The sequence below is a fragment of the Lepus europaeus genome, chromosome 10 (genome assembly GCF_033115175.1).
Source record: "Lepus europaeus isolate LE1 chromosome 10, mLepTim1.pri, whole genome shotgun sequence".
Classification (NCBI taxonomy): domain Eukaryota; kingdom Metazoa; phylum Chordata; class Mammalia; order Lagomorpha; family Leporidae; genus Lepus; species Lepus europaeus.
In genome coordinates this window covers 45785496-45857584 of record NC_084836.1, presented here as the reverse complement: position 1 = coordinate 45857584, position 72089 = coordinate 45785496, and the positions used below count along the sequence as shown (strand labels likewise).

The 72089-nt window shown below is 38.9% G+C and overlaps 1 protein-coding gene across 7 annotated transcripts; it reads right to left on the bottom strand.

The window, feature by feature from the left end:
* Positions 1–15325: 15325 nt before the first annotated feature.
* CAPS2 (calcyphosine 2) lies at positions 15326–70971 on the bottom strand. 7 transcript variants are annotated; one of them, XM_062203207.1, is made up of 20 exons: positions 70823–70971; positions 67887–68001; positions 64097–64146; positions 62269–62314; positions 62055–62180; positions 60295–60471; positions 49814–49936; positions 45516–45578; positions 44900–44967; positions 42351–42470; positions 38910–38984; positions 36462–36557; positions 36275–36368; positions 28310–28428; positions 27523–27599; positions 25637–25791; positions 20914–21033; positions 18903–18999; positions 16839–16946; positions 15326–16386 (listed from the first exon to the last, which is right to left on the bottom strand). In XM_062203207.1, the coding sequence occupies exons 2-20, from the start codon at positions 67965–67967 to the stop codon at positions 16319–16321; spliced, it is 1863 nt and encodes a 620-aa protein (XP_062059191.1). In that variant the 5' UTR covers positions 67968–68001; positions 70823–70971; the 3' UTR covers positions 15326–16318. The 7 variants fall into 7 exon arrangements, with proteins under 7 accessions (XP_062059191.1, XP_062059189.1, XP_062059192.1 ...); XM_062203205.1 differs by having other exon boundaries at positions 15326–16946; XM_062203208.1 differs by having other exon boundaries at positions 15326–16946; positions 64097–64143.
* Positions 70972–72089: the final 1118 nt, after the last annotated feature.

Below are 72089 nucleotides of genomic sequence, written 5' to 3'. Positions count from 1 at the left end.
ATAGATAGATAGATAGATAGATAGAGGGGTCTTCCTTCCGTTGGTTCACCCCCCAATTGGCCGCAATGGCCGGAGCTGTGCCAATCCGAAGCCAGGAGCCACGTGCTTCCTCCGGGACTCCCACGTGGGTTCAGGGGCCCAAGGACTTGGGCCATCTTCTACTGCTTTCCCAGGCCCTAGCAGAAAACTAGCTGGATGGGAAGTGGAGTAGCCAGGTCTCAAACCAGTGCCCATATGGGATGCTGGCATTGCAGGTAGTGGCTTTACCCACTATGTCACAGCACCGACCCTCTGCTCTACTTTCAATCCAGCTCTTTGCCGGTGGCCTGGGAAAGCAGCTGAAGATGGTCCAAGTGCTTGGGCCCTTGCACCCACATGGGAGACCTGGAAGAAGATACTGACTCCTGGCTTTGGATCAGCCTAGCTTCGGCTGTTGCAGCCATTTGGGGAGTGAACCAATGGATGGTAGACCTCTCTGTCCCTCCCTCTCTCTGTAACTTTGTCTCTCAAATAAACAAATCCTTTAAAAAAATCTGAAAAGAATACCTAAATTATGGGACAAAGCTAGTAGTAAATTAACAATAAATACAAGAAGCTGAAAAATCCACCTATGATTACAAATGAACAAGCAGAAGTTAGTGCTATGACACATGCTAGCAAAAGTTTTAAACTTCAAGAAAAAGAAATTCAAACTTCAAAAGTGGGGAGAAAGTAAACATATAATTATCATCAAAACCAATTTCAGGGACTTTTAGATTACCAAATATAGTGGAGTGATATTTTCAAACCTCTGAGTAAGAAAGCATGTGATTCCAGACTGCTTGAACACACTCTCAAGTTGTCCCCAGTGCACACTGTTGTCGGCATCTCTATCCTAAGATCCTAAGACACACCAATTTCCAACACCTTTTCTGTTCATGTAACTTTCTTCAGAGAACTGTAGGGTTGGTACCTAGAGCACTACTGAATGAAGGGTGTAGGAGGCCTCATAATAAAACACTTGGATATTCTGTAAGCTATTTAATTTAGTGGTGCATAAATAATATGAGAGAAGATACAGTCATTGTTGAAAGAGTAAACCAGCTGCACTGAGAAAAAAAAAGTTTTGAGGATTTTTAAATAACTGTCATAGTTTTTGGATAGACAAAATGTCTTAAAATTTTCAGTTTATCATATAGAAATAATAAAGATTGAGACGGGATGAGACAGAAAAGATAAAATGCATAAAACATCTGATAAAAATGATGCAAAAGTATCTGGCTGTTCAGGTGGATACAATCTTTTGTGTCACCCAATGCACATTTGTTGCATATTTATGCACCAGACACGCAGCCAGGAGCTGCACTTAGAGAATGGGAATTTTGTGGAGACCAAGGAAAAAAATGCCAACTGCCCTCTCAAGGAAGATAATAACTGATACAGACAAACACAAGCAGCAAAGAGATGCAAAGGACTCACAGAATGCAGGGGGAGTTAAGAAAGAAAGCTAATATATCTGGCATTACATCAAGACCTGAAAGCATGTTTTAAATTATTTATAGGAAATTGGGGAAATAAAATAAAATAAAATAGCTACCTTCTGAGTGATACTGAAATATGAAAAAAAAAAAGATAAACAGGAAATGCATCAAAAGCATTGCATAGGGAACTCCTTGAAAGCTTACCTCAAACGTCATCTGTACATCTCTTCCCTCATTTCACAACATTTGCCCATGTGTACACATACACAGACTATCTAGATTAATATATCTATTTCCAGGCTGTCAATTACTTATCACACTTATTGTAGTCTTTAGCTTGTTTGTTTGACAGATAGAGTTACAGATGGTAAGAGAGAAAAGTCTTCCTTCTGTTGGTTCACTCCCCAAATGGCTGCTACAGCCAGCGTGCTGCGCCAGGCGCTTCTCCTGGTCTTCCATGCGGGTGCAGGGCCCAAGCACTTGGGCCATCCTCCACTGCCTTCCCAGGCCACAGCGGAGAGCTGGACTGGAAGAGCAGCAACCGGGACTAGAACCTGGCATCCATATGGGATGCCTTAGCCGCAGGCAGAGGATTAACCAAGTGAGCCACGGTGTAGTCTTTATCGCAGGCTCCAGGACACACAAGGCTTTCTGAGGACAGAAAAAGTCATTTTACTGTATGCCATCTAACACATTCTCTAGTATATTGCAGGCATTCATACGTGCTTAAGTGAACGGATGTTTGCATGAATGAGTAGCTTTTGATGAGAATCAGAGTAACAGCCCACAAGAGTGACCCTGATCTGCCTCCCTCTAACCCTTCGACCACCTTTTCTTTCTCTGCCATCTCACTTAGCTCTTGCCACACACACCTACCATTTTACTCTTCCTCCAACCTGCCGGCTCTCTGTTTTCTTCCAGGTATCTATAGAGCTCCTTTCGTCTATCTTTCTAATCACCATGTCAGTAATATCCACTTGAACATTCTGTTTAATATCTTCATCTTCACGTCAAATTCCTCTTATCCTATTCTATTGTTTTTGGTTTACATTCAATCCCCTTTTAACAGACTATGTTATTTATTGATGTATTTTTCATACCTATCTTCACACTCACCCTGCTAGAATGCAAGCTCCAAAAGGCTCACATTTTACTCATGGATGTGCTTCTAACAATGACTCACACAACAGGAGATCCTAATAAGGGTTGCTGTGGCTTAGGGGGTTGAGCCGCCATCTGCAGTGCTAGAAAATTGTATGGGTACCAGTTCACGTCCAGCTCCTTGATAATGTTCCTGGGAAAGCACTGGATGATGGCCCAAGTGCCTAGGCCCCTAAACCCATGTGAGAGACCTGGATGAATCTCCTGACTCCTGGCTCCTGGCTTCTGTCTGGCCCAGCCCCAGCCATTGCAGCCATTTGCAGAGTGAACCAACGGGCAGGAGACTTTTCTTTCTTTGCCTCTGCCTCTCTTTCTCCGTACTCTGCCTTTCAAATCAAGCAATCTTTTTTTTTTTTTTAAAGAAAATCCAATAAGTATTTGTTCAATGAATGGCTCCAATAAGAAATGCATGACAAATTTAAAACAAAGTATTTTTTCAAGACACATCTATAGCATTCAAATTATAACACTGATTGCAAATGGTTCAGTCCTACTCACAGAAAAATTCCATAAAGAATTAACAGCTTAAAATATTAACAGTACAAATTTATCATAAGAATTTAAGCCTGGATTTCAAATTATCCCAAGACTTTTCAAGTATAAATTTCCCTCCCCACCAACATCAATTTTATAATGCCCTGGGCACCCTAATTCTTCTCATCTTAAAATAAATAGTACAAGGTGGAAAAATATACAATAGTATACTCTGCTAAAATTTCTCAAGGAAATAGCTGCAAAGGAAGTCATATTTATGAACAAATTATAGCCCGTTAACTTTATGATATGAATTTATCCTGTGTCAGCCAAGTCTTACGCAGAAGGGGAATGACAAGGAGTCACAAATAATTTAGGAACTGTGTGTGCATAAGCAGGCTTGGGGACAGAGATTCTGCAACTTTGAATGGTCATGTTTACACTGAAAACAAAAAGACTAATTTTCTCTGGTGATGATTGCTAATAAAAAAAAATTTCCCGTGTCAGTAATCAGTGCTAGTGTAAAATCTGTGGTGAGGGGCAGGGCAGAATCAGCAGAAAGTAAGTGGTGACTATATGCATTAGCTAGGGCTGTTTTAACAAAGCACCACAAACTGAGTGCTTTAAATGACCAGTATCAACTTCCCAGTTCTGGAGGACTGTGAAGGTCAAACAAAGATGACGGCGGTGTCAGTTCCTTCTGAGAACTGTGAGGGAGGGATCGGTTCTAAGCTTATAGCTGACTGTTGTCATGTTCATATAGGGATTTTCTTTGTAGCTTCACAAGGTCTTCCTCCTGCCTTTACCTGTGCCCAAAGTTCAGCTTTTATAAGGATCCTATCACATTGAATTAGGGTCCACCCTGGTGACTTCATTCAAACTTGATTAGCTCTACAGATGCCCTGTCTCAAAAGTCACATTCTGAGGTATTGGACCTTAGGATGTCAATACAGCAACGTGGGGAGGAAGAGAATCATATTTCAATCAATAAGAGTATTTAACATCTTTTTGAACACCTTCCATGAACTTTATACTTTGTCTCATTTTATCCCTTTAACTTCTAAGGAGAAGCACTTCTTGATCAAAGGCCTAGAGCTCTAAGCCTTCTTAGAAATCTAAGGCTTGGGGCTGGCGCCGTGGCTCACTTGGTTAATCCTCCGCCTGTGGCGCCAGCATCCCATATGGGCGCCGGGCTCTAGTCCTGGTTACTCCTCTTCCAGTCCAGCTCTCTGCGGTGGCCCGAGAAGGCAGTGGAGGATGGCCCAAGTGCTTGGGTCCCTGTACCCACATGGGAGACCAGGAGGAAGCACCTGGCTCCTGGCTTCAGATTGGCGCAGCGCTAGCCATGGTGGCCATTTGGGGAGTGAACCAACGGAAGGAAGACCTCTCTCTCTGTCTCTCTCTCTCTCACTGTCTATAACTCTACCTGTCAAATAAAAAAAAAGAAAGAAAGAAATCTAAGACTTATTATTATTACCGGCCAAGTGTTCTATACTGCACACTAATACACTTGACCCCACCTTGGGCTTCTGAGGTAGACAAGTCACTGAAGTAGAGATAAAACTCCCCAAACACAAAACCTTCTATGTAGACTCAAAACTTGGCACCGTGGTTTGAGTCACTAAATTCAATAATTAAAAAAAACACACAAATCCTGAAGTGTATGGTATAGTCTTCTTATATTTGTGAAATGATCATGTTCCATTATTTCACTGGATCCAGAGCAATCTGTTTTGAGCCTCTGTGCACTAAGCTGGCAGACAGGGCTGGCAGCAGAATGAGGTGAGTACCCTCCATGGATAAAAAATTTAAAAGAAACACAACAAAAAAATTCAGGAGTCAACATAAATGTTATTTTAATGTAATGTTTTTAAAAATACAAATTAGTACACAGAGATCCATGGCAAACAAAATATAAAAAATGTAAATATAAAAAAGACCAGTCTACTGATTTTGCTTTTACCTCAGTCTCCAATATGTCTCATCTCAGCATTCTTGCTGACTCTTATCTTTATTTGGAGTTTTTCTATTAACTCAATTTTTTATGTTTGAATTTGTAAAAAAAAAATTAATTAATTATTTGAAAGGCAGAATAAAGGGGGTGGGGAGGAGAGAGAGACAGAGAGACAGAGACAGAGACAGAGACAGAGAGAGAGAGAAAGACAGAATTTCCATCCACTGGTTACTCCCCAAATGCCCATAAGAGCCTAGGCTGGGTCAAGCAGAAGCCAGAATCCAGGAACTCCATGCAAGTCTCCCACATGGATGATGGGGGCCCAAGTACAAAGACCATCTTCTACTGCAGGGAGCTGGATCAGAAACAGAGCAGCTTGCACTTGAACTAGCACTCCAATATGGGGTGTTGGCATCAAAAGCAGCAACTTCACTTGTGCAAGAAAACAGGCCCCAATTATTCATCTTTTTATGAAATTGAACTTTTAAATTGTTATATTAAAATATTTTTGATTAGTACATACTTTGATACTGCTCTGTTTTGGGGGGTCTCCTCTGCCTTACTTCAGTCCCCACCCTGCTTCCAGGACATTCCACCTTAGCTCTTTGAAGACTGAGTTTTCTTTGCAGATGGTCCACAGAGGTCTGGGGATCTCAGATAGGTCAGAACATTTTTTTGTTTAAAGATTTATTTATTTATTTGAAAGTCAGAATTCCACAGAGATAAAAGGAGAGACAGAGAGAAAGAGAGAGAGGTCTTCCATTTTCTGGCTCACTCCCCCAAATGGCCGCAATGGCCAGAGCTGGGCCAATCTGAAGCCAGGAGCCAGGAGCTAACTCCGGGTTGCCCTCGTGGGTGCAGGGGCCCAAGGACTTGGGCCACTTTCTACTGCTTTCCCAGGCCATAGCAGAGAGCTGGATGGGAAGAGGAGCAGCTGGGACTTGAACCAGTGCCCATATGGGATGCTGGCACTGCAGGCGGCAGCTTTACCCGCTCCACTCAGCGCCGGCCCCAGGTCTGAACATTAGGGGAAGGGCCTCTTGTCTTCAAACTAGTTACAATGATGGATTAAGGTCATCAATATGCAAACATTCTAAACTATTTTCTATGATATAAAAAGAGAAAAGTAAACAAGGCTTTCTCAATAATTCTGCTTCCCTTTGAAGAGAATTCCTCAAAAGAGCCATCTAATCTCTGGTTACGTATTGATTCGGCTTGCATGGCGCTACACTCCTGTGACTTCCCTCCCTCTCTGACCAACACATTTCAGTCTCTTTGGCTGACCATTCCACTCCTGTTATACCTCTAAGTATATCCCAGGGTTCAGTCCCCAATATTCTTTTCTTTTCTACGTACAACATGTTCCTTGTTGCTTCTCAAAGTGCCAAGACTTGAAATGCCACCTAAATACTGGTCATTTTATATCACAAAGCTCTCACCTCTTCTCCGAGTTCTTACTTATAAATCCATTTACCTATTTGACAGTTCCATTTAGATGTTTAATAAGGATCATAAATTATGGCCAAAACAAGCATTCTTTTTTTCTCTCAAATCTATTTCCCTCCTAGTCTCCCGCATTTTTAGGAAATGCAGCCACCACCACCCATCCTGATGCTTAGTCCAGCACATCATGCTTGCTTTCTTTTTCTCACACACAATCCAACCATATGTATTATTGGAACTACCTCCAAAATACACTATAAATCTAACCATTTGTTACTGCCTTGAAAACTACATCCCTCGCTAGTCCTAGTGACCATAATCAGAGCCCTGAACTAGGAAAGTTGCCTCTTAATAGCTCCCCTTGCCTCTCATCCCAATCCACACGCCTGCTGGCTTTCAGAGTCATTTTTCTAAACCATAAGCCAAATCACAGCACTCATCTGCTTTTCCTTGAACTCTTATACACACCAAGCTCATTTGTACTTCAGGGTCCTGTTTACTGTTTCTCCTGGAATGTTCTTTCTGTTCTACTTTGTCTCATGTAGCTCTCAAAATGAATGTCACCTTCTCAGAGAAGGCTTTCTTAGTCGTTTTCTGCCAATATGCTTTGTTTTTTCTTTTCAAATGACTTTTCTAAAATTGGTGTTTGTTTGTTTGTTTACTGTCTCCTGCCACCATAAATTAAATCATATGGTGGCAAGAAATTTAAGCATAATATTCATGGAAATTTCTCTTGAACTCAAAATAGTACCTGTCCCTTAATGCTCAATAGGTATTTGTTCAAGTAACAAATGAGTGAATACATAACTGTATGAACTAGTAAACTGATTGATCAAGCCCTCATGGCATCAGGAAGAGGGACATTTTACAACACTGAGTCATCTCTGGGGTCAACATCTGGATGCATGGTGTTGACCACATGACCGTTCCCTGAGTGCCCATCATCTCCCCACAAAGTTGTACCTAGTGAACAAGGACAAAAGTACTTTTCTCAGCATCAGAAATTCTTTATCCTTCTCCGAGTCAGAAGAAACTCAAAAGTTCCCTCTTCCCCTTTATGTAGGACTATATTCATTAGATCCTACTCAAGCTCTGTCTATCACACATGTGCTTAAAGATGGGTGAATTTCATATGCTGAGCTGAGTTCTTAGCATTTTCTGCTTCTGGTCCTGAGACAACAGAAACCACAAGTTTTACTGACTTCTTGGAGTTGGGCTGTGGGGTTCTCTATTACTCTTTCTTGTATTTTATTGCAATAAGAACCAAATATAAACTGGGATTTTAAAAAATTACCTTGAGACTCTTACAAAATAATTGTAATCTTTAGAGGAAATTGATAATCTAAAATAAAAATATATAAACTCACTTGTAAGAACTAGCAAGGGGCTGGTGCTGTGGCACAGCAGGTTAACGCCCTGACCTGAAGCGCTTCCATCCCATGTGGGTGCAGGTTCTAGTCCCAGCTGCTCCGCTTCCAATCCACCTCTCTGCTATGGCCTGGGATAGCAATAGAAGATAGCCCAAGTTCTTGGACCCTGCACCCGCATGGGAGACCCAGAAGAAGCTCTGGCTCCTGGCTTTGGATTGGTGCAGCTCCGGCTGTTGCGGCCAATTTGGGAGTGAACCAGCAGATGGAAGACTCTCTCTCTCTCTCTCTCTCTCTCTCTCTCTTTCTCTCTATACCTCTCTCTACCTCTCTTCTCTCTGTGTAACTCTGACTCTCAAGTTAAAAAAAAAAAAAGAACTAGCACAGTGTAATGAGTAAGTCTTGCATGTGTTCATCAAGGATTTGACTTTATATTGTAGTTCAACATCTTTAAGAAATTACTATCAGGAGGACACAGACCACACCTCTCTATGTGACATCAAATTTACTGTGTAAGAAGAGTACAGGTGGTGAGAGATACTGTTACATCCATTTTTGGAAAACACAGTTTCTTATAGGATTCACAGTCATCAAAGTCCTTGTGTACACATGAAAATATTAGAAATGTTTTTTAAAGTTTCTATAAATATAAAATTAATTTTACATACATATCATCTCCCAATTACTTCGAATAAAGAAAGTGTATTACTAATCCCCCCCCCCCTTTTTTTTTTTGACAGGCAGAGTGGATAGTGAGAGAGAGAGAGAGACAGAGAGAAAGGTTTTCCTTTTTGCCGTTGGTTCACCCTCCAATGGCTGCTGCGGCCGGCGCACCGTGCTGATCCAAAGCCAAGGAGCCAGGTGCTTCTCTTGGTCTCCCATGCGGGTGCAGGGCCCAAGGACTTGGGCCATCCTCCACTGCCTTCCCGGGCCACAGCAGAGAGCTGGCCTGGAAGAGGGGCAACCGGGATAGAATCCGGCGCTCCAACCGGGACTAGAACCCGGTGTGCCGGCGCCGCTAGGCGGAGGATACTAATCCCTTTTCTAACCTGTCACTTCGAAGGAAAAGAGTTGACGGTCTTAACACAAGATTTTGATGTTCCTTCATGAGTTCTGATGAGGGACGAGAACTGAGAGGTTTATTAGATGCTGGAGGAATGGAACACACAAACTATTTCTCTCCATTTAAGAACGTTTCTTTAAGAGAATAGCTCTTGGGGCCATTGTTGTGGCGCACAGGGTAAAGCTGCCGCTTGCAGTGCTGGCATCTCATGTGGGTGCCAGCTCGAGTCCCAGCTGCCCCACTTCTGATTCAGCTCTCTGCTATGGCCTGGGAAATCAGTAGAAGATGGCCCAAGTTATTGGGCCCCTGCACCTGAATGGGAGACCTGGAGGAAGCTCCTGGTTCCTGGCTTTGGACTGGTTCAGCTCCAGCCGTTGCAGCCAACTGGGGAGTGAACCATCGGATGGAAGACCGACCTCTCTCTCTCTGCCTCTGCCTCTCTGTAACTCTTTCAAATAAAGAAATATATATATATATATATATATATATATATATATAGACAGGCAGAGTGGACAGAGAGAAAGGTCTTCCTTTTTGCCGTTGGTTCACCCTCCAATGGCCGCCGCGGTAGGCGCGCTGCGGCCGGCGCACCGTGCTGTTCCGATGGCAGGAGCCAGGTGCTTATCCTGGTCTTCCATGGGGTGCAGGGCCCAAGAACTTGGGCCATCCTCCACTGCACTCCCTGGCCACAGCAGAGAGCTGGCCTGGAAGAGGGGCAACCGGGGAAATATATATATTTTTAAAGAATCACTTCCTTTGAGAGAGAGAGAAAGAGAGAAAGAGAGAGGGAGAATAGCTACTATGATTTCCAATTGGGCTAATCAGGAAAAAATAAAGAAGCTTTAACTAATTTCTTTATTTCAAGCAAGGAAGCAACAAACATACACCAAGTAAAATTTGCATGCTTCACCGTGGTAAGTACTATACCTATAACCACGGCTACATCTACATGTCTCTCTGTATCCATTCACTCCACCTCAGCCTTCAGTTAGAGACTGGAGAGAATAAATCACGCTAAGTATCTTCCCAAAGACATATAACGAGCTTGCAAGACAGCTTGAGTTTGAAATCAATAGTGTTTTTGAAGCCTGTTACCTTTTCTCAACATCAATTATATTGTTACTAATATTTTCTTGATGGAGCAGTCACCTGAATGCTTTCTCACAATTACTTTTCCTCAACAATATTTATTTTCTAAAAGGCTCTTCTATAAGAAGACTTTGCAATTACTGGATAGGGGGTAGGCATTTAGCTGAATAGTTAAGAAGCCAGTTAGTACTTGCACATCCCATATAGGACTGTCTGGATTTGATTCCCAGCTCTAACTCATAGTTGCAGCTTCCTGCTAATGCAGTTCCTGAGAAGCTGTGATAAAGACTCAAGTAATTGAGTCCCTGCCACTCACATGGGAGATCTGGATTGAGTTCCTGGCTCTGTCTTCAGTTTGGTCCAGCCCTAGCCATTGCAGGCATTTGAGGAGTGAAGCAGTGGATGAGGGCCTTCTTTGATCTATTTTTCTATATCTACTTATCATCTCTCCGTATGTATGTCTCTTTTCTTCCCTTCTCTGCCTCTCAAATTAAAACTGCTGGCTAAGTGTGTAGCTTCTGTAATTGGCACAGAAATGCAGTCATTTGTTTAATATTAGCTTTCTCCTCATTTAAAACTCCCAGGGAACTCAACACACAGTTGCAAAGGTGAGAATCTTTTCATTTTATATCTAAACACATTTAGCTGTATCTCAGAAGTCCAACTAACTTGACAAAAAGAAAAGTTAAACGCAACAGGGATCTTGATTGTTTTCTCCTTGCATAAAATCTGTCACTTAATAGGTAATTTTAAAATTCAAATCCTTTCAAATAACTTTATCTTGCTTGGATATGCAAATACTGTATAATCAACTGATACAGCATTAAAAACAGAAATTGGAAAGTGTATATCCATTAATACATTTTCACAATTTATACAAGCAAATGTCCAAACTCCTTTCCTGTTTTAGTTTTATATAGAATGCTTTGGTTTCCATGTCAATAATACCTTAATAAAGCATGTTTACAGAGTAGTGAATTACTCTTACTCCCTGGGATGACACAGGCAGATCTTTCATGATGTGCTCTGCCTCATTTATGTCTCTGTTACATGAGTTGTAGCTTAACAATGTTTGAATCTCTAACGCTACTGTTTTGGACAGTGTGCCATGACATTTGGGGGTCTCCAGAGCCTATGGAAGGTCTGGCAGGGAACTGCAGCTGTGAACTGACTGAAACCAATTTAGTCAGCTCAAGTAAAAGGTTCCTTTTGATAATCATGGGTCTACCCAAAAAAATCTTTGATAGGGCAGAATTAGCACCCTTACCCCAAGTTATACTGTCATAATTTCAGGCCAAATTCTTCCACACATACATTTATTAAACAAACATTTCTTGACAAAGAGGCACAAAATGATTACATAAATTGTTCTGTAAGCCTACTGAAACCTCAGCAGTTTGGCTTCTGTGTATGCATAAAAGACTCACCAGAGGACACAGGGGCAGGAATTGCAAGCTTATTGTCAGAACCAGGCAACCAGAAGTCTTCTGAATCCATAGGTGGACCCAGGCTCATTGAGGGCTCTAACAAGACACTTTGCATAGATAAACTTATTATACCTAGAAGTCTAGTTAGCCGGACATCAGATGTTGCCTGAGCTACATAACTGATGTGAGTATAGTCCCTAAGCAGTGAGACCTTGTTGCTAAAATGACAGCTAAATTCCTCAGCTGATGTATTCCTTCTTAAATTTTATTTCTGACAAATAATAATTGTTTATATTTATGGGGAATAATGCAATGTTTGATATGTGTTTACAATGTGAAATGAGTAAATCAGGCTAATGAGCAAATTCATCACTTCACAGCCATTCCTTTTGTGGGGAAAACATTTAAAATCTACTCTTCTAGGAATTTTGAAATATACTGTGCATTTATCATTTATTAGTCACATTTGTGAAATAGATCACTAAAGTTTATTATTCCTCCTGAGAATCGTATTAGGCTAATTTACTGCCCCTTTAGCTGAGGCTTATACTAAATAATACATTCATACTATTGACATGGTTTATACTATATGCTAAAGTGTTTTAATGCAAAACTGTTCAAATGCAAGAACCATAACAATTGCTGCTCTGTAAATGACATTCACTCAGCCTACAAGTACTGATTTGATACCTACCTCATGTCAGACACTAAACTAGACATTAGTTTGACAAAATTAAATTAGACATAGCTCCTACCCTCAAAGAGTTTGCAATCTACTGGGAGAAACACCAGCAAAGTGGTGATTGTAGGAATAAATGCAAATTCAATGTGCCAGTGGAAACTCAAGGGAGGACAACTTTTCAGATTTAAGAGATTGCATGATTTAACATTTCAGAAGAAATTATTTTTGAAGTAGTATTAGAAGAGCTATATGAATTGATTTAGATGTATTAAGTGGAGAAAATAATTTAACAGTAGCAGTGCAGGTATGAAAGCTCTAAACTTTGAAATTTCACAATCCAGTTTTTAAAAACTGCAAGTTGTTCAGAATGGTGGGAACAATGTGGAAAATAAGTTAATTATAGAGAGATGAGCTTAGGGAGACCAAATCATTTAGGTTTTATTTTTAAAATCAGGAGTTTTAACTTTTCTGCAAAATACAGGAAACCAGAAAATTTTATTCAAGAAGCAATGTACATTTTTAAAAGATTTATTTATTTATTTGACACAGAGTTACAGAGAGAGGGAGAGACAGAGGAGAGGTCTTCCATCTGCTGGTTCACTCCCCTAAATGGCCAAAATAGTGGAAGCTGAGTCCATCCGAAGCCAAGAGCCAGGAGCTTCTTCCAGGTCCAACACGTGGGTGCGGGGGCCTAAGCATTTGGGCCATCTTCCATTGCTTTCCCAAGCCAGAAGATGAATAGCCAGGAAACGAACTGGCAGCCATATGGAATGCCAGCACTACAGGAGGAGGCTTAACCTAGTATGCCATGGCATCGACTCCAGCAATGTACATTTTAAGAAAGTCACTCCAACAGTAATGTAAAAGATGGATTGAAAAGGAATTGTGGAAAAGAGAGATTATGAAAGGGAATACACTTGAGCAGTAAGGCATAGCATTGAAAGTAGTAAGAGATAAATTCAAAAGTAAAAGTTAGGACTTGAGACTGAGTGGATATAAAGAGTGTGAGCAAAGGCTAGACTATCTCAGAGATTCAAACAATTGCATGGATAGTGCTACTCACCAAGTACAAATGATTGACTGAATAAATAATGATCAAATGTATAATAGCCCAGTATGGAATGTTTATTCTTTATTATAACAAACATACACAATAAATAAGTTTTCCTAGAACACTATATAACATTAAAATAAAAATGGAAGGAGCTTCTTTTCACGGTCAGAGACTAATACAGCCCAGGCATTCCTCTTGGTTCTCTTTGCTCTCCTCTTGCCTGGCATGGATTATATAGGACTGGTCCCTTTCACTTCTTTTTTTTTTTTTTTTAAGATTTATTTACTTGAAAGTCAGAGTTACAGAGAGGCAGAGAGAGAGAGAAGGCTTCCATCTGCTGATTCACTCCCCAATTGGCTGCATTCTGAAGCCAGGAGCCTCTTCTGGGTCTCCCACTCCAGTGCAGGGGCCCAAGGACTTGGACCATCTTCTACTGCTTTCTCAGGCCATAGCAGAGAGCTGGATTGGAAGTGGAACAGCCGGGACTTGAACTGGCACCCATATGGGATTCTGGCACTGCAGGCGGCAGCTTTAGCTGCTACGCCACAGCACCAGCCCCCCTTTCATTTCTTTAAGCACCTTCACCATGGGTACTTTTCTTTTCTGATCAACCTAGTAAAGACAGTTTATCACAGTGTATATTCTATTTCTGCAAACACTACAAATTGTAATCCCAAAAAGTGTTAAGTAATCTGCAATAAGCATAGTCAACTGTACACAATTCTCTACAAAAGCAATTTACAATAACTTAGGCTGCCTGAAAATCAAAAGTAATGAGTAAAATATGTTTTGTACCTGTATCAAGATTATGAATTATTCTATGTAACTCTAGAGAGTCACTTTTTCATTTAGTTCATATATCATATACTATAAAATTTAAAACAGGAATATATGTTTTTACTATGCTGTAATTGCTCTATCATGCAATGTATATCCTTTTCAATAAAATGCTGAATTGCTGAACATTTGTATATGATATACTTTGCTTTCTAATAAAATGTGAGTACTTTCTGAAAATTCTGTAACATTTTATTTATAAGAATAAAAACAGTGAAATCAGCATTCAATAATTCAATAAACAGTATGGAATGCCAGGAAAGCAATTCTATGACACAATGAACAACTAACTTTCAAAGATGTAGAGATTTATAAAATTCATCTAACTATAAAATTCAGGTGGCAACAATATAGCACATTATTTTATATATTTTAAGCTATCCAAAAACTCTTTCTAAACCTGGAAGACTATAAGGATAGAGTTTCAAAAGTCAATTATTATATTGGGAGTGTATGAAAATGCCACTTCTACCAAATGTCCTTCTTTTGGTTTGAGTACAAATAACAGACTTCACTATACCTAAGTCAAAGAAGGATGCGGGCACTGACACAAATTCAAAAGCAAAGACTTATTTTACCACCAATTCTAATTGAACAAAATATAACAGAAACATATATTGCTGATGTATTTCCTAACTCTACATGGAAAAAAGTATATAAAATAATGTAAAATATTATTATATAAAATAATGAGTGCAGGTCCTTAGGGCTGGTGCTGTGGCATAGTGGGAGTGCTGTGCTGGCATCCCATGTGGGTGTCAGTTCGAGTCCCGGCTGTCCCACTTTCAATCCAGCTCTCTGCTATGGCCTGGGAAAGCAGTAGAAGATGGCCCAAGTCCTTGGGCCCCTGGATCCACATGGGAGACCTGGAAGAAGCTCCTGGCTTCCGATTGGTGCAGCTCCAGCCATTGCGGCCAGTTGGGGGAGTGAACCAGTAGATGGAAGACCTCTTTCTCTCTGCCTCTCCTTTCTCTGTGTAACTCTGACTTTCAAATAAATAAATAAATCTTTTTAAAAAAAGTACAGGTCCTATAAATAACCCCATGTATCTATTTATAATAAGACCATGAAGATTTATTGAGTATTTTGTCATATTAATGTGCTAATATCTAGATGTACCTTCCCTTTCTTATATTATGAAAGCATATTTTATAATCATATTCACAGGAAAACATGGCATACCAATTTTAAGAATATGTTTATTACAAAGAATGAAATAAAAATTTATTATATGAAAAATACTACATGCATGCTGAGCATTCTTGGTGTTAGTTATTTTAACACAAAAACAATTTACGGATTTATGATGTCTACAGCTGGATGAATTTTTCTATAAAATATCGCTTAGAAATAATATTATAAACTTATTTCTGCTCAACTTCTTTTAGCATCTTGTTTCAATTGTAATAATATTGCTGGGAAAAGTCAAAAGCAGCAAAAAATGTAGATGGTAAGAACAGCACTAAAAGGTTTACACATATTTTCTTTCTGATATTTCAGTAGTAAGTTTCAGTACTTCCTCAAATATCAAAAAGTACAACTTTGAATTTATTGAGTTCACACGTATCACATTTCTGATAATGTTGCCAGGTATAGATGGATGAACTGATATACCTAAAGTCAAATTCTACCAAGTACATGTTTTCATTTTTGAACCACTTATGTTGTTCATATTTTTTTTCCAATTTATTTTATCTTAACATATAAGTTAAGATTATGAATTTGGAAACAACTACATAATGTTCTCTCTTCTATCTGTTGTGAACATGAAGTGAGAAACAAGGAATTTAGGGAGAATGATTATACTACTACTAAAAAATACATATTTAGAAAAAATGTTTTGGTTGTTTAGTACACCAAAAATAGATGTTTAAAATAACATTTTATCACACAAAATATGATTTCACATTTTGAGTAAGAATTACTCATTATCTCTTGGGTCCATATATGCAATAATGCACCTTTTGAGGTCTTTATTTAATAAGAGAAACGTCTTCTCTCACGCCAGTTTTTTCCAGCTAAATAACAATTCTATGCAGGTAATAGGATTTCAACTAAAATAAAATAAAATAACGAATACATGGTCACTAGAATAAATACATTGTGCTTGGCTGAACAAATAATGGTACATATTTTAGAAGACAAAAGTTTACAAGACAGGTCAATGTAATGAGCACTGTAGGAGTAAATCTCCATCATTCTAAATATTAATGGTATAGAAAACAGCTATAATCACTCTACTTGGAAAACTTATCTCACATATCCTTTAATTCCTTTAACATTTCCATATGTTTAAAACAAGTTGAACTATTTCAGTCTTGTAAGCTTTGGGCTCAATTCAAATTCATCAAATTTAGAAGGGTAGCAATTATGTTCTGTGGAAGCAAAAAAAAAAAAAAGTGAAATGATGGGAAACTTGGTTGCTGTATAGATGCTCTTACATACTTTGATGCAGATGTCAGTTTCTGTTGAGGCTAGTAAAAAACAGTGACCTCTAAGATATAATCAAAATGAGTAGTAAATCAAAAAGGCACACCTTTATAAACTTACAGATAGACAAGTATGCACATTTGTATATGAGCACATATCCCTATAATTCTGAATATTTCTCCTTACAGACTGAAGTTTTTTGGAAAAAAAAATAAGATCAAGAGAATAAGAGGATAAGGAAGACATACTCCAGTGTTTGATCATACTTTGCATTCAATTCATCCTTCCTGCAAAATGTTTAGTGCCGATGGCATATGAATTATTAAAAACTAAATTCCCCATGGAGTACGTAAGATGTTAACAAAGTCTTCATCATTTTCCATTCCTATACTTAGACCTTCATAGTAATCTTCAAATTCTCCATATGACACTTCATCAGACTTGCCGCAGGACTCTCTTAATGTTTCTAGAAAAGATGATTTGATGTCTTCCTCTGTGGAATGGCCTATGAAATAGAATGGCTTCCTTAAAATCTCAGTGAAATGACTGATGATGATAAAGGAACACTTAATCATCTTATGACACCTTTGTAACAATTTGAACTCATGTCAGACTACCCTCCAATTTGTTTAAATATCCACTAGAATTAATTCATTTCCTTAATGTGCTAATCCTACCCCTCTTGCAGTGACCTACACACTAATCCTAGTAGAGAAGATGAATATTTTAAATTAAAGGAGAACCCTGAAAGATGAAAGCTGTAAAAAGTGGCCAGAAAAATATTCAAAAGAGAATAAACAGAGGCCCATATACAAAACCAGAAAAAGGGGGTGGGAAATCTATGTCACCTTCCAAAATATTGTAAAGTCAGGTTACTTTTAAATAACAGACTTAAATGTGAATGCCACCCTAATTGTTTGTCTAACAGAGCAAAAAACAAAAAACAAAACAAAAAAAACAAAAAACAACAAAAAAAAAAAAACAAAAAAAACACGGGATAAGAGTTGGATCTTTTTCACAAAGCCACACGCAGGATGTTCTCTAAGGAACTTAGAACGCATTGTGAACTACCATTCACAGTAACAAAACAAAAAGTTGCTTTGAAAATCAAGAACTTCGTATCTATTAAAACCATACATGAGAAATAGAAAACAAAGTGATTGTAAAGAGACAAAATAAAGTAGGTTTGGTGTGGGCATTTGGCACAGAGCTGAGACTGCTTGGGATGCCCACATTCCATAAGGGAGTACCTGGGTTAAGTCTAGCTCTGCTTCTAAGTCCAGCTCCTGCTAATACACACCCTGGGGGACAGCAGTAATGGTTTAAGTACTAGGGTCCTGCCTCCAATGTGAGAGACCTAGATAGAGTTCCAGGCTCCCAGCTTCAGCTGGGTCCAGCCCTAGCTATTGTAGGCACTGGGATGTAAACCAGCAGGTGGAAGATTCTCTCTCCTCTCTCTCTCTCTCTCTCTCTCTCTCTGTCACTCTTTCAAATTAAAAAAAAATTCATAAATTTATTCAAATTTAGTTTGAATGGAGTATGAGTCTTTGGCACAGGGGTTGAGCTGCTGCTTACGATACTGGCATCCAATATCAGAGCACTGGTTCAAGTCCTGGATGCTCTCTTTTTCCAATCCAGTTCCCTGCTAATGCTCCTGGAAAAACTACAGAAGATGGCCCAAGTCCTGGGGCACCTGCACCCATGTGGGAGACCCAAATGGAGTATCAGGCTCCTGGCTTTGGCCTAGCCCAGTCCCAGTCCTTGTGGCCATTTGGGGAGTGAACCAGCAGATGGAAGATAACTCTCTGTAATTATGACTTTAAGGTTGAATGACAAAGGACTAAGTAATTATATTATGGAAGGATCGTAGTATATATTAAACAATAAAGTGAATTTGTGATTAGTGAAAGTCATTAGTGATTAGTCAAAGCTAAAAATTAATTAAGACTTAATCTTCACAGAAGCGTAAGTTTTGGCAGCAGATAGTTCCCTGCTATTTTCCCTCCATTCCTCTGAAAAAGTAAGCTTTAACACAATTTTTTTCTAAGAAAAACATTTCTTACTAAAATGTATATTTCAAATAGTTGGTAATTTCATACCTCCTCAAAATCTTTCACTCAGGAAATGCCTACTTTCTATCATTTGTAACTATATTTTCTTTTGCTCCCCTTTGACACCAGAAAAATATTTACAACAAATTTTATATTTCTAATACCATTTCATAGAAATATATTTGGGGTATCTTATTTACATTAAATCTGAAAATATTCTTTTTCTAATAAATTACATAAGTAGAATGAATCAAAGAATTTTTAAATGAATGTGAGAAAACAATTCTTGTTTTAGGCTCAGAAAATTATTTATTTCTTCCTTTAATGGCCTCAGTAAATTAATATAATTTATATTATTTTTATTAACTAACATTTTAGAAATCAAATACATTTTGACTTGTAATAATTACCTGAAGCTACTTGGGGATGCTTTTTTGCACAATAACATTTGCTTATGTCTATGACACTCACAAAGCCAGTTTTGTTGAAATCCAGTTTCATAAAGGCCTACATAAAGAGAGAAACATTATTCTTTCTATGAAATCATTAGACATGAAAACTGTATTTTCTATTTTGCAGTAAGTTAGTTCTGAGCAATAAACAGGATTGTTTAAAAGTATTAAACTGAAATATAAAGTCACATAGAAACAGAATATTAATATTGTTTGACACAAAAAATTTGAAATCCATGCCTACTTTTTTCATAACAAGCATTTCTCATGAACTTTTTGAAAATTTCATGTAAAAGCAGCATCATCAATATAAAGAAAAAGATACGGAAGCAATATATTAAGAATCCTGAACACTTTTATTTAATTTTATCATCCTCTAGCATCCTGATGATGAGAAAGTAATTTAACCTTTCCCTGATTTTCTCTTCTCCAAACTAAAGTGTTGGGTAAAAGACCTCAAATAACTTCCAGTTCCAGGATTCACTTAAAAAAAAGAAACCCTGATAAATGGCCACAACAAATCGCTAGGAGAGCTATTTGAATTTTAAAAGGAAGACCTGCAAATATTCCATCACTAGAATCAATGAAAGAGTAAAATGCTCTTTAAATGAATTCTATTCCTTTGCTCATATGAAATTTAATACTGCCCTTTGAAATGCTTGTTGTTTTATTGTTCCTCCAATTCAATGCAACTCTGAGTATCATAAAATAGCACAAAACATTTCACTGGGGAATAGATTTAAATACATAGAAACACAAAAGCTGCCCAAAGCAGCAGCCCATATTTGCAAAAGAATCACAATTACAATTGATTGTTTAATTGTAACATTGAGTTCATATAAACCTCCCCTCATCCCCAGTACCTCAGAATATGACTACATTGTGAGACAGGGCCTTTAAAGAAGTAATTTAAAATGGTATCATTAGGGTGGCCCTACACCAATTTGACTGATGTATTTCTGAGAATAGAATGCAAGCATGTCAATGGGACAACTCTGTGAGGACACATAGCTACCGCAGCCCTAGTAAGTCCATACACTACTATTCTTTCGACCTCTATTCTTACTATCAAGATTTATGAAAAAGACAATCCTCCAATTTCTACCTCTGATACTCAGCTCTATCACAAGGACATGTAAAGTACAAAGGAAAATGTGTAAATATTAGGTGGTCAATTTGTTTTAGGTTTTCACTATGTCTCTTGGCCAGAAAAGAGATTTTGAATTTTCCATTGGGAATTTGTATCTAAATGTTTATGTTTTAATGCTATCATTTTAATATTTGTTATGTATATTATAAACATCAGAGAAACATTTTTAGTTGTCATCCTAAAATAATATACATTAAGCATTGGCAATGGGACAGCCATAGAAAATTTTATATGTGTTATCTCATTAAATCATTCTAACAACTCTATATAAGATGGGGAACTGAAGCTTGGGTATTTCATGAAACATCTAGTCATACAACTAATAATTTACAGAGACAGCAATTTACGAAGCTAGTAATTTGTGAACTAAAATTTTATATTTTAGTTTTCCAAAACATATGCTCTATTCTAGGCAGATTTGTATGCACAAGAGCTTACTAAACACAACACACAGTGCAGGTAAAAAATATCTAAAATATTTTAAATAGTGATTCATTAAAGTTTCCAATAATAAAGTCAACAATCTATTTTAAAAGTAAAAACTTTGAGACAGGTGTTTGGTGGTGGTTAAGATGGCGCTTGAGGTGCCTGTATTCCTTACTGGAGTGCCAGTGCCTAGATTTGAGTCCTAGCTCCAACCCCAATGCCAGCAGGGACGGCTCAAGTACTTAGGACCCTGCAACCTATATGGGAGACTCTGATTGGGTTTGGTCCAACCCCAGCTGTTACAGGCATTTGAGGAGTGATATCTCCTTTTCTCTCTCTAATAAATAAAAATAAACTTTAAAAAAAGTAACAAAGATTAATTAGCAAAATTACCTTTCGAACAAATGATTTCCTGTATTCATTCATTTCACCAATAATTGCACGTTTAAATTCTCCATAATCAACTTTGTCATTGTCATTGCCATTCAGAATGTACCACAGAGATTCAAAATCCTAGAAATAATCACACAGAGATCACCGCCAGAGCTTTCAGTTATACAGGGTCACAGCAGCAATCACACAAAGATCATTATTACACCCGTAACTTATACCCGGTCACAAAGTCATCACAGTCATGTTTTATTACATCTTTCGTAACCCAGACAAAGGAGGTCACTTAACAAATAAATTCAAAGTTACATATAAAGCTGACCAAAACCACAAAGAAAGCAATTTAAAGAACTGACAAGAACAGAACTGTAAACTGAAGAACCATTTAGGAGTGGCACTAACTCACAAACATATCCTTTTTAGAGTTTTATTTTGTTTTTAATTGATAAATAATAACTAAATATATTTATTGAATACAATATGATGTTTCAGTGCATGTTTACATAATGGAATAATCAAATCAGGCTAATTGATGTATCTATCCCATCAAATATTTATCATTTCTTTGTGGTGAAAACGCTTAAAACCTCTTTCAGCTATTCTGAAATATATAATACATCATTATTAACTGTACCCTACTCTGATCACTGGAACTTATTCTTAATGTCTAATTGAAGCTTTGTGCCCTCTGAGGAACCTTTGTCCATTCCTTTCTACTCCTCCCCATCCCATTCTCTGATAACAAATTTATCATTAAAAATTAAGCTCCTCTCTATACATAAAGAGTGTGGTTAGCATATACTCAATTCAAACATTTTTTTTTTTTTGCCTATTATATGTGTAACAATTCAAAATTCACTTCAGGTTCTGGAATGTCTACAGTGGCATGACCACTGATAGTATTCCTACTGGTCTCAATACTTGGAAAACAAGATTTGAATGACTCTAAAATTATTTCATAATTTAAACTGAAAGGTATAATTTTGAGTAAATCTTTTATGTCAGTTGGTTCACCATACCATTACCATTTGCTTCTTTAACAAATACACTTTTTAATAGAATATTCTATTTACAGTGTTCATGACAAGAAAGAAATTACATCATGCATTTCCTTAAACTCAGGAAAATATATTTTTAATGTCGTCAATCAAGTTGTTACCTACCATGATGCCATGTACACGATAGAGATTTTAAGTGTCAGTGCAGTATAACTGAAAATGAGTTTGACCTTTAAAATCATGAGTAATATGGACAAGAGAAGACAGATGTGCTCACTAACTCAAGAAATACTAAAATGAATACCTTAAAATTTAAAAGAAGTCACATTTAAGAGGTATGTAATTCAGCACAGTGGCAACAAATTTAAATCTAAAATCTTTTTAGACATGTTACAGGATGGAAAACAATTCAGTTGATAGTAACAAAAATAATTCATTGATAGTATCTCCATATAAACTAGGATCTTTAGAGTATGTTTATAATTTTTTATTTCAAATTAGGGAAAACAACTATGCTTTCCGGTAAACATCCTCTAGTTCCACAACTGGACCCAGGTTAGTAGTTCTTATTCTTATTCCCAAGCCCCTTGCCTATACTCAGCACTGCATGAGCAATTTCTAGTGATATTACAGGAAAAAAATATACAAAGAATATTACTTAAAATATACAAGAAAAATCTCCTATTTGTTCTCTCCTATTTATTTTGTTTTATTTTATTTATTTGAAAGAGAGTTTCAGAGAGAGGTAGAGACAGAGAGAGAGATCTTCCATCTGCTGGTTCTCTCCCCGGATGGCAGCAACGGCCGGAGCTGCACTGACTGGAAGCCAGGAGCCAGGAGCTTCCTCTGGGTCTCCATGTGGATGCCGGGGCCCAACGATTTGGGCCATCTTCTACTGCTTTCCCAGACCATAGCAGAGAGCTGGATCTTTGGGCCATCTTCTATTGCTTTCCCAGACCATAGCAGAGAGCTGGATCAGAAGAGGAGCAGCCAGGACTAGAACCAGTGCCCATATGGGTTGCTGGCACTTCAGGCAAGGGCTTTAACCTGCTGCACCACAGCACTGGCTCCAGCTCCCTCCTATTTTTATAATAGATGTTCTTCCCATGTTAAAAGTTATATATAATTTTATAGTGTTTCAATTTTTATTGATTTATTTCTATTTAATTGAAAGAAATGGAGACAGAGATAAAGCAGGCAAATTGAGAGACAGAGATCTTCCCTCTACTGGTTCACTCCTCAAATATCCTAACAACTAGACCTGGGCCAGACTGAAGCCAGGAGCTAGGAACTGAATATCGGTTTCCTATGTGGGTGGCAGGGACTCATGTACAGGAGCCATCACCTGCTGCCTCCCTGGGTGTGCATTAGCAGGAAGCTGGAATCAAGAGAGGAGTCAGGACTTGGCACTCCAATATGAATATGGGCATCTCAAGTGGAGTCAAATACTGCACCAAATTCCTGCTCAAATTACAACAGTTTTTACACATAATTCCAATCATAAAAATTTATAAAATCAATGAAAAAGTAAGTATTATAATAATGCAGAAAAAGTACCAGATGGAGTCTGATTATCTAGGTTCCAGTTCTATACCAGTTATTAACTATGCGATTTTGGAAAAAAGCACCAAAGTTTTCTAATTTCCTGTTGCTGTATTTTTCCCCCAATCTGTGAAAGGAAGAGGTGAAGATAGACAGATGATTCTTGGTATGTATCAACTATGGTGGGGGAAGGCACAAGATGAAACATGGTAAAAATAAAAAAACAGACAGGTGTAGATATGTCACAACAATTATGGACGACACTATATTGGCAAAGACTTTTATACTTGATATGGCATATTTCCATGTAATTTTCTCACACGAGCTTCCAAGTAACTCCAATGGTAACAATTATCTATGATTACTCAGGAAGAACCTATCAAGCAGAAAAATTAAAAGACTTGTCCAAGGTCACATGTGTAACCTAGTAATATTGGAAACTGAAACAGAATCTCATAAATCCAAATTCTCTATATCTTGTGACAAGACCATTTGAAGCAAAGAGAACAATACCTGAAAATATTTTAGGGGTCTGTGCTGTGGCACAGCATGTTAACGCCCTGGCCTGAAGTGCCGGCATCCCATATGGGCGCCGGTTCAAGACCCGGCTGCTCCACTTCCAATCCAGCTCTCTGCTATGGCCTGGGATAGCAGTAGATGACTGGGTCCCTGCACCCGCATGGGAGACCTGGAAGAGGCTCCTGGCTCCTGGCTTTGGATTGGTGCAGCTCCACCCGTTGTGACCATTTAGGGAGTGAACCAGTAGATGGAAGACCTCTCTCTCTCTGCCTCTCCTCTCTCTGTGTAACTCTTTCAAATAAATAAATAAATCTTTAAAAAAATTAGAAAATACTTTATTAGAAATCCTGAAGCAAGTATGTTTCAAATTCATGTATTTACAGAATAAAATCCAAACTTTTAGCATTGCATACAAGACTTCAATGTACCATATTTACTTATCTCCTTTTTTCTCTTTTCCTCCCTCCTGTACACTGATCCATTCCAACTAAGGCACTTGCCATATGCCAGGTTCTATTCAGAATGCTAGAAAAAGACCAGAAAACCAGAAGTACCGAGGCCCCTCTCCTGAGTGCAGTCCCACTCACTTGCAGGCAGAGCCAAGCAATACTTACAAAATGGCATGAGCAAAACAAAAGGGTACACAGGTCTTGAAAGGACCAGGGATCAGACAGAGGTGCTCCCTGAGACAAAGGTGATAGGCTAGTACTCTTGGTCGAGGAAGCTGAGGGCCAAATGCTATGAAAATTTCGTACGCAAAAAGAAGTGGAAGATGACTCACAGTGGAGAGAACAATATGCATGAAGATTTACTATTTGCAGTTTGAGAACTGGCCACACTCCCTCTCCGATCCATGTCCCCACATGTGCTTCTGCTTTTCATGAAATATACATTGTCTGCTCCTTGCCTGTCTGCTTAATTCCTTCTCACCCTTTAAAACTGAGGGCGGATGTATCCTCTGCCAGGAATCCTTCCATGATCTTCTATGACGTGGCCTGGAACTGGGTACCTATCCCAAGTGTTCCAAAGCATTCTCTATTTAACACATATTTTATTTTATAATCATTTTCCTTCAATTATGAAGACCTTTGAGAAATACAGAATAAGTCCCTCAGAGTTAGCACAATGTCTACTTATTAAGCCCTTAATAAATATATGAAAGGAGAATAAATATTTAAATTTCAAAAATAGACAAGAGTTGTTGCTTTGTGGTTTAACACTGCTAAGAGGGCATAAAGAAGAAGACAGGAGTAGGAGTTCGGCACAGTGGTTAAGACACTGCTTGGGATGCTTGTGTTCCCTATCAGAGTACTTAGTCCCCACTCCTCTTCCTCTTCTGGTTCCAGCTTCCTGCTAATGTGCAGCCTGACAGGCAATAGGTGATGGTTCCAGCACTTGGATCTGTGCAACGTCAGACACCTGGATTGAGTTTCAGGCTTCTGGCTGAGACCTGATCCAGTTCTGGCTGTTGAGGTCATTTGGGGAATAAACCAGCCAATGAAAGAGGTTACCTCTTTCATTCTCTCTCCCCCTCCCCATTTTCAAATAAAATTAAGATAACTACTTTTTAAAGGAGTAGAAAAATCAATGACTAAAATTTCAGTAGGAAAGTGAACAATGTCACCTAAGAATAATATTCGTGGTTGAGAATTTTCTGTGGTACGCACCTTTTCAGATATTTCAAAGTGAAACACTTTCAGAGCTTGCTTAAAATCTGACTTATGTAAAAGTCCATCTCCTTCCTTGTCCAATTGTTGAAAGTATTTTCCCAGTCCAGTCAAAATACGAACACCTCTTTTATGTAGTTTTTCTTTTAACACATCTGTTTAACAATAAGAAAGATGGGAGCTAGTTGTTCTTATGCTCAAATGTATCAAACTGCAGTTGTCTCTCTTGTAAGAAAATTAAAGCTAATGTAATGGAAATCAGGGTGTGAATATTCAACCAACTCATGTGTATGACTGACAGAAGACTTTGGGAAAAAGGAAGTTTTTAATAAGATGCATTACATACAAAATCAAATGTAACTATATCAGAACTATAGCACCACTGTGTGGTCAGAATACTGTATTTTAAACTTGGGAAAATAATGCTTCTCTTCATGAGAAAGAAAATAGCCTAAATATTACAAATAAAATCTTCATTTTTATTGTCTAAATTTCCTTATTTAACCATCCCCAAACCTGTTATTTCTTTCTTTCTCTGCTGTTATTGAATTACAAATTGATGTCAGGCAAGTTACTCAAAAATTATGAATTTTTTAAAAATAATGTGAAAGAATAATTTTTTATTTTTAAAAAATAATATGAAATCTTCAAATTGTAACTTATATGTTAGATAGCATCAAGACATTGGCGTGCTGTCTTATATTTAAAAATTTTAAGTAACCCTTCTTTCCAGAAATTCAAAGTTATATCTGAGTCCCTAGCATTCTCCTTGTTTGTACCTCTGTTATTTCACTTAATGCAGTTAGTGCCATACCAGCAGTCTTCAAAAAGTAAATGAAAGATATATATTATGAAAAAATTATGCATAGATTTCAAATATTTTTTGTACCAGAATAAATTTGTCTTTGCAGTCTACTTTTCCACAAAGTTTTTGAATTATTCTCATATTTGCTAAGAAAATATTTGTAGCTTTACTAAAGCAGTTATTAGATGTAATACATCAGAGAAAATAAAAATATCATTAGATTCAATAGTGACAAATATTATATTGACTATGACAAAATAGAAAAAACTATGAACAATGACATCAAGAACATCTGAAATTTCAAATACCAATTTCAGATAACTATTTAATCTTTCTAGCTTTCTTGCCGTGACTCATTTTTCTTTAAATGATATGTCATGATTCATCAAAATTCATAAATTATATGATGATTTTATGACTACTTATTCAATACCTTTTTCCATTTTAGATTATGAGATCCAAGAAAGGACGTGTCTATTGAAGTACAGTGTACTGCAGTGGTTATAAGATTAGAACAAAATCAGAACTAGAAACAAAATTTTAAAAATATTTTAGTGTCCCAAGCCACATAAATCTCATTTATTACTTGCAGCAATCCTCGAAACTAATGGAAGAGATATTATTATCCCCCTTTTAGAGATAAAGAAAGAAGTGTGAGGATTTAAACAAAATCACGTGTCCACTGAACACATAAGGCTGGCACCCACTCTAACATCTTTTCTTTTAGATGAAGCCATCACAAATCTGTTTAGGATATTACATAATGCATCATATAAGTAGTTTAAAAGACTCAAGATTTACATTTTATTCAGTTTATAAAAAACCCATATTATCTAATACTTTCTAAAATTCACTAATTTCATAATCCACATAACAATAGTGCTCTTGGGGCCATTTAAGTAGGAGAAATCCTAAAGATATTTTAATAAATATGTATATTAACTTTTAAAAATAATCACATAGGAAACAGAAATCAAGAGCTATGAAACCGAGAAGTATACAAATAATACTGTTTTACTGATTAAAAAGTTTAGCAGTAGAAAATAAAATTAGTTTGTGAGGGTAAAGCAAAAACACACACCTTGAATGGCCTTTAAGACAAGGCTATCATTGGCTTCTTGACAGATTATATCATCATCAGGTTCCACAGAAGCAGTTCTGCAATTGACATGTTCACAGCCATAAAAATATATTCTATTGCACCACCCTGAGTACAGAATCTCTAAGCTCTTTCCTGCTTCAGACTCAGAGAAACACTCAAACACAAGGTGCAAGAGTGTTTGGAGTTTAATCAAGTTCCAAACTTCCCTGTAGCTTTGATCCTTTGAATGCAACTCCTTAAATCTTCCAAGAACTATCAGTGAATATACTCATTTCTATAGTGTTTCAATATTATTTTATATATTTAAAAGTTATCTTTACGTTATTTTATTCACAGCACTATTTTTTCACAAATCATATTATCAATCGATGCATGCTACAAATATATGGGATCCAGGACTTTTGTTCATGTCAAAAAAAGCATGACACTAACAATGTGGGAGAAACTGTTAAGACATTATACTGACATGCTATCTTTAAAAATGTAATACTTCAGTAGCATATGGTGAAATAAAACTGGCACAGCAAAGGGAAACTAATAAGGTGTCTTTAATTAACATAAAATAAAACTTCTAAAATATTAAATCAATTGCAACAGTTCCCACACATGGAGTATATTTGACTACCAGATAGCACATAAAATTGTCTTTTGAAAGCATGAACTTTAACTAAAACCTAATTGCTTTGTGAAACAATCCCATCTGAAGATAACAAAACAACTAATGTTTTAACTTACTTTCAAAATGACAAATGTACATCTGACTTACTTCAGGGAATCCAAAACCATTTGATCAATATTTGTGATTCGAACTCTCAGTAATGTGTTTTTTTTTATGCTTTCTGGAAGGCCAGGGTGATCAGAACTCAAAAATGTCAATGTTGCACCCTGAAGAAATGAACAGATTATTTAAAACTAGAAATTATTTACGAAGTAAAATAAACTAGTACTATGTTAAAATACTCTATTTTGATGAGCTGTGTCATGATACACTGTAATTGTGATTTAAAAAAATGTATTTGGAGAATATTTAGAAAGTTCACAGGCTTCAGCCAATACAGTAGAAAAATAAAGGAACCAATTTCCCAGTGTCTCTCTCAGGATAATCTCCTATATGAAAAGCATGGGAGCAACAACTAAAGAAATGTCAACAATATAAGAAACTCAAATTTTAATGTAAGAACCATAGGGAAAAAGGCCAAATTAGTTCAACTGAAATTATGACATTGTTAAGTACAAAAATGCAACTATTTGCAGAAAGATGATCTGGGAATTGAACTGTGATAAATTGATCACAATGTTTGCATCCAGTTGTTTGATGACAGACATCACACTAATATAAAATTAATTTTAACCTAATTAGAATATTAAAAGTTTCAGTGACAAAATATCTACCAAAAATTCTTAATTCAAAAATTAGAAAATTATTATTTTAATTTCTGAATTGCTTAAATAAACATGAGTAATGTAAGAACAAATATAAATTAAAAATAGAGGTTGAATTCTTCCAGTTGAATATTATGAAAGAGATTTCCCTCCCCCTCCTTATTCTTATAACATTTATTTAATTAAATTTACAATTGTAATGTAAGTGCTCCTCTCTTTGAAATGTAAATAAATTCTCTGCAAATTAGATAGGCCTGTCCTTAGCTTTCTGACATACGAAAGAAAGTCTTTTTCAAGGAACTTAGAGCCAGTCTTTGAAATGCAAACCTTAAAGGAGATCATAGCAGGCCCACCTCCAGCTTTCTTTGAAAGGGTAGGAATCTAACTTCCTTACTTGCTCCAGGTGCAAAAGCATTTCCCATCACTGAGATATGCAAAGTTTCTTTTTCCTTCAGAGAAAGACAATTAGCTAACACAGATACTTATGCCACTGACAAAGGGAATCTAGAATAAACCATGTGTGGCACATGGTTCCGTCAGTTCTGCTACTTGCAGACTGGCTACTGTTAATGTTGGAAAACATGTATATAATGGGCTATGTATTTCTGTTCTATATAAAAGGATGAGATTTCTATCTGTGCAACCTCCTAGCAGATTGCCTGTGATGTGCATCACATTCTGATCTTAATATTTATGCAATAATAAAACCTTGTTCTTTCTCTAGCACTTACGTATGTTTTCTGGTTTGGGAGAAAATTTTAATTTTATTACCCCAATACCCACCATGCAAGTAATCTTTAAAATATTTTTCAGCTAAGAAAGCAAGAATCAATGAAGTGGAGCTTCGCAGCTAAGTTAAAGATGGCCTCAGAATCTGCCAAGCTGATGAGGACATTCAGATGAAGTTGGAAACAAGAAGCGCTCCCAGAGGGCAGCCTCCTCTCTGCCTCAATCACTAGGCAGAGGTTTTCATTTTGCTACTAGAAAACGGTGGCGGAGAAATTATTGTTACCTCGGTTCTTTGTCTCACGTGGAAGAAGAATTTCCAAGCAGATGGCAAAGAGATTTAAAAGTATTAGAATCAAGGATCTCCAGCCGGAGCAGCAAGAAGGGGGTCTTCCAAGAGAGGAAAGAACCCCAAAGGGACTGGTCCTGGTGGGCTTTTTAAGTACAATTTCGAAGGAAAAAAAAAACTTGACAATGAGATTGGCATTCAGTTACCAGGTGGGGACAAACCCATCAAAAGGCCTGATTTACAGTTCTCCATCCTGTCTGGCCTGCTCAGGATAAAAAAGACCATCCAGAAGAGTGGGATAGGTAACTTGTTTTCACAATAAGCTGTGAGCTCAGGAAGAGCTCCCTTGCTATTCTCATGGTAAATTTGGAGATTCTGAAGGAAGGAGGGCAGTCTATGTGTTCCTGCTAAAGATCACTTTGGGGAGGGAAGCAAATATTTTACACCCCAAATTCCACTGGGACCCCCTGACTACCTATTACCCATTTGACTCCTCACAATTTTCTATGACAACAACAACTAGATAAAAGTTGGGAAGTACTTCAGGGGAGATGTACTGCATGTTATTTTTAACACTGGCAACTTTCTGATGTTTAATTTTAAAGACACATAGGTCAAATCCAGGAGAAATTCAAACTGCTACCTTAATTAACATCCAGAGTTAAGACTATAAGTGGATCAAGACATTACTGACAAAGTAGGACAAATGATACTTTGAAGACCTGTTGCTTTACAGCATTTCTCGGTGTCACACAGAAATACAAGGATATCTTATGTGTATGAATGTATTAAAAGCACTGAATAATGGAAAATAATCAATATGCAGTTGAAAAATGTACAAAGCTACCATTCCCTCTAACAGGTAATCTTATATATGCAATTAATATCAAGCAAATTACAAAGAAAAGGGCAAGACAGATTTGTCTCTGCCAAGTTTCTCTATGACAAGAGATTACTTTGAGGCCATTTTCACATAGCCATGGAAATATTACAATGACTTATCAAAATTAGAACGTAATAGATTGTGGCAAAATAATTACAGAGTGAAAACATTTTAATCTTTATGTATTCCAAAGACTAAAATTATATTTCTATCTCCCAAAGCACATTGCTCTACTGAGTCTATTAGGGACATAATCTGAAGCTTAACAGATGTGGATATTTCCCCAAGAAGATAATTTCCAACAAGTAAATTAAATGTGCCAATTTTTTTTTCCAGGAAAGAAAGTATTTTATTTTGCTTTGGTTTTCAAACATGGAAAAATTTAAAAACTTTAATATTTCTCAATTTCAAATAAAGACCACACCTTCACCACGCCCCTGTGTGATCTCATGCCCCTACCTGACCACACCTGTGTGCTCACCAGCCAATCAGGTTAATTAACCACTCCCCTTTGGAAGTGGATGAAAGGCCTGGGACTTGGTGGGCCCACACTTTTCTTTTCTTTGGCCTTTTGCCATTGTGGTCCCGTGCTGCCATGCTCCTCCACGTGGCTGGCTCCTGATATGAATCTGTCAGGTATGAAGTTACATATGAGCTTATGTGTGTGACAAAGGCCTAAGGAGTTGACATCTAGTTCCTGCATATGCATCTCAAAGTCATCTGGATAACCTTCCAGGTGCAGCCCAGTATCTGCACTTCAAAAGCCCTGCCCCTTCTACCTGATAACCATCCTTCCTCTAACCGATAACCATCCTTCCTCTAACCGGGGTGATGCCAGCCAGGCTTCCTCCTGTCTGATAACTTCAGGGGGAAATCTCAGAAAGGAATTTTTAGTATTTACATCCAAAAAGTTATTTGTTCCAGGAAGAGAAGATGTAGGAAGACAAAGACCCATCCCCTTAAAAAAAAAAAAAAAAACCCACCCTGGCCTCAACTGGACTGCACACTCAGCCCTCTGCCTCTCTGCTGACTGGCCCACCTGGCCTGGCCAGGTGTATTCTCTCCACTCAGCCATGTAACCTTGCTCTTCCCCAGTCTGAGCAACTGGGTACTCTCTCTCAGGTTCTGTCTGGAGAGGTGCCCATCTGTTTTTATGGATGTCCCTAATAAACCTTGCTATTTTACTTTCCACTACTCTGTCTCATGCTTGAATTCTTTCTTGCGCGAAGACAAGAACCCTGCGTTCTCCGGTAACAAATCCAGATTTCTCTTTCTTTTAGATAGGGCCCTCACTCTCCTATGCATTTCTCCCACTGAATAAAAAGCTTAAAATTTATGTTGCCTTGTTCATTACGCCAGTATTCAGAATTCTTCTCTGAATATTAGACAAGAACCCACACAGGCTTATTAATATTGGGAATTTATTAATAAGCACACGATGATATTGCATGGCACCCCATATTCCGATATCACTTTGACTACAAAATTTGTCAAAGACTTCAAAGTTAAAGGTTTGTGCTCTTCCTCAGTGAGCAAATATTTCACCTCACTGACATTTGGAAAAGTCATCAGGAAACTATTAACAACATGGTGTACTGCTACAACTGTCAGTAGCATGGAAATAAGTTTATAAGCAACATTTTGCATTAATTTATTCTTTCCTTCAATTTCCACTCATTAAGAATCTGGGCAGATCTCAAGTTTTCTTTGTTTCAGTGGGATTTTATAAATTTATTTTTATTTATGTGAAAGGCAGAGGGACAGAGAGAAAAAGAAAGTCCCTCATCCCCAGGTTCACTGTCCAAATATACATCCAAAAGCTGAGGCTGGGCCAGGCCAAAACCTAGAGGCCAGAACTCACTCTGGATATCCCATTTGGGTGGCAGGAATCCAAGCACTTAAGCCATCACCACTGATTCCACATTAGCAAGAAGCTGGAATCAAGAATGAGAGCCATGATGTGAACCAAGACACTCCAAACGGGATGTCAGCATCCCAAGCAGCCTCTTGACCGCTATGCCAAGTGACTGTTCCTTAGTGTTTTTACTACAAAACAGAGATACTAAATACATTCATTCAGAGAGCAGGCATTGGAACAAGGGTGGCTTAAGCACTTCTAAAAGTTGCAACTTATGAAATACTAATTCATGAATTCAATAAATATGTATTCAGTGCCTCCTAAATACTTGTGCATACTAGTCACTCTTTAGAACACCAGAAACTCGGTAGTGGCCCAGACAAGACAGTCAGTTCTTACCCACAAAAAGTTACAGTTTTATGTCAGAGAAAGCTAAAAACAGATTAAACATGCATACAAAAAATACTACAGGTTAAAAAGGCTATGGAGAAAAATGAAGCCGAGTAAAACAACTGAGAAGGGCGGGAAGGCTATTTCAGAACTTGTGATCAATTTTTACCTCCTTTACTATTCACTTTTCTTGGTCTTCATGACAGAACAACAGCCAAAAGTTAGGAAGGCTTTAGAGAAATTAGTATTTTCTGGTAGCAATGAAAAAACAAAGCAAAGGGGCCAACACTGTGGCACAGCAGGTAAAATCGCCATCTGCATCACTGACATCCCATATGGGTGCTGGTGGGCGTCCTGGCTGCTCTACTTCTGATCAAGCTTGGCCTGGCCCAGCCTGGCAGTTGCAGCCTATGGGGAGTGAACCAGTAGATGGAAGACCTCTCTCTCTCTCTCTTTCTCTCTCTCTCCCTCTACCTGTCCCCCTCTGTAACTCTAACTTTCAAATAAATAATCTTTAAAAAAAGAAAACAGAAAAAAAAAAGCAAAACAAAACAAAAACTGAAAAAGGCTGCCAGAGATAGAGAAACAGATATATAAAGGACAGTTCAAAGAACCTGCAAGGCAAAAGTGGGAGACAGAATTAGGAGTGATCATGTGAAACGTTATCTTGAATTTAGATCAGAATTATCCCAGGAGAACACACAGTAATACAGTTGTTCTGATTGGCTTTTTAGTTGTAGGAGGATAAGGCTGGGGATGAGAAATTTTACAGAACAATTACCACGTCAAGTATTTGTAAACATATTTGTCAGTGTAGTTGTGTTATACATATAAGCACATATATACTGACATAGATGAAAAAGGGCCCATCCATGTGATCTGCATCAGTGTATATGTGAACACATGTGTGAGTACACATTTATATAGGAGTGTCTGTGGGCACATGCGCATATTCATATGGGGATTATCTTAGCTGCTGGCACAAAAATTTCTTTGAGGGAATGTTGAGGAAAAGATTTGATTAGGCACATAGAAATGAAAAGATAAATTCCATTGCATCATCTGAAAGGCACACACAGTAAAATAGAAGGATACATTCATATATTTCTACACTAAAAAAATAGATAATTGAGGGGAAGGAATAGGTGGAAGAATCAGAAAAGTGAGAAGTGGGTCTCAACCGCAGGAAATAGTCAAGGAGCTTTTATTTTTTTATTTATTTATTTATTTTGACAGGCAGAGTGGACAGTGAGAGAGAGGGACAGAGAGAAAGGTCTTCCTTTTTCCGTTGGTTCACCCTCCAATGGCCGCTGTGGCCAGCGCACTGCACTGATCTGAAGCCAGGAGCCAGGTTCCTCTCCTGGTCTCCCATGGGGTGCAGGGCCCAAGCACTTGGGCCATCCTCCACTACACTCCCGGGCTACAGCAGAGAGCTGGACTGGAAGAAGAGCAACCGGGACAGAATCCGGCACCCCGACCGGGACTAGAACCTGGGGTGCCGGCACCGCAGGTGGAGGATTAGCCTATTGAGCCGCGGCGCCGGCCTTAAGGAACATATTTTTAAGACTAGGGACTTCAAACAATGAATTTTGAATTGCTTACTCCACTACAATATGCACATCCCTGTATGACTGCTCTGTCTGGCTCATGTGTACTCACTCTCTTACCAGACACACACCATGGGAATTGTAAAAGGGAGCAAGGTTCAACATCTGTTCAAAGTAATGTGGAACCAGCATAGTGAGAATAAATCAGATGATACACTACATAATTGGAGACAGCACCTCAGAGCTACAAATAACTTTAATCTTTGGATAGGCATTAGCATTCTTTCTGCAGGTTGTGAAATGGGAGTCAGAACTGATTTTCCCTTCATGTTAACACACAAACTTGCATGACATATGTATAGTGTATTTTATCAAAGGTTAAGATACCTAACTTTTCCTCAGTCCCCCTTTTATCTCCCCTAATTTTTCTACAAGTCTTAGCAATTCTACCTTCTCAAGATTAAAAATAAAAATTTCTATGAAGCAACATTGCCCCAGCCGTCTGCTTAATTCATGTTGCCATAATCACTCTCCTAGATTAATCTGAATCAATCATATCCAGTCCTTGTGTATCTAGTCCTCCCCACAGTGTAATCACAGAGATCATTCTAAACTGAAACTCAGTCATGTCACCTCCCTTCTCCCATGCCCCTCTTCTTTCACTGACTCCCCAACACATTTTAGGTAGATCTTTAACATAATTCCAGTAAGCTCTGACTCATCTCTTCTAACTCTTACCTTGAATGCTATATTCCAGACAGACGGAACTACTTTCAGCTCTCCAAATGAGCCATATGCTACTTTGCATGAGCTGCCTCCTCCACCTGGAAGCATTTCCCTCACGTTTCTCCCTATCCCTGCCTAGATAACTCCTAGTGGAGGTTAGATGGCACTTTCTCCAGGAAGCCATCTCTGATCTCACAAAACTGGATTGTCATCCCTCCTGTCTGCTCTCACGTTGCCCCTCCTATCTGGCTATATTTCCTGTTAAACTGCAAACTCCACAGAAACAATTGGTCTGACGTATTTGTTACTCTAACTCCAGTACTGAGCATATGAATATGTTTGTTACATGAATAAATGCTGTGGATGATGTTAAATGTTAATCATGAAGAGCACTATATAAATTATCTATACAAAAGATCTACTCACAGTAGAGCACCCTTCAGTCATACATTATTGCCCCAAGTATTCCAAGATTGGAAAGCTCACAAGAATGGGCTCTCAGTTATATGACCTCTCCAGAGGCCAGCGCTCATCCATGTGGAGGACACCATGCACCTTCAGAGGATAAGCCCGCTTTAGGAGGACCATTACTCCTGGTGCTATTGAGGTAGCCTCTAACTCAATTACAGACCCTTTAAAAGTGCCAAGAGACAGGCTCTCCTGGGCACAACCTGTACTGTGGAAATGGGAAGGAGGGTTCAACAAGTAATATATGCTATTCTTAGATTCAGAGCACTGGGAACCTCGAAAGCAGAGCCTCCTTGGGGGAGACAACAACCCTTAGCCCATTCACACACTTGTCCCCTAATTAGATAGTAGAAGAAAAAATAAACTGACATGTAGAAGCCCTGACCCTCCACTTCCACAAGACTCCACAAATTCCATTATCTGGCATTACGTAAACATTTGTGTACTCACACTTAACTTACAGTATAAAAATCACCAACTTGGTATTGTTTTCCTTTTCTTCGTCCACACTGATGACTATAAATGCTCTTATGAATAAAAGGAAGCACATTTGTTCTACAAGTTAATTGAAAAAAAGAAAAGTCCCGTTATTCAGTTTCTCTCCAAAGTAAACTCTTTTTAGAATTCTGACAGTGTCTTATGTCATACCTATTTTTCCCAAATTGCCGATATTCATAAATTGTAAGGGACTGGTCATGGGTAAAAAAGAATCCAATCAGCTCTCTGCAAGCATCACGTCCATTTCTAGAAAAATAAGAATTGCTATCAGAGAATTATTTTTAAGCTAAATCCCAAACCAGTACATTTCAAAGATGGATGGAATAATTTCCTTGAGTGTGTAGCAGTGAGTGAAGATTCTGAAAGCTGTAGGGAAAGCACAACACAGCTTCTGCAGTGTCAGTATAAGCGACATTTGGATGAAGAAAAAAAGCTATTTATACTGATATGAATATGTATATACCACAATGTGGATCACTGATTCAACAATCATTACTAATTCAACATAGACTTTTAAAATAAGACAGAATATGATTGAAAAAAAAAATGTTAAGCTTGGGGCCAGCGTTGCAGTACAGGGGATAAGCCACTGCCTGGAATGCAGCATCCCATCCGGGGGCTGGTTCAAGTCCTGGCTGCACTACTTGCAATCCAGCTCCCTGTTAATGTGCCATGGAAAGCAGCGGAAGATGGCCCAAGTGCTTAGGCCCCTGGCACCCATGTCAGAGACTCAGATGAAGCTCCTGGCTCTTGATTTCAATCTGGCCTAGCTCAGCTGCTGCGGCCATTTGGAAGTGAACCAGCAGATGAAAGCTATCTCTGTGTGTGTGTGTCTCTCCCTCTTTCTGTAACCCTGCCTTTCAAATAAATAAATATTTTTTTAAATGTTGAGCTTGAATAAAACAAAGTTATACATTATTATTTCTGTCATAGAGAAGTTTAAATTAATCACTGAACAAGTACGATAATTTAAAGATACACATTTTACTAACAACATACACAAACCACTTCCAGTCCCATTATGCATTACTCAAAGCTTATAGGACTGAAGTAACAGATTTAAGAACCAATTCCCCGAGGAGCCAGCGTTGAGGCCCAGCAAGTTAAGCCACTGCATGGAAGGCTGGAATTCCATATTAGAGTGACTCCTGGAGTGCCAGCTGCTCTGCTTCTGATCTAGCTTCCTGCTTAATGCACCTAGAAGGCAGTAGATGATGGCACAAGTACTTGGGTCCCTGTTATGTGCAATGCCAGGATGGAGTTCCTGGCTCCCGGCTTTGGCCTTGTCCAGACCTGGTGGTTATAGCCATTTGGGGAGTGAACCAGTGGATGGAAGATCTCTATCTCTCTTGCTTTCTGTCACTCTGCCTTTCAAATAAATATATCTTTAAAACAAACAAGTAAACAATCATCTTCCTGAAAGGATTTTGAATGTTCCACCATAAACAAATGGCAAATGTCTGAGGAGCTAGATGTTTACCCTGATTTGAACATTATATAATGTACACATGTATTAAAATATCACATTCTACTCCAAAAATATATATAATTTTATGTGTCAGTTAAAACTTTTAAAAACTAACATAATTTGAAAATCCATCTTCCTTTTATAATTATTTTATCTACCAATAATCTACTGTTAATTATATCATTAAGATGAAATTAAATAAAATTATATAAAGGTTAATTTTTAAAGTAGCTTATATATTTTACTAGTAATATATATATATATATATATATATATATATTTAATAACTCATTTCTGGGGGCCAGTGTTGTGGCATAACAGGTGAAGCCACTACCTGAAACACCAGTATTCCATGTAGGTGCTGGTTAGAGCCCCAGCTGCTCCACTTCTGATCCAGCTTCCTACTAATGCTTCTGGGAAAGCAGCGGAAAATGGCCCAAGTGCTTTGGCCCCTTCACCCACATGAAAGACCTGGAAGAAGCTCCTGGATCCTGGCTTCCATTGCCCAGCCCTGGCCATTGCTGCCATTTGGGGAGTGAACCAGCGGATGGAAGATCTCTCACTCTGTCTTTCTCTCCCTTTCAGTAACTCTGATTTTCAAATAGTTAAAATTAATCTTTAAAAGAAATTCTTTTCTGGGTTGGGCTTTTGGCCTAGTAGTTAAGCTGCCCAAGGGTGCACCCACATCTCATATTAGAGTGCCTGTGTTAGGGTCCTGGCTGTGCTCCACAAAGCTTCCAGCTAATGCACAATCCAGGAGGCAACCGTTTACGGCTCAGGTACTTGGGTTCCTGCCACCCACATGGGAGACCTGGATTGAGTTCCAATCTCCTGGCTTCTACCTAGCTCAGCTTTGGCCATTGCAGGTATTTGGGGAGTGAATCAGTAGATATGCTTTTTAAAAAGCATTTAAAATGACTATAGAATTTTTAATTAAAGCGTTTTTCTTACAAGTTCATCCTTCCTGTATTTTTTGTATTATACTTAATAGCCATTAGCCAAACTCATTTTTTCTAAATTCACATTTTTAATTTAAATGTGACTAATTCATCTAAACTCACTACTATACCGATTTTAAAAGAGAGCAAACATAATCATAGGATTAAAAAAATTAATTAAATCACAATTACCTTGTTATGATCCTACCATCAAATTGTACTTTATGAGAAAGCACATTTTCAGTTAATGTAGATTGCGTTTTGATCCTGTTTTTTTTTTAAAAAAAAAAACACATTTTGTCAATAATTTTAAGGTACTTATAGTCAACCTAAATGATAAACATCCAAAAAGGTTATGTTAATATTTCAAAGCAGTATGGATTAGATAAAGATGAAAGTCTAAAAATCTTTTTTAAAATTTTTTTCAGATTGCTAATAGTTTAGACACAAGAGAAATCACCCTGAGATATGGTATATAGGACATGAGTGATTTTAGTATTATAATCTCCCAGTACTTTGAAAAATGAATATTGAACAGAGACAGCACCTGTGTGGCTGGTGCTGTCACAGAGCTACCCAGAAACCACTTCCAACTCTCTTATGCTCTGCCTCCCTCCCACTATAGAACTTGCTTTCTAAGCTCCTCATTAGGGATGCTTAAGTGACCCAGGTCTGCCAATGAGCTTCCAGGAAGACTTTCTTTTGTTCTGACAAGAGAGTGGCATGAGAAGGATTCCTGCTGTTGAATCCATCAGGAAGTTGATGGTTGAGAACCTCCATCAGACCATCATGTGAAAGGCCATTGGGGAAGGGGCCTGTAAAATTTAGGGAATAGGGCAGAATGTACTTTGGCAGGCTGCTGCCTCTCAAAAAAAAAGGAAGGGAGTGGCCTACACTATAGGTACCAATCCCTGCTGCCAATTTTATGAAACAGAATTCTCTACTTTTGGAAAGAATGAACAAGGAGGAGCTTGAAATCCATAAAAACAATAATTTTAACCAATATCCTATAGAATTTTTCATGAAACTAGAGTACTTTTAAACAAGCTTCAGATATTTAATATAAAGTAATACTAATTAATGTAGGATAATATCTGTGCATGTACATAGATAGATGAAGCTGAAAACAAAGCCTAGAAACTATCCATGACAACTTGACATATGACTTCAGTGGCATTGCAAGTTAGAAGAAAAGTGACTGCAGCCGGCAGAGTTTTCTTAAGACAAAGGGCATTAGTAGCATAGGAGTAGTTTGGTAAACTGCTCTACATTAAAATTACAAACTCTTATTTCTGGTTTTTTTTGAAAGATATTAGAAACTCTTGGTTCTAATTTCAGTGTTTAGGAAAAGTATAATCAAGAGAATGGAAAGGTGTTACCAAACTAGGGAAAGATATGTGCAACAATTATAGCTATAAAGGACTCATATGCAGAATACATTGAACAAATTCATAATTCCATATGAAAGATAGACAACCCAACAGATCAGAATGAAAATTTTACAGGAGAATATTTAGATGGCCAAAGGAAATATTCCTAATTCTATAAGTCCCCAGTAAATGTCAACTAAAATCACTAATATACATCCATAAAAAGAATTAAAATGAAAAAGGCAGACAATATCAAGCACTGGCAAAGATGTGGTGTGACTAGAACACTCATACTGCTACTGGTGGGAGTGTAAATTACAGCAACCGTTTGGAAAACTCTTTGGCAGTATCTTTTAGAGTTGAACATATGTATACTAAATGGGCCAGCAAATCTTCTGCTGAAATTATACTGAGCCAAAATGAATACATATGCTCATCAAAAGGCATGCAAAAGACAATTCATGGTAGCACTATCCATAAGTAACCAAATGCACATCAATTTGCAGTGGCATATCTATGGAACGAAATGCTGTACAGAATGAGGAAAAAAGGCAATAGCAAATAATAGCATTGATAAAACTCACAAACATAATGCTGAATAAAATAAGTCTGGGGCATTTCACTATGAATGTGCATATTAAAACATCATGTTGTACATCTTAAAGATATGCAAATGCACACATACAACTAGGGGTGAAAATGAAGCCAGACACAAAGTATCCAAATTTTGTGATTTCATGTATGAACTTTAGTTCATAATCAGGCAGTCCTAATATCTGATGTTACACAGGTTAAGCTAATATGGCAAAGGAAATGGATAGTTAGTGGGAGGCAGCATAAGGGGAGGTTTTGAGAAACTGGGGAAGTTGTTTTTGGATCCAGAAGTTTGGTACCTGAATATAATTTATCATTCCTATGCTGTACACTTAAAATTTGTGTACTTATCTCAATAATAGTTTATTTCAGAAAAAGGAAAGTTTAGATGTGTTATAGATAAATGATCACTCACTCAAGGACATCTACATCCTAATCCTTGGAACATATGAATATGTCACCTTATATGATGAAAAGGTTGTGGTACATATGATTAAACTAAGAGTCTTCAAATGAGATTCCACAGATTAACCAGATAGGTTCACTGCCATCATAACTGTCTTGATTAAAGGAAGACAGAGAGAGAGATATTTACAGAGGAAGAGTGTCAGAGTCCTGTGGCACGAGAATGACCTTACCAGCCACGTCTGGCTTTGAAGATGGAAGAAGAAGCCATGTGCTAAGGAGTGAAGGTGACCCCTACAATCTGCAAAAGGCAAGGAAACTGATTCTACCCTGAGATTTCTAGCAGGAGTGCAGCCCTATCAACAACCTGATGTTAGGCTTCCTTCCTATCCCCAAAACTGTAGTAGAATAAAATACTAAGTTTGTGGTCATTTGTTAGCAGAAGTAATAGGAATTAATACAGGATGCCGTCAAATATTTAAAGGTTTGAAAGAATATAAAGGCTTCCAGAAAATAAGGAGCCAAAAAGACAAAAGTAATGAGAAAGTACTAACAACTACAGTCATCTGAAAATATGAAGGAGTTATTGTTGGTACTAGTGGATTTCCTATGTCTATTAATAGCTGAGGCTGGATGTCAACCACCAGTCAAGTTGAGCAAGTTAAGTGGACTGCACCACAGGACTACAAAAGCAAATACCAACCCACAGCTTTAATAAGCCACAAATTTTAAATATGAAAAAAATAAAACTTTTATACACTACTAATTTTAATATATCAATGATATAAACTGTTCTATATATTATATAAATAAATTAATACAGTATACATTGCATACAAATATCTCACTTATGACATAACACACATTCACATATGACAGGTCTTCAAAATGTTCATGGAAAGCGCATATTATGAAAAAGCTATACATGGATTTCAAAAATTATTTGGCACCAAGATAAACACCTTATTATTCCACTTCTACACAAATTTTCTGAAATACCCTTGAAAGTTATCTCTGAAGATTGTGGCTTTTTTTCCCCTAAGTAAAAACCCTGGAGGGCAAAGTAAATAGAATATGGCATTGACTTCAATACCTTAAAATGGCAGAACTGGGATCTGAATTCCAAAAAATCAACTTCTACATGTAAAGGGGGAAAAAAGCAAAAACAAATGCCAAGAACTTTTTAAGTTAGATATTGAAGCACATTTTAAAACCACACTCATAACATAATGTATTCTCATTTTATATAAGTAAATATTCCTACTTTGTTTCATGTAGTGTTCTTTTCCTAAATCGAAGAGGTGCCACCTTTGAATCTGGAAGGATACAAGTACTTTCTTGCTTCTCCAGGGTTAAATTTTGTTCTGGATCACTGATTACAGCCCTGTAGGAAAACATAAATTCTGACAATTAAAGGCGGTAATGGGGGCAAGAGGTTAAGCCGCTACTTGGGATGCTCATATCCCATATCAAAGTGTCTGAGATGTAGTCCTAACTCTGGTCCTGATCCAGCCCCCTGTCAATGCATCCAGTGAGGTAGCAGATGACTCAAGTGTTTGGGCCCCTACTACCCCCCTGAGCGACACAGATGGAGTTCCTGTCTCCTGGCTTTAATCTGCACAGCCCTGGCTGTTTCAGGCACTTGGGAAGTACACCAGCAGATTGAAGATCTCTCTTTTTCTGCCTTGTCAAATATATGTAATATTTTTAAATACAAACAGCTAAAAGTAACCCTATAATATGAAAGTAAATTCAATTAATAATGTAGGGGACATAGGAGTCACCTTGTGACTTTGTCATTACAAACCGAATAGTAGTATTTAATGATAAAAAAGATAGGTTATATCTTCACAATCTCACATGTCCCCCTAACCAGCTTGCATTTCATGATTCATCAAAACCTAAACTTCTACACATCCTTAGCAATATTACCCTCTCTGGGTTTGGTCCTAAGTGCCTAGAAAAACCTCAAGTCTGAGTAGATTTGAAGATTGGCTGAAAGAACAAATGAGTTGATATTTCTTTCTTTTTTAAAAAAAAAATTATTTTATTTATTTGAAAGAGTTACAGAGAGAGAGGTAGAGACAGAGATAAGTCTTCCATCTGCTGGTTCATTCTCCAAATGGCTGCAATGGCCAGAGTTGTGCTGATCCAGAGCCAGGAGCCAGGAGATTCTTGTGGGCCTTCCACATGTGTGCAGGGGTCCAAGGACTTGGGCCATCTTCTATATCTTTCCCAGGCCATAGCAGAGAGCTGGATTGGAAATGAAGCAGCTGGGACTCGAACCAGCAGCTTTAACCCACTACAGCACAGCGCCACCCCTGAGTAGATATTTCTTAAGAAAGAATCATGGGGCTGGTGCTTTGGCATTGCGGGTAAAGCTGCTGTCTGCAGTGCCAGCATCCCATATGGTGCTGACTGCTCCATTTCTGATCCAGCTCTCTGCTATGGCCTGAGAAAGCAGTGGAAGATGGCCCAAGTCCTTGGCCCCCACACCCATGTGGGACCCAGAAGAAGCTCCTTGCTCCTGACTTTGGATTGACACAGCTCTGGTCACTGCGGCCATCTGGGGAGTGAATCAACGAATGGAAGACCTCTCTTTCTCTCGGCCTCTCTGTAACTCTGACTTTCAAATAAATAAATAAATCTTTAAAAAAGAAAAAGAAAAAAAGAAAGAAATCATGAGGCTTCAAAAAATATGGAAGTAAAACAGCAATTCATATATAGAAGAATTTATGAATTGATTGAATTTTTCCAATTGCTAGGACATTCAAGAAAAAAAAACTTTAGGCATCTCTATTATTTACTGTAGATTTTATTTATTTGTGTGCCAAGCTGTGAAGCAAATCTTCCTCTGAAAATGAATATTAACATAATTTTTTAATTTCCTCAATTTAAAAGCTGGTATTAAAAAAAAAAAAAAAACTGGGCCAGCGCCACGGCTCACTAGGTTAATCCTCTGCCTTGCGGCACCGGCACACCGGGTTCTAGTCCCGGTTGGGGCGCCAGATTCTGTCCCGGTTGCCCCTCTTCCAGGCCAGCTCTCTGCTGTGGCCAGGGAGTGCAGTGGAGGATGGCCCAAGTGCTTGGGCCCTGCACCCAATGGGAGACCAGGAGAAGCACCTGGCTCCTGCCTTTGGATCAGTGCGGTGCGCGGCCTCAGCGCGCCAGCCGCGGCGGCCATTGGAGGGTGAACCAATGGCAAAGGAAGACCTTTCTCTCTGTCTCTCTCTCTCTCTCTCTCTCTCGCTGTCCACTCTGCCTGTCAAAAAAAAAAAAAAAAAAAAAACTGGCAACTCTTCTATTCTCAGGCTTTATCAATTCCATGTATAATATACACACACAGTATGCTAGTTGTAATAAATCTTTTGGCAGAGACAAAATCAAAATACAGAGAAGGAAAATATTAAAGCTCAAACACATTTAGCATCCTAAATGATACTAATGTTTGAGAGACTGTGTAGCACCCAGAAGATGCAACCGTCCCATCAGCAAGCAATTGTGGCAATTTAAGAATGAAATTAATTTTTAAGCCTATGTGTATTATTTTTTCAGATGTTCATTACATTGTTAGGAAATTTATACATAAATTATTTAGACAAAAACAAATATAATAGATACAACTGTTATGTATTTCTACTTATCAAAGAGTGCTCTGGAAAAAGAAGATTAAAACACAAAGAGTACAGTGAACAAAATTTGGGTCCCTCTGAGTTAGCCACTCATTGATTGACCAAGGATGTGGGTGTCACGTTTGAGAAAGAAATGTGACGAAAACTTTCTAAATGGATTTCCACTGGGACTGCCTCTCACCGAGATAAGTAATCTACCAGCACCTGCTCTGCTACAGTTTGTTTCTTCTTCTCTGCAGCCACTACTTCCTGATAAGATAAAATAAAGACAATTTCATCATCCATAAAACAGAACACTACAATAGTTCATACAAAAGATTACGCAAAAGCATAAATTAAATATTTCCAACTTTCATAAAAGTTGATTGCTATCCATCATGAATAAATTTAACTTCCAGCTATTTAACATGAAAACACCATGTTTTCTTAAAATGTTGTGTACTTCAATTTTGGTAGAAATCATCAGATATAGTTCTATGAGCTTCCAGTGCATTTTATGGGGTCAGGATAAAGGAAGAGACTGACATCTCTCCTCTCGAATGCATTGTAATTTACTCTCAGAAGAACACCAATGCTGAAACACAAAGACTTTGGTCTAAAACTTCACAGTAAAGACTCTGAAACTGAATTGGAATCATTCAACCTTCTCTCAACAATCTAAAGCAAAACAAGCAAAAATATCCCAGTATTAAAATAATGATAATCTTATATGCATACAATGTATTAATAATACTTAATTAGGGGCCGGTGCTGTGGCATAGCAGGTAAAGCTGCCGCCTATAGTGCCAGCATCCCACCTGGGCATCATTTTGTGTTCCAGCTGCTCCTCTTCCTCTTCTGATCCAGCTCTCTGCTATGCCCTGTGAAAGCAGTAGATAGTGGAACAAGTGCTTGGGGCCCAGGCACCCATGTGGGAGACCCAGAAGAAGCTCCTGGCTCCTGGTTTCAGATCGGCTCAGCTCCGGCTGTTGCAGCCATTTGGGGAGTGAACTAGCAAATGGAAGACCTTTCTCTCTCTGTCTCTCCTTCTCGCTGTCTGTAACTCTACCTCTCAAATAAATAAATAAAATCTTTTGGGGCCAATGCTGTGGTATAGCGGGTAAAGCTGCCACCTAAAGTGCTGGCATCCCATGTGGGTTCTGGTCCAAGTCCTGGCTGCTCCACTTCTGATCCACCTCTCTGCTATGGCCTGGGAAAGCAGTACAAGATGGTCCAAGTCCTTGGGCCCCTGCAGCACATGTGGGAGACAAGGAGGAAGCTCCTGGCTCCTGGCTTCGGATTAGTGCAGCTCCAGCTGTTGCGGCCAATTGGGGAGTGAACCAGCGGATAGAAGACCTCTCTCTCTCTCTCTCTCTCTCTCTCTCTCTGACTCTCCTCTCTGTGTAACTCTTTCAAATAAATAAATCTTTAAAATTAAATAAATAATTTTTTAAAATATTAATTAACGTTTCTCAGTTGCTGGTATGATTAAACTATTATCACGTACAACTATTTTTACTAGTTTTTAGGTTACATCAAACAGCAAGTTAGATTATATAGTCAATGAAGAGATTATAAAGTCATTAAAATGCTTCAGTTTTTCTTTTAAGTTTTTTTTTTTTGGACAGGTAGAGTTATGGATAGTGAGAGAGAGAGAGACAGAGAAAAAGGTCATCCTTCCGTTGGTTCACTCCCCAAATGGCCACTATGGCCGGCACTGTGCCGATCCGAAGCCAGGAGCCAGGTGTTTTTCCTGGTCTCCCATGAGGGTGCAGGGGCCCAAGCACTTGGGCCATCCTCCACTGCCTTCCCGGGCCACAGCAGAGAGCTGGACTGAAAAAGGAGCAACTGGGACTTGAACCTGGCGCCCATATGGGATGCCACTGCCGCAGGCAGAGGATTAACCAAGTGAACCACAGCATCGGTCTCAGTTTTTCTTTTTAAAAAAGAGATGTATTCATTTATTGAAAGGCATAGTAACAGACAGAGGAGTAAACAAACATCTTCCATCCCCAAATGCCTATAATAGCCAGGGTTGGGGCAGGCTGAAGCCAGGAACCAGGAACTCCGTCTGGGTTTCTCACAAGGACTCGAGTCCTTGAACCATCATTTGCTGCCTCTCTGTCACATTATCAAGAAGCTGGGTCAGAAGCACAGAGTAGCCATGGCTCTAACCAGGCACTGGGATATGAGATGTGAGTGTTCCAAATAGCAGCTCAACACAGTGTGTGTACCACAACCCCTACTCCTAAAGTGTTTCTTTAAGGAGTAAACCAAAGTTTTCAACATGAAGAAGTCAAAATAATCCTTGTTCTATTTTCAGAATGCAAATTATTGTCATCCCTATCAATCACTCCAATAAACAAAACTAAGTAAGAAATTCTTGTTTAAGATACAGGCCTTTGAACCTTGAAGAGAGTGCTTTATCTAAAACTGACACAAAATATCAAATAAGAGCATCTAAAGTTATAACATAACAACAAAAATAAAAACATTTAAGAAACTTGGAAAAGTTAAGACATAATTATTTAAAAGTTAGCCTAGAGGCATGAACCTTCTGCACAGAGCTTAAAATGTCACTTGAGACATGCTTATCATATGGGAGTGCCTGGGTTTCAGTCACAACTCTGCTTCTGATTCCAGTTTTCTACCAATGTGCACCCTGGGAAGTAAGCAGGCAATAGCTCCTATGCTTGTATCCCTGCTGCTCACATGGGAAGCCCAATTGAGGTCCAGGCTCCTGGCTCCAGCCTGGCCCAGCACAGCTGTTGTGGAAATTCAAGCAGTGACCAGTGGATGGAAGAACTGTCTGTCTGTCTGTCCGTTTCTCCCTCCCTCTCTAAATTTCAAACTAATAAAAATAAACATTTAAAAAATTTTAGTGGGGCTGGTGTTGTGGCATATCAGGGTAAAGCTGCCATCTACAATGCCAGTATTTCATACGGGTGTCAGTTCAAGTCCCAGCTGTTCTACTTCTAATCTAGCTGCTTGCTAATGGCCTAGGAAAAGCAGTGGAAGATGGCCCAAGTACTTGGGCCCCTGCCACCCAATTTGGAGACCCAAATGAAGCTCCTGGCTCAGCCCTGGCAATTGCAACCACTTGGGGAGTGAACCAGAAGATGGAAGATCTCTCTCTCTCTCTCTCTCTCTCCCTCGTTCTCTGTAACTCTTTCAAATAAATCAGTACTTTTTTTGAAAAAAAATTTTCCCTATAATTGAATTTAATTTTTTGGTTAAAATTTAAAAGGCCTGGTTTACACACTACATGTACTATATAACATTTATATCATTTGCAACATATCTTTGCCGTGTGCTACTTGCTAAGCTCATGATACTTCATAAAAAATTTTGTTTAGTAATAAATTTAAAACAGCAATTAAGAAGCTCGAAAAAAGGTGCAACCTACAGGTAAAGCAAGGCCTATGGTTCTATCTCAGGGTAATGCAGAAAGTGGACACTTGCTAAAACATGCAACAATTACCTACAGAAAACATCTGTGATGAGCCAGGACACAGATGTAGAACCCACAATCAGCTAAAAGAGGGGAGATGGATGAACACCACAGATCCCATGCAGAAAGGCCACCTTGTGGTGAGGTTTATGGTGGCTTCTACTCTGCAGGGAATGTTAGAACCACTCTCAGGTACTATGACTTAAAGGTCTGTGCAAACAAAGCTTATTAGAAGCAGAAGTCACACTGATTCAAAGGATGTGACAACACAGCAAACTGACAAAAGAACTGGACTAGAAGGACACACAAATCATAAGAGAGGTTCACTGCTTCTGTCGTTTATTTGAGGAGTTAAAAACCAAAGAAGCTTGACTTCCATTTTTAAAACAACTCAGTACTAATTTCAGAGGCCTTGAAAGTTTCCTTGGGGAAATAAAAAAGATGAACGTGTGGTAGCACAATAAAGAAACATTTATTTGGTAATGCATTTAGATATATCACCATTAACAATGGAATCACAAGGAATAGAAATCTGCTAATACTCAGATGGCTTTCAGTAATGCCAAGAACAATATCCAATGGTCCTTAAATATTGGTACTATCCATATCTAACACTGCTTCAGGAATAGATCAAAAGTAGCCTTCTTTGGGAAAAGACTTTGCTTTTTTGTTTTCATAACAATGCTGGTAATACTCCTGGTCTATTAAGCATAAATATCTAACTAGTAATTATTTCAGAAAGTAATGTGTATGTTATATCATTAAAAGAAGTATATAACAAATTTTCAACTTAGGACACCCATAGAAAGTGAGTCTAACTGGCCCAGAGATGGATTATACACTGCTATTAACTGGAAGCATGCTGATTCTGGAAGATTATGACTGAAATAAAATATATATATATATATATATTGAGTCTCTTCTCAACAGTGATGATAATGTGACTGCTCAAATCCATATTGCTGTATTATTTAGGCTGTGTAAACCAGCATATTCCTGACTTGTGAGCCACCACGCTGGTATTTCACCTATCACTTGTAGGTATGCCTAAGATATTAATCAGCTTGGGGTGCCAAACACAGTCAATAGACTTCAACTGCAATGAGCTTGGTCCCTTTATGCCAAGACACTACAGAATTGTCCTAATTATCTGCTTGTACCAGAACTGTTCTAAGCAATACTCATAAACACAATAGATTTTGTGAAAGATATAAAGTTAATAATGAGAGTCTGGAGTTTTCTTTACTTTTCCTAAGGAAAAATTATTTTGTTTCTGGCCTTCCTTGGCTTAAACTGCTCTCATACAAGTAGCTTATGAATCTCAAAAAAATAAAATAAAATAAAATAACCAGGCTACTTTTGGCAAAAGAGAGTGAAGCCAAATAAGCCTCCTAATATAACTAACAGGCAATTCACATGTTGGACAGTACAAATGACATTTTTCCAAAGAGCCAACACAATTTTTAAACATAAGATATATGAAACACAAATCAATCATTTCTGAAAATGAACTCAACTTGCACATTAATAAATATTCACCTCAGATGATGTAAATATTGCCCAGATAGAATTACTACAGTTATTATTCAATTACAAGTCTGCAATGTCTTGGAAGGCAAATTATCTTAATGGCTTACAAAGTAAACAAAAATGCTGATGACTTACTGCATTTGATTTTCTTGTACTGTGTTGTGCATTGCAAGGGCTTTCTGCAAAACCTTGCTGTAGGAGGGCTTTCCTGTCCAGAGTGGTAAGGCCATCCACGCTGCTCTCCTTGCCTTGTACACACTATACATGAAAGCAACACAGGGACCATCACATATATATTTTGAAGATCTGCTTTTAAGAAAATATGAGAATAGGTAGTCACTGAGTATCTCAGAGACTAGCTGTACAGGCAGGAAGAGTAGGGGCTCTGACAACCAGATTGCCGTGTCTGAATCCAGCTCTTCCACTTTCCAGCTAGATGACTTCTCTGAGCCTCAGTCTACTCACAGACAAAATGGGAATTAGTAACAGTAACTATTGCCATCAAGAAGAGGATTAAACAGGATGATAGATGTCCAACAACTGTAAAACCTGTCTGACACACAGTGAGCATTTAATAAAAATTGCAATTGTCACAACTATTTTTACTCATGTTGTATCATTGTAAAAAACAATTAACATGGGCTTGTTCACTCGAGTATAAAATTAAATTCAGAAGTACTAAAAGATGGATGTCATCTTTAGAATCCTTTGGGATTCTAAAAAGATAAATACCAAATTTTTCTCTGAATAAGAGATGTGCTTATGATTACCTTAATAACAACCAAAAAAAAAAAAAAAGTCCCATCACGTTAGTAATTTGTCAAAACTTTAATAGATTTCAAGAGTTCTTCCTCAAGGGTTCATTCTTACTTTCAATAGCCCTTGAAAGGTCACATTCCATCTTCTTACTCTGCCTTACTGACCTTTAATTCCTACATAAAATTCTATTATATATTTATTTACTATTTCTTGTCTACCTCTTCTACTGTATGTTCCATGAGGACAGGGACCTCATCTGTCATTTTTAACTGCATGTCTCTGGTGCCAGACAAGCTCCATATCATGTGCACTCAATAAGCATTTGTCCGATGACTGAATAATGAACCTCAAGTGTTTACTACTTAGAAATCAAGCTATAAGGATACTTTATAATTTTTTTTTTTTTTTTATTAAACTTTTATTTAATGAATATAAATTTCCAAAGTATAGTTTATGGGTTACAATGGCTTCCCCCCTCGCATAACTTCCCTCCCGCCCGCAACCCTCCCCCCTCCCGCTCCCCCTCTCCCTCCATTCGTGTAAGGATTCATTTTCAATTCTCTTTATATACAGAAGATCAGTTTAGTATACATTAGGTAAAGATTTCAACATTTTGCCCACATAGCAACATCAAGTGAAAAAACTACCATTGGATTACTAATTATAGCATTAAATCGCAATGTACAGCACATTAAAGACAGAGATCCTACAAAAATTTTTTTCAAATTAATTAATTTTCTATGCCATTTCCATTTTAACACCAGGTTGTTTTTTTTTTTTTTTGTTTTTCCTTCCTTTTTTTTTTTTTTTTTTCGTTTCCAATTCTCTTTATATACAGAAGATCACTTCAGTCTATAATTAGCAAAGACCTCATCAGTCTGCGCCCACACAGAAACGCAAAGTATAAAAATACTGTTTCAGTACCAGTCATAGCATCACTTGGCTTTAAACGACACATTAGGGACAGATCCCACATGGGGTGTAAGTACACAGTGACTCCTGTTGCTGACTTAACAATTTGACACTCCTGTTCATGGCATCAGTAATCTCCCTAGGCTCTAGTCATGAGTTGCCAGGGCTATGGAAGCCTTTAGAGTTCGCTGACTTTGATCTTATTCCGATAGGGTCATAGTCAAAGTGGAGGTTCTCTCCTCCCTTCGGAGAAGGGTACCTCCTTCTTTGATGGCCCCGTTCTTTCCACTGGGATCTCACTCACAGAGATCATTCATTTAGGTCTTTTTTTTTTTTTTTTCCATGGTATCTTGGCTTTCCATGCCTGCTATACTCTCATGGGCTCTTCAGCCAGATCTGAATGCCTTGAGGGCTGATTCTGAGGCCAGAGTGTTGTTTAGGACATCTGCCATCCTATGAGTCTGCTGTGTATCCCACTTCCCATGTTGGATCTTTCTCTCCCTTTTTGATTCTATCAGTTAGTATTAGCAGATACTTGTCTTGTTTGTGTGATCTCTTTGACTCTTAGGGCTATCAGAGCTATCAATTGTGAGCTGAAATTGATCACTTGGACTAGTGCGATGGCATTGGTACATGCCATCCTGATGGGATTGTGTTGGAATCCCCTGGCACATTTCCAACTCCACCATTTGCGGCCAGTCCGATTGAGCATGTTCCAAATTGTTCCTCTCCTCCCTCTCTTTTTCCACTCTTAGATTTAACAGGGATCTCTTTTCAGTTAAATTTAAACACCTAAGAATAATTGTGTGTTAATTACTGAGTTCAACCAACAGTACTAGAACAACAACAATAACAGCAAATACCAAAAAGGATAAAATATTACATTGTACATCTAAAGTCAGGACAGGAGCTGATCAGTTCATTGTTGCTTATAGTGTTCATTTAATAGGTTTCCCCTTTGGCGCTCAGTTGTCACCGATCAGGGAAAACAAATGATATTTTTCTCTTTGGGACTGGCTTAATTCACTCAGCATGATGTTTTCCAGATTGCTCCATCTTGTTGCAAATGACTGGGTTTCGTTGTTTCTTACTGCTGCATAGTATTCTATGGAGTACATGTCCCATAATTTCTTTATCCAATCTACTGTTGATGGGCATTTGGGTTGGTTCCAGGTCTTAGCTATTGTGAATTGAGCTGCAATAAACATTAATGTGCAGATGGCTTTTTTATTAGCCAAATTAATTTCCTTTGGGTAAATTCCAAGGAGTGGGATGGCTGGGTTGTATGGTAGGGTTATGTTCAGGTTTCTGAGGAATCTCCAGACAGACTTCCATAGTGGCTTAACCAGTTTGCATTCCCACCAACAGTGGGTTAGTGTTCCTTTTTCCCCACATCCTCTCCAGCAGCTGTTGTTGGTAGATTTCTGAATGTGAGCCATTCTCACCGGGGTGAGATGGAACCTCATTGTGGTTTTGATTTGCATTTCTCTGATTGCTAGTGATCTTGAACATTTTTTCATGTGTCTGTTGGCCATTTGGATTTCCTCTTTCGAAAAATGTCTATTGAGGTCCTTGGCCCATCTCTTAAGTGGGTTGTTTGTTCTGTTTTTGTGGATTTTCTTGATTTCTTTGTAGATTCTGGTTATCAATCCTTTATCTGTAGTATAGTTTGCAAATATTTTTTCCCATTCTGTTGGTTGCCTCTTCACTTTCCTGACTGTTTCTTTTGAAGTACAGAAACTTCTCAATTTGATGCAATCCCAAAAGTTAATTTTGGTTTTCACTGCCTGTGCTGTTGGAGTATTTTCCAGGAAGTCTTTGCCTGTGCCTATATCTTGCAGGGTTTCTCCAATGCTCTCTAATAATTTGATGGTTTCGGGTCGTAGGTTTAAGTCTTTAATCCATGTTGAGTGAATTTTTGTGTAAGGTGATAGGTATGGGTCTTGCTTCAAGCTTCTGCATGTGGAAATCCAATTTTCCCAGCACCATTTATTGAATAGGCTGTCCTTATTCCAGGGTTTAGATTTGGATCTTTGGTCAAATATAAGTTGGCTGTAGATGTTTGGATTGATTTCTGGTGTTTCTATTCTGTTCCATTGGTCTATCCATCTGTTTCTGTACCAGTACCATGCTGTTTTGATAACAACTGCCCTGTAGTATGTCCTAAAATCAGGTATTGTGATGCCTCCGGCTTTGTTTTTGTTGTACAGGATTGCTTTGGCTATTCGAGGTCTTCTGTGTCTCCATATGAATTTCAGCATCATTTTTTCCAGATCTGAGAAGAAGGTCTTTGGGATCTTGATGGGTATTGCATTGAATGTATAAATTGTTTTTGGGAGAATAGACATTTTGATGATATTGATTCTTCCAATCCATGAGCATGGAAGATTTCTCCATTTTTTGGTATCCTCTTCTATTTCTTTCTGTAAGGTTTTGTAGTTTTCATCGTAGAGATCTTTAACGTCTTTGGTTAAGTTTATTCCAAGGTATTTGATTGTTTTTGTAGCTATTGTGAATGGGATTGATTTTAGAAGTTCTTCCTCGGCCGTGGCATTGCCTGTGTATACAAAGGCTGTTGATTTTTGTGCATTGATTTTATATCCTGCTACTTTGCCAAACTCTTCGATGAGTTCCAGCAGTCTCTTAGTAGAGTTCTTTGGGTCCCCTAAATAAAGAATCATATCATCTGCAAAGAGGGATAGTTTGAGTTCTTCCTTCCCGATTTGTATCCCTTTAATTTCTTTTTCTTGCCTAATAGCTCTGGCCAAAACTTCCAGAACTATATTGAATAGCAGTGGTGAGAGAGGACATCCCTGTCTGGTACCAGATTTCAGTGGAAATGCTTCCAACTTTTCCCCATTCAATAGGATGTTGGCCGTGGGTTTTTCATATATTGCTTTGATTGTATTAAGGAATGTTCCTTCCATACCCAGTTTGCTTAGAGTTTTCATCATGAAAGGGTGTTGTATTTTATCAAATGCTTTCTCTGCGTCTATTGAGAGAATCATATGGTTTTTCTTCTGCAGTCTGTTAATGTAGTGTATTACGTTGATTGTTTTGCGAATGTTGAACCATCCCTGCATACCGGGGATGAATCCCACTTGGTCTGGGTGGATGATCTTTCTGATGTGTTGTTGCATTCTATTGGCCAGAATTTTATTGAGGATTTTTGCATCTATGTTCATCAGGGATATTGGTCTGTAATTCTCTTTCAATGTTGCGTCTCTTTCTGGCTTAGGAATTAAGGTGATGGTGGCTTCATAGAAAGAATTTGGGAGGATTCCCTCTTTTTCGATTGCTCTAAATAGTTTGAGGAGAATTGGAGTTAGTTCTTCTCTAAATGTCTGGTAGAACTCAGCAGTGAATCCATCTGGTCCTGGGCTTTTCTTTGTTGGGAGGGCCTTTATTACTGTTTCAATTTCTGTGTCAGTTATTGGTCTGTTTAGGTTTTCTATGTCTTCCTGGCTCAATTTTGGGAGGTTATATGTGTCCAAAAATCTTTCCATTTCTGATAGATTTCCCTGTTTGCTGGCATACAAGTCCTTGTAGTAATTTCTGATGATTCTTTTTATTTCTGTGGCATCTGTTGTTATGTTTCCCATTTCATCTCTGATCCTATTGATTTGGGTCTTTTCTCTTCTTTTTTTAGTTAGTTGGGCCAATGGGGTGTCAATTTTGTTTATTTTTTCAAAAAACCAGCTCCTCGTTTGGCTGATTTTTTGTAATGTTTTTTTGGATTCAATCCTGTTGATTTCTTCTCTGATTTTAATTATTTCTCTTCTCCTACTGGGTTTAGGTTTGGTTTGCTGCAGATTTTCTAGATCCTTGAGGTGACTTGAAAGCTCATCTATTTGGTGCCTTTCCAATTTCTTGATGTAGGCACCTATTGATATAAACTTTCCTCTTAACACTGCTTTTGTTGTATCCCATAGGTTTTGGTATGTTGTGCTGTTATCCTCATTTATTTCCAGAAAATTTTTGATTTCTCTTTTAATTTCTTCTATGACCCATTGTTCATTCAGGAGCATGTTGTTCAATCTCCATGTGTTTGCTCGTGCTCTAGGGATTCCTGAGTTGCCAATTTCCAATTTCATTCCTTTATGGTCTGAGAAGCTGCATGGTACGATTCTAATTTTTTTGAATTTGCTGAGACTTGCTTTATGGCCTAGTATGTGGTCAATCCTAGAGAGGGTTCCATGTACTGCTGAGAAGAATGTAAAGTCCTTAGATGTAGGATGAAATGTTCTGTAGATATCTGTTAGATCCATTTGGGCTATAGTGTCATTTAAATCTACTGTCTCCTTGTTGATCTTCTGTCCTGATGATCTGTCTATCTCTGAGAGTGGAGTATTGAAGTCCCCCAGTACTATTGTATTGGGGTCTAAGTCTCCCTTTAAGTCCCTTAACAAGTCTTTTAAATAAGCTGGTGCCCTGTAATTAGGTGCATATACATTGATAATCGTTATATCTTCCTGTTGAATGGATCCCTTAATCATTATATAGTGCCCCTCTTTGTCTCTCCTAACAGTTTTTGTGGTAAAGTTTATGTTGTCTGATATTAAGATGGCTACGCCCGCTCTCTTTTCATTTCTGTTGGCATGGTATATCTTTTTCCAGCCCTTCACTCTCAGCTTGTATGGATCATTGTTGGATAGATGGGTTTCTTGTAGGCAGCAAAAGGATGGGTTTTGTTCCTTGACCCAATCCGCCAATCGGTGTCTTTTAACTGGACAGTTCAAGCCATTAACATTCAGTGTGACTATTGAGAAGGAGTAACTTTGCCCTGCCATTTGCCAAAGATATTTTCTGATATCTGGTTTGAGATTCCTGTGATCTTTTGCTGTGAGGTTTCCTTCCTTTACCTTCTTTCATATTGGTGACCGTGTTTCTGTGTTTCTGTATGTAACACATCTTTAAGCATCTTTTGCAGGGCTGGACGAGTGGCGACAAATTCTTTCAATTTCTGTTTGCTGTGAAAGGTCTTAATTTCACCTTCATTCACAAATGAGAGCTTTGCAGGATATAATATTCTGGGCTGGCAGTTTTTCTCTCTTAGTACCTGGGCTATATCTCGCCATTCTCTCCTGGCTTGTAGGGTTTCTGATGAGAAATCAGCTGTAAGTCTAATTGGAGATCCTCTGAGAGTAATCTGGCGTTTCTCTCTTGCACATTTTAGTATCTTTTCTTTATGTTTCACTGTGGTGAGTTTGATTACGACGTGTCGTGGTGAGGATCTCTTTTGATCATGTTTATTAGGGGTTCTCTGAGCTTCCTGTACTAGGATGTCTCTGTCCTTCTCCAAACCTGGGAAATTTTCTGCTAGTATCTCACTAAAAAGGCCTTCTAATCCTTTCTCCCTTTCCATGCCTTCAGGAACTCCTAGAACCCGAATGTTGGTTTTTTTAATAGTATCCTGTAGATTCCTGACAGTGTTTTTTAGATTTCTAATTTCTTCTTCTTTTCTTTGATTTGACTGTTTCCTTTCCTGTTCTCTGTCTTCTAATTCCGATATTCTCTCTTCTGCTTCACCCATTCTGTTTTTAAGGCTCTCTAATGTGTTTGCCATTTGATCCATTGTGTTCTTCATTTCATTGTGGTTTTTTGTCACTATCGAGAATTCCTGTTCCATTAGTTTTTTCATTTCATTTTGATTCCTCCTTAATATTTCATTTTCACGGGAGAGATTTTCTATCTTGTCCATTAAGGATTTCTGTAGTTCAAGAATTTGTTTTTGAGAACTTCTTAATGTTCTTATCAATTTTTTGAAATCTGCTTCTTGCAGTTCCTCTATGTCTTCATCTTCATAATCTTGCATTGGTGTGTCCTGTTCACTTGGGGGCGTCATAGTGCCTTCCTTGTTCTTGGTACCTCCGCTTCTATGTTTCTTGCTTGGCATGTTAGAGATAATTTGTGGTGTTTTTGTTTTTGTTTTTTTTTTTTTTTCTCTCGTTATACTATGCCTCTAAGTGAGCTGTCTGCTTTGTTGGAGCCTTCGGGGCTGTGATGGGTGTGGCCAGAGAGCTATGCTTGTTTCTTGAGGTTTAAGGCTGTGTAAAAGCGCGCTGGGTAGATTTTGCGGGTCGTCTCCCGCAGTTGGTTATCTGGAAGCATTTCTTCTGCAGTTTTTTCCTTGAATCTTTTCCTGAAGCCTTGTCTCAGCTGGTGATCCAAGACACCACCTGGGGCTTCTCCCGTGATCTTCCTCTTTAGGCGCTGTCGCCTAGGGCCAGCCGGGCCACAGGATCGCTGCGGCCACCGCTGTCACCACCGCCGCTGTAGTACCTGCGCGCGCTCCCCGGGACTGGGGCGGTGGAGGGAGGCGCTCGGGAGGCCCCCGCCGCCGCCGCCGCCGCAGTGCCCGCGCACGCTCCCCGGGGCTGTGACCGTGGAGAGAGGCGGTCAGGGCGCCGGCGCCGCCGCCGCTGCCGCTGCCGCCGCTGCAGTGCCCGCGCGCACTCCCCGAGGCTGGGACCGTGGAGAGAGGCGGTCAGGGCGCCGCCGCCGCCGCCGCCGCCTCCTCCGCCGCCGCCGCTGCAGTGCCCGCGCGCGTTCCCCGGGGCTGGGACCGTGGAGAGAGGCGGTCAGGGCGCCGCCGTCGCTGCCGCTGCCGCCGCCGCTGCAGTGCCCGCGCGCGCTCCCCGAGGCTGGGACCGTGGAGAGAGGCGGTCAGGGCGCCGCCGCCGCCGCCGCCGCCTCCGCCGCCGCCGTTGCAGTGCCCGCGCGCGCTCCCCGGGACTGGGACCGTGGAGAGAGGCGGTCAGGGCGCCGCCGCCGCCGCCGCTGCCGCCGCCGCCGCCGCCGCCGCGGCAGAGCTGCAGACGGAGGCGGGAGGAGGAGAGTTTCTGAGGCTTTTGTCTTACCCCGGTTCCCGCGCCGGCAAGACTCTGTGGCTCGGTTCTCGCGGTTGGGTTTCCACGCAGTGGGCTCTCAGTAGATCCTCTGTGTCCCGTCCACTCGATCCGGAGGCGTCTCCTCTGTAGTTTTTTTCTTGAGTCTTTTCCTAAGGCTACAGTAATTCCACTTTTATGAAACTTTATTTTCGCAGACTAATGGCGCACGTCCTCACTATCCGCCATCTTGGCTCCGCCCCCGGGGATACTTTATAATTTTATTCATTCATTTCATTCACTAATGAACCTGTTTTTCCTAAATAGTGATTTCCTTAACCTAGCATTACATAAAGTGAATTAATCAGATTAATTCAGAGATATGTTGAAGTAAAAGCAAAGTTGGGTATTTTAATTAGATTGAGAACAAGTTTTAAAGGGATATAATTTAGTTTCAGCTTGTTTCTAAACTTTACAATGAGAAAACTGTGACATTTCCACTTGGCACATTAGACTTAACCTTCTCAAACCAGATTTCCAAGTAATCGTCTCCCCCTGCAGTTAATGATATCTACTCAGGACAAAAGTCTCTGTCTTCATTTTTTAAGATTTTAAGGTGTTTATTAACAAATAAAAAGTGTATACTAATGTATTCAATATTACATACTGTATGTAGCAAATATTCAATTACATATTTCAGTGTGATGATTTGATACACATATACATTGTGTAATAACTGCCACAATAAATTAATTAACACACTCACTGCCATACACAGTTAGCACTCATAAGGGGTGAGTAAAGACAGTTAAAATCTGATCTCTTACAAAATTTAAAGAAAAAGCTATAGTATTAGTAAAACAGTCACCCTGTGTGTCCCCCAAATTACACCAGTGTAAATAAATGTAAAGAATTCATCTTTTTTTTAAGTTTCTCAGAGTCATTTACATCTTAAATACACTGCTGGTGACAGAGATTCCCAGAGAATAATTTCTGCCAGAACATTTAAGTTGACAATTTTATTCTGTTTATAGAAGACTATAATGAAAATACCAGAATCAACATTTAAGAACTGATTTAACCTTACATTTAGGCTGGTTAGTTTTCAACAAGTGGCCAAGATCATGCAGCAGGGAATAATGATCTGTTCAACAAATGGTGCTGGGACAACCAGAGATACACAAACAAAAGAGTGAAGTTGGACCCCACACCCCTTCCAACTTCACACTATTAAAAAAAAAAAAAAAAAGTTAACTCAAAATAGATCAGAGATTGAAATGTAAGAGTTAAAACTACAAAATACTACAAAATGCTAACTTTGGGTTAGCAACCTTAGGTTACAAAAGCAAAATACACAGGTGACAAAAGGAAAAATAAATTGGACTTCATCAAAATTAAATCTTTTAGGCCGGTGCCGCAGCTCAGTAGGCTAATCCTCCGCCTTGTGGCGCCGGCACACCGGGTTCTAGTCCCGGTCGGGGTACCGATCCTGTCCCGGTTGCCCCTCTTCCAGGCCAGCTCTCTGCTGTGGCCCGGGAGTGCAGTGGAGGATGGCCCAAGTGCTTGGGCCCTGCACCCCATGGGAGACCAGGAGAAGCACCTGGCTCCTGCCATTGGATCAGCGCGGTGCGCCGGCCGCAGCATGCCTACCGCGGCAGCCATTGGAGGGTGAACCAATGGCAAAGGAAGACCTTTCTCTCTATCTCTCTCTCTCACTGTCCACTCTGCCTGTCAAAAAAAAAAAAAAAAATTAAATCTTTTAGTGGTTGAAATAACACCATCAGGAAGTGAAAAGACAACCCATAAATACTTACAAATTATACATCTGATACAAAAGACTTGTATCCAGAATACACAAATAATTCCTACAGCTCAATAATGGAAAGATAAATAACACAACTTAAAAACAGTTGAAAGCTAATACAAGATGAGAGAGTTCTAAATATCTAATGTAAACTCTAATTAAGAATTCTGTACTATATGTATATATTTGAAATTTGCTAAGGGTGTAGATATTAATATGTTATTATAAAAAAAAGGCGTAAATAATCTAAATAGACATTTCTCCAGAGAAGACATGCAAATACCCAAAAGCACATGAAAAATTCCCCATGTTACCTTGTCATCTATCTTGATTTCTGGGGACTCTGGATGTGGAACATTTGATTTTGTCTTCTCTGAATTTCTCTGACTATACTGTTTATATCCCTCTTTCATTTCAGTGTTATATTGTTGATATTTTAGCTTATATTTGCTTGATGGTGCTGGTAAATTTTCAGGTATTATGTCCTGGTCCTAGAGATAAAAAAGAAATGCATGTTATTCACCAGGAAAAGAGATCAAAATAATTATTAGTTTTTGTTATTGACTTTAACAGGCTTATCATTTCACTTAGTGTTTATGCCTAAGAGAGAAATCATTATGATCATGCTCTAAACAGAGATGATATTTAAAACATTTAGCTGCTGAAGCATCACTGATCGATCAGGGTAAACATAACTGCTCAGAGAAGACTATGCCCACCTCATGTTGGAGATTGTTGAGGATATCCAAGTGTAAAGCAGAGGACAGGGATAAGACAATGCTACTGGGCAAAACGGCAGCAAGATACAGACTAGGATAACAGACATGTGATTTTCCAAAATGAGACAGAGAATGGGAGTAGAGCCAGCTTCAAGAGAAAGATTACCAAGGACAGACAAGCAAGCCCCTACTCATAAAACACCAGTCAGAACCTGAATTCATAATGTGAAATAGAACACCTGATATTGTTTGAAGTAAAACATGTCGCAAGGAAACACCTTGGAATAAGAATACTTACTCTGCAATATCCAAGTAGCCTAAAGTACAAATCTGTTTCCAAGAGACAAATCTTACCTTCTTTATAAAATTATGTATAAATTGTTTATTGATTGATTTTGAAATGCAGAGAGACACAAAGATAGACGAATCTTCCATTTGCCTGCTAACTCCTTAAATACTCACAAAACCTAGAGCTGGACCAGGCCAAAGCCAGGAGCCAGGAGCTCTTTCTAGGTCTCACATGCAGATGACAGGGATTCAAGTACTTGGGCCATCATCTGCTGCTTTCCAGGCTGCACATTAGCAGGAAGTTGGTACCTGAAGCAGAGCCAGGACTCAAATCCAGGTAGCCTGACATGGAATGTAGGTGTTCCAAGCAGCATCTTAGCCACTGCACTAAACCTCCACCCTCATCGCCCTACATTTTATCTTTTAAAAAATATTTATTCATTTCTTTGTTTGAAAGGTAGAGGTTCAGAGAGAGACAGAGACAGAGACAGATAGAGATATCTTCCATCTGCTGGTTCACTTCCCAAATGGCCACCAACAGCCAGGCTTGGGTTAGGCCAAAGCCAGGAGTCAGGAACTCCACCTGGATCTCCTACACGGGTGTCAGGGTATCCACTACTTTCCCAGGAGCATTAGCAGGAGCTAGATTGGAAGCAGAGCAGCCGGAACTCAAATGGGCACTTCAACATGGGATGCCAGCATTGCAAGTGGCAGTTTAACCCACAGTGCCACAACACCGGGCCCATCAGTCTTCTATTTTAAACTGGTAAGATCTGATATAACATTTTGCTTTATTTTAAAATTCCTGGATTCCATATTAAGGTGTACTTTGTCAATTTTATATGAAATTCTTTTATGAGAAATTCTTAAAATATTATTTTGATATGTGAAAAAATGAAAACCAAGTAAAATTATTTCATCAACATTGTTATTTGGGACTTTAATATTTTAAATAAAATATTTAAATCAGGAAAAACATAGACTAAACATAATGAAGTTTCTAGATTAAATATAATAATAATGATGCATACTATAATTCTTAAAGTAGGTAATAAACAAATACTAACCAGTTCTTTTAGATGATGCTGAGTATATGGTATTTGACATGATGGGACCCAACCAAGAGTAGAAGATGAATTTGGTGGATTAAAATAAATATGCGCTGTACTAAGTGGAATATATGAATAATCATCCTAAAAATAAAATGCAATGATACTTATTATATTCTACATGTAATATGGTGTTTACACTTTTTTGTATTAAATAATAGCCAAAACTTACCTCATCATCAGAGTCAACCAGGCTTCCCAAATCAAGTCGTGGGACCCTAAAAGAAATAAGTTATGCATTATAACTTTTAAAATGAGTCTTTAATAATTGAAAATCATATATGCTACATATTATATTAAAAAGGTACAGGTAGCCAATGGTGTGCTGGTTTGCCATAGGCTTTTGTTAAAGTTGAGCAAATTTTCGAGCTGTTATTAAACATAACCATTACTATATAAATTTGTAATTAAGTCATATTAGAAACAAAGGTAAGAAATACTCAGAATTCATAGCTTCCTAACAATTTGACTTCAATAATATATGGTATTGAGGTTATTTACATATATGTGTCTGCATGGTAATATACTGTTGCGCATCCCCTTCCATCTCTGATTTCAGTATTGGCTTAAAATCAGCCATGATGTGATTTTTTTTACACTGAAGTTGGCAAGTGCTATGAATTAATATTCAATATATTATTTTGCTAATTTTGGAGACTTAAAAAAGTAGTGGAAAAAATGAAAATAATGCAGACTAAACTTAAAATAGAATTATGTCTGTAGCTCTCACATCGAGGATGGCACAAAAACCTAAGGAAATAGTTTCAATATTCACAACTATTATTTAATTCAGCAAAGAAATCACTCCTGTCAGCTTACAGTAAACGAAAATATCAGCCAATGTTCACATTAAAACTATTCTGGCTCATCACTTACAACTATATTGGTTAGACACAGACTTCAGCAAAAGCAAGGAAAGAGGGAAGAGGGAAGGGAGGAAGGGAAGGAGGGAGGGAGGGAGGGAGGGAGGGAGGAAGGAAGAGAGTGGGTGGGAGGGAGGGAGAAAGAGAGAAGGGAGAAGGGAAAGGAAGGAAGGAAGGAAGGAAGCACTGACACAAAGAAGGAAAGAAAGAAAGACACACACACACACAAGCATTCAATGAGAACCAATAGGGTATACTGAATCTAAATAGTTTACACATTTTAGTAACATTTGTATATTTCTTGGTATACATTTTTATACCAATAAAAGTTATAATCATAAAATGTACTTAAATTCATTTGTAATAAAAAAGTAAAATTTATAATAAATTTACAATATACTTCTCAGAAAAGCAGTTGTTAAAATATTTACCAGCACACAGATGAAACACCCACTTAACATCTTGTACCAAAAATCTAAGCCTAATTCTTTTCTTATATCTAGATTAGCATGTAGACCCTCATGAAATTATTGATATTTGCTTGTTTTTAATCTACAAAAATGTCAATGTCACACTACTTAGGACAATAAATTAGTGTTCTTGATTTGTGTTTTCTAAGAAGCTGTGTCATCTAAAATACTTGAAAGAAAATAACGATCAGACACTCCAAATTTTAAAAGGCAAAAATATGTAAATATAAAACATAATGTATTCTAGACCAAAAATATAAATTTAATGAGATTGACAAAATTATTATATTCCTTAATATCAAATTAAAGCACAAGCAGATTTACTACTTAATTAATTTTAAGTATATCAATTGTAATTTTTTGAAAAATATATTGCTTTAATAAATCCATTTATCTGAATTTTCTAAATAAATATTTATCTTTTTCAAGAAAATGTAAGAATATTAAAGAAAATAAAAACAAACAAAATATTACCTATAATACTTTCATCCTATGACAAGAGCTATTTTAATTTTGGAAAAATAATTTTTAGGTCATCTGTATGAGCACAACATTTTCTGTGGTTCACAATCATAGCTACATATATAATTTTGCTCTTTTTTCACTTATTAATGTATAATAAATAGTTGCCCATTCAAGAGTTCCAATGTGAAGAAAAGTAACTCACACAGGTGGGTACGCATTCTGAATTGCCCATGGTCCAGAAGTCCATCCCTGCTTTAATTTAAAAGTGAAAAATTAAAATCAGTACACATAAATCCCTGATACTTTAAGAGTCAATGAACTAATGTGAGTCAAGGCACAAATGCCAATTATGATTTTTCCCAGTACACTCCAAGTAAGAAATACTTATTAATCTCCTCTCTACTTTGCTTAGGACACAGATAAATGATAAGCAAGAGATAATTCCAGTTGCATAGCACTCCTCTGGGGAAATAAACTGTAATGGTAAAAATAAATCTAAGTCAGCAACAACTTAGCATGTGTGCCCACCCTACTCTAGGAAACTAGAAAGCTGGAAAGAAAAGAAAAAAAAGAAAGAAAGAAAAGAGAAAGGACAAGAGAAAGGAGGGGGCTGGCGCTGTGGTGCAGCGGGTTAATGCTCTGGCCTGAAGCGCCGGCATCCCATGTGGGCGCTGGGTCGAGACCCAGCTGCTCCACTTCCTGTCCAGCTCTCTGCTATGGTCCGGGAAAGCAGCAGAAGATGGCCCATGTCCTTGGGCCCCTGCACCTACGTGGAAGACCTGGAGGAAGCTCCTGGCTCCGACCCTTGCGGCCATCTGGGGAGTGAACCAGCAGATGGAAGACCTCCCTCTCTCTCTGTTTCTCTGCCTCTCCTCTCTCTGTGTAACTATGATTTTCAAATAAATAAATAAATATTTTTAAAAAAGAGAGAGAGAAAGGAAAAAGGGGAAGAGAGGAGAGGAGAGGAGAGGAGAGGAGAGGAGAGGAGAGGAGAGGAGAGGAGAGGAGAGGAGAGGAGAGGCGAGGCGAGGCGAGGCGAGGCTGGATTTGTGGCACAGTGGGTTAATGACCTGGCCTGCAGTGCCAGCATCCCATATGGGCGCCAGTTCAAGACCTGGCTGCTCCACTTCTGATCCAGCTCTGCTATGGCCTGGGAAGGCAGCAGAAGATGGCCCAAGTCCTTGGGCCCCTACACCCACGTGGGAGACTGGAAAGAAGCTCCTGGCTCCTGGCTCCTGGCTTCGGATCACGCAGTTCTGGCTGTTGTGGCCAACTGGGGAGTGAACCAGCAGATGGAAGACCTCTCTCTCTCTCTCTCTCTCTCTCTCTCTCTCTCTGCCTCTCTCTTCTCTGTGTAACTCTGACTGCATCTTTAAAAAAGAAGAAAAGGGAGGGAGGAAGGAAGGAAAAGGCAGCTTTTACAGGAAGCTCTGAAGGATGAGGAAGAGACGACCAGATTAACAGAAGGAAAAAAACTGAAAAACTGCTTTCAGCCAGAAATATGTGCGGCATGGACCCACAAGCAAGAGTTATCGTGTGGAAAGGAATAAAGTCCAGAGTGTGAAGGTACACCAGATATTATTTGCACAAAGAAAGGTTATTAGCAACCCTTCTTTTAAGAACTTAAATCTTGGCCGGCGCTGCAGCTCACTAGGTTAATCCTCCGCCTGCGGCACCAGCACACCGGGTTCTAGTTCCTGTTGGGGCGCCGGATTCTGTCCCAGTTGCTCCTCTTCCAGTCCAGCTCTCTTCTGTGGCCCAAGAAGGCAGTGGAGGATGGCCCAGGTCCTTGGGCCCTGTACCTGCATGGGAGACCAGGAGGAAGCACCTGGCTCCTGGCTTCAGATCGGTGCAGTGCGGCCATTTGGGGGGTGAACCTACAGAAGGAAGACCTCTCTCTTTCTCTCTCTCACTGTCTAACTGTCAAAAAAATAAATAAATAACTTAAATCTTGAGCTTTTCCTAACAACTGACAAGTAAACAAACTGAAGATCCATAATACACTATTCAAATAACAGAATGGGGGAAGCCATAATACTGCATTTGATATTTTAAGAGACAAAGGTTGCTTTAATACAAATTATTGAGGCATTCAGATTTAATCCACAACATAATGCACCTTAAGATCCCCAAAGGAGTTACTCTTTCATATAATGGAGAGAATTCAATTCAGCCTCAAGAATAAGTCAAAACTAGAGTTCAAAATCCTGTGGCACAGCAGGTTAAAGCCCTGGCCTGCAGCACTGGCATCCTATATGGGCACCAGTTCGAATCCTGGCTGCTCCTCTTCCAATCCAGCTCTCTGCTATGGACTGGTAAAGCAGCATAAGATGGCCCAAGTCCTTAGGCCCCTGCACACATGTGGGAGACCCAGAAGAATCTTCTGCCTCCTGGCTCTGGATCAGCTCAGCTCTGGCCATTGTAGCCATCTGGGGAGTGAACCAGCGGATGGAAGACCTCTCTCTCTGTTTCTATCTTTCTCTGTAACTCTGTCTTTCAAATAAAAAAAAAAATCTTTAAAAAATAAATCCTGGCACATCACAATATCTCTAAGAGGTTCAGTTCTTCCACATCCAAAAACAAGCAAGTAATACCACCCACCTCAATGGTTTATTGTAAGAATTAAGTAATACCATTCATTCAGACATTCGTCAACTTCACTGATAAATAGTAGTTATCCAGCATTTGGAATAAGAATAGCAAGGAGATATACATTTTTTTAGGATTTATTTATTTTATTTGAAAGGCTGAGTTACAGAGAGACAGAAGAAGAGACACAGAGAGAGAGAGATCTTCGAACTGCTGGGTCACTCCCCAAATGGCCACAACAGCTGGAGCTGAGCCATTCCAAAGCCAGGAGCCAGGAGCTTCTTCCAGGTCTGCTTCGCGGGTGCAGGGGCCCAAGGACTTGGGCCATCCTCCACTACTTTCCCAGGCACATTAGCAGGGAGCTGGGACTCAAACCAGTGCCCATAGGGGATGCCAGTACTGCAGGCCAGGACTTTAACCTTCTGCACCACAGTGCCAGCCCCCATAAAGGATGTTTTAAAGTAAGTTTGGTTTATCTTTTAAGCCTCCTCTGAATAGAAATATATATTATATAATACAATCATTAAAAAGTACTGTTAGTTTTAAAAATTACATTAAAATGTTTATGCTTTACATTAAATAAAAAATAGGATAAAATAATATATTCAATTTACAATGTGTACCAATTATGCATAAATCCACCAAAATATTAATAGGGTACATCCAAATTATGGAAACACAACATTTCCTTCTTTCTAGTATTTTTACTTTTTACATACTTTTTTTAGATGTACAGATAATTCTTAAATAATAAAAATAAGACAAAAAACAACTTTTTAAAATAAAACTAACTCAAGCAGTGGAGTTTCCAAGTTGTGGGGTTTATTAAATGAGGAGACAGGACATGGGAGTGACCATTCTAAGAGCGTGCCACTAGATAGCTATGTGCTCCCACTTTTATTTAAAGGGTATCAGCAAGTCTACAAGCCAGCAGACATGTAGGCAAGGTTATACATCAACTTAAGGATTTGGGAAAAGGAATCGGGTCTGGAGGTCTAACACAGGGATTAGAGCTGTGTTGTAAATCCTGAGACAGGCCCATTTAGATGCTCCTGCAAATTTACAAATTCCTGAAAATACTGCAGGTACCAGTTAACGTCCATTAGCCCCTGCTGCTCCTGCTGCCACATTCCTTTGGGGTGGGTGCGCCCATCCCAGGCCTGCTTTGGCATGTGCAGTAACTGTGGCATTTTCTATTTTCAGGGGGTTTAGCCCTGCTGAGAGGCACTTAGGCAGCATCTCTACACCAAGTAATATTCAACTTTGGTGCTTCCATTATTCAAATCTAGGAAATACTAATTCTAAATATTTATGAGTGTAAGTAGTTGTAAAAACTTGAGAAGAGGGATTGGAGAATTGTAAGTAAGTCATCCTGCAAGAGGAAAATCATATAGCTTACGTACTTGTAGTGGCTTCTTTCTTCCAGAGAATGGCTGGGTTTGGCTCGTAGGAGAAGCAGCAACTCCTTTAACCTCCAAATCCATTCAGGTTCATGTATTTATCATGCAGTATACTGTACTTTGAAACATAAAATGATAATTTTGACTCTAACTTTAAACAAGACATACAAGTTATACAATACTCCTCTACAGAAAAGAAATCCTGTGATTATTCATTTTTGCTTCTTTTACCAAAGTCCACTTTCTATAGGGTAATTATTTTATCCCCTATGATAGCCTGAATAAAGAGTTCCCAGAGAAGTTCACATCTTCATCCCTGGCCTGGACTCTCTAAATGATGCTGTTTTAAATGGCTAAGAGGTCTTTTCAGTTTAAGATTTTTGAGATGTGGAGATTATCCTGGACTCTCCAGTGAGCTCAATAGAACCACCAGGGTCCTTATAAGAGGGAGGCAAGATGGCAAGATCAGAGTGAGTCAGAGACAGGGACATCAGAAGGCATAAATCAGAGAAGTGAAGATACTATGCAGCTGACTCTAAAAGTCTTCTTACTTGAAAGATATCCCTATTCCTTACTAATTCTTATACACAATTCCCTTCAATTCATCTATAGAGCCCTCTTTAATAAATGTTTACTCAATAAATAAATGCATCACCAAATACCTGTACACTTTTTTTTTTTTTTCATTTTATTTGGAACAGAGAAAGAGTGACTGACAAAAAAATATCTTGCATCCACTGGTTCATTCCCCTAATGCCCAAAACAGATGAGGCTAGGCCAGGCCAAATCCTGGAGCCCAGAACATAATCTGGGTTCTCCATGTGAGTTGGCAGGGACTCAAGTACTTGAGCCATAACCTGCTGTGTCATACAGTGCACATTAGCAGGAAGCTGGACTAGAAACAAAAGAGCTAGAGCTCAAACAAGTCACTCTGATAGGGGATGCATGTGTCCCAAGCAGAGACTCAAGCATTGTGCCACATGCCCAGCCCCATATTTTAAATATATTCTTAGATGAGTTTCACTCCTCTGTTCCTAATTATGAGAATCACAATGCCAACATATGAATTCTGTCTTCAAACAATCAGATATGGTGTTTAAGGCATTGAATGGTAGCTATTATTTTTTTTTATACTACACTGCAAGTCTCCTGAGGGCAAGGACTACTGGTTTCGCTCAGCCTATACCTCAGGGCTTAGCAGAAAGCTTGGAAATTGGTAGAAACTTAATCAATACTGGTAAATAAGCAAGTCCCGCCAATGCAGATGGGAGTTAACTGAAAATTACATGACACAATTCACTTAAACATAGTAAAAACATTCAAGGCCATCATCTATGAAACACTCTGAGAAGTACAGAATTAGGGAGGTCAAGCCACTTAAACCTGTGTAGGACTTGGACAGGACTTCAGAGATAACTCAGCCCAATCTGCGTGTTTTCTTTTAAAAAAATTAATTTATTTATTTGAAAGAGTGAGAGAGAGAAAGAGAAGGAGAACAGAGGTAGAGAGAGAGGTTCACTTCCCAATTGGCTTCAACAGCTAGGGCTGGGCCAGACTGAAGCCAGAAGCCCAGAGTTTCTTCCAGGTCTCTCACATGGGTGCAGGAGCCCAGGAACTTGAGCCATTTTCTGCTGCTTTCCCCGGCACATTAGCAGGAAGCTGGATCAGAAGTGGAGCAGCCAGGACATGAACTGGTGCCAATATGGCATGCCGGCGTTGCAGGCAGCAGCTTTACCCACTACACCACAACCCCGGCAAACCTGATATTCAAACTGAGCAACCCGAGGCTCACAAAATTAATTTTACTTTGCCATATTGTTTGCCAGGTATTGCAGAGACTGAATTCACACACAGGTTTCAGAACTTTTTCCAGTATTATACCCTTGCTGATAACAGGTAATAAAACAGTTAGAGAAATTATTGCAGGAACTAAAGAACAAAAGAAATCTAAACTTGGTAGAACAATAATCCGTTTCTGGGGTAGATGTTTGGTCTAGCACCTAAGCTACCGGTTGGGACGTCTGCTTCCCAAACAGTGCTTGGGTTCAATGCTCCATCCAGCTCTGGATTTTCCAGCCTTCTGCTAATACAGACCCTGGGTAGCAACATATGATGGCTCAAGTAATTGGACTTTTGCCACATTCATAGACACAGACTGAGTTCCCAGCTCCTGCTTCCCTGAATACATTTAGGAAGTGAAGCAGCCCATGGGAGCATATTCATTCTCTCTCTCTTTCTCTCTCTCTCATCTCTATCTCCTCTATTTTTCGATATCTCCTTCTCTATCCCTACATCTCTCTCCCATCCGCCTCTGAAATACACTTTTTGGGAAAAATAACAATTTCAAACATATAGTTGTGAGTCAATCTTTGGAATGTTTTCCAAAGGTTGTGCTTGTCCTAAAGCACTGAATATCCACCCAGTTGGGATAGGGATGCCAGTCAGAGGGAACGGCTTCTGTCCACCCTCAAACTGCTTCAAGTCATGACATGGTCATTGTTAGCATTTAATAAATGTTGTTAACATCTTTAGTGCTAGCCAACAGAAGAATTTAACTCATTTCCATTCCCTCATTTTTAAACTGTTATGGTTTCCAATTCCATTGATCTTCATTTCTCTCTTGGTTAGTAATATTAGTGGCTATTATACTCTTAATCCGAATTAGAGCAGGATAGAACCCAAAGAATGAATTGATCTAATCAAGCTCATATACAAGGAGAGAGAAAAGAGATTTGTCAATACAATGTAGTATTTAGGCTTAATGAGGGAAGGGACCACATCTATGTGCTAACAAACTCAGGATCCGAACTGAACCTGAGGTATTCTTAATTTCCAACAAAGCAGAATAATCCTCCTTGCCCCCACATCACCTCCTCTCCAAACTAAATTATACTTCATGGCACCTGCAATGTCCTAGAAGGAATCGCATTCTTTCATACCTGGGACCCCTGGACAGGTGGGCGACACAGGGAAGCCACCGTGAGCTGACCCAACAAGCTCAGGAAAGCCCAGATCCAGAGCAGGAGACCTGGAAAAGGTGTAAAAGAGGGCAATTCCACTTCAGCCCCAGCTGGCGTCCGCAGGTTGCCTGGCAACAGGCGGCTTCACGCTGAGTCTCTAATTTCTTTCACTTCCTGGAACAAAAACCCAAACTGCCCAAACCCTTCGTTCCTTCCACAAAACCTCCCGCCTCCAAGCTGCGTTTCCTGTGCGCCCTGAAATCCCTCCGGCTCGCAATCTCACCCGAAAGCCAAAGGGTTGAAATTTCTGCGGCAAGCCCCAGAGCCTCAGAGGGGAGCGGCTTCGCGGCGCGCTGAAGCCCGGCAGGGGGTTGGAGCAGGCTCACCAGTCTCTCGTGCCTGGGAGAGAGCCAAAGCCCGGCGCGGATCCACCTCTCGGCAATTCTTCGTTTGTTTGAATTATTTCATCTTTGAGAAAGCAGCAGTTAATGTATGTCTAGCACCCAGCTTGATATTTTAAGGATTTTACAATTACCAATAAAGACAAAACTACAGTATTTTATACAAATAGACATACAGATATCAAACATAGATATAATATTACTTTAAATGCGCACAAATATACAAATACATTACATATGTACTTGTATACATGTTTGTAAATGCTGTATATGTAAAATTAAAATTTAAAATGCTGATATAACGGAAAAGGCACAGATCTAGAAATCAACAGACATCTATAGTACTCTTTACTCTGCCAAAAATATTTATCTTTGCTCTGTACACAATGTCTCTGGGCATCAACTCTTCAAGCATAAAGGGACAGTGCTGGTTTAAGATATTCCAAAAATTACATTCTGTTATTGATTGATCAGGACTTGTCTTCCCAAACCATGGAGACTTAAACTCTAGTCTTATGTTAGCAGATAATGGATAAATGCTAATGGCTAATGGATTGGTATGGGGATTTGATCTAATTATGGCAGCAATGAAATGGGGTCTAAGCAAGATCTTTTTTGTTTTTTTTTTTTAAGATTTTATTTTTTTTTTTTTGTTTGCTTGTTTATTACAGAGAGGGAGGGGTGGAGAGAGTTCTTCCATCTGCTGGTTCACTCCCTAAATGGCCCCAGTTGCTGAGGCTGGGGTTGAGCCAGGTCAATGCCAATGCCAGGCCAATGCCAGAAGCCAGGAGCTTTATCTGGGTCTCCCAGGTGGGTACCGGGCTCAAGGGCTTGGGCCACCTTCT

Bases quoted from the DNA above. Each gene is read 5' to 3' on its own strand.
- CAPS2 (XM_062203205.1), bottom strand. From the start codon at position 67,967: ATGGATTTGGAGGTTAAAGGAGTTGCTGCTTCTCCTACGAGCCAAACC. The intron at 42,471-44,899 runs GTGAGAGGCAGT...GTTTTCCTACAG, and splicing joins CTGGTAGATTACTTATCTCG to GGCTGTAATCAGTGATCCAG. The intron at 25,792-27,522 runs GTGTGTGTTTTT...ATTGTTAAACAG, and splicing joins TGTCTTAAAGGCCATTCAAG to ATGTGTTAAAAGAAAAACTA.